The 62,749-nt window shown below is 41.8% G+C and overlaps 3 protein-coding genes and 1 long non-coding RNA gene across 7 annotated transcripts; all 4 read right to left on the bottom strand.

The window, feature by feature from the left end:
• Positions 1-18,976: 18,976 nt before the first annotated feature.
• LOC103699324 (lon protease homolog, mitochondrial-like) lies at positions 18,977-43,187 on the bottom strand. Its single transcript, XM_039117862.1, has 20 exons — positions 43,173-43,187; positions 42,985-43,056; positions 40,996-41,187; positions 40,810-40,875; positions 40,671-40,712; positions 39,261-39,383; positions 38,480-38,578; positions 37,644-37,709; positions 37,452-37,538; positions 37,132-37,171; positions 36,844-37,015; positions 36,623-36,747; positions 35,739-35,869; positions 35,512-35,616; positions 35,238-35,351; positions 24,888-25,055; positions 22,232-22,333; positions 20,827-21,192; positions 20,060-20,578; positions 18,977-19,606 (listed from the first exon to the last, which is right to left on the bottom strand). The coding sequence occupies exons 1-20, from the start codon at positions 43,185-43,187 to the stop codon at positions 19,421-19,423; spliced, it is 2,790 nt and encodes a 929-aa protein (XP_038973790.1). The 3' UTR covers positions 18,977-19,420.
• On the bottom strand, positions 41,443-48,704 carry LOC120105433. Of its 4 annotated transcripts, none has more exons than XM_039117865.1 (8): positions 47,726-48,704; positions 47,004-47,189; positions 45,139-45,390; positions 44,840-45,013; positions 44,516-44,622; positions 43,827-44,188; positions 43,684-43,749; positions 41,443-43,580 (listed from the first exon to the last, which is right to left on the bottom strand). In XM_039117865.1, exons 2-8 carry the CDS (start codon positions 47,184-47,186, stop codon positions 43,222-43,224), a joined length of 1,503 nt encoding a protein of 500 aa, XP_038973793.1. In that variant the 5' UTR covers positions 47,187-47,189; positions 47,726-48,704; the 3' UTR covers positions 41,443-43,221. The 4 variants fall into 4 exon arrangements, with proteins under 4 accessions (XP_038973793.1, XP_038973795.1, XP_038973792.1 ...); XM_039117867.1 differs by having other exon boundaries at positions 43,056-43,541; XM_039117864.1 differs by having other exon boundaries at positions 43,056-43,580; positions 48,179-48,704.
• Positions 48,705-53,621: 4,917 nt separating this feature from the next.
• On the bottom strand, positions 53,622-55,101 carry LOC120105432. Its single transcript, XR_005507819.1, has 2 exons — positions 54,703-55,101; positions 53,622-54,249 (listed from the first exon to the last, which is right to left on the bottom strand). It is a non-coding gene; the product is annotated as an uncharacterized LOC120105432 (long non-coding RNA).
• A 1,036-nt stretch (positions 55,102-56,137) lies between these two features.
• Positions 56,138-61,555, bottom strand: LOC120105431 (lon protease homolog, mitochondrial-like). Its single transcript, XM_039117863.1, has 3 exons — positions 60,194-61,555; positions 57,309-57,410; positions 56,138-56,277 (listed from the first exon to the last, which is right to left on the bottom strand). Exons 1-3 carry the CDS (start codon positions 60,257-60,259, stop codon positions 56,194-56,196), a joined length of 252 nt encoding a protein of 83 aa, XP_038973791.1. The 5' UTR covers positions 60,260-61,555; the 3' UTR covers positions 56,138-56,193.
• Between the last annotated feature and the right edge of the window lie 1,194 nt (positions 61,556-62,749).

The raw sequence follows: 62,749 nt of genomic DNA, 5'->3' as shown, positions 1-62,749 counted from the left end.
TCCCATTGGACGGTGCCACGTGGAGAGCGGCGGCGCCGTGCGGATCCGATGACGAGGCAGACGGATTACATTGAAGCAGTGCAAAAGCGGCGACATCCTCCGACTTCCATGCAACCAGTTGGAAAGGAAGGACGACATCCGCCGACTTCCATGCGACCAGTTGGACAGGTGGCCTAGTTACGAGGTCTCTCATCGTTTACAGTTGGGATTCCTGGGTTTTGATTAAGGGGTTGCAGGACTTACTTTTGCTTCTGCTCTGTATGCATGCCACCTGTCCATTGTTAAGTAGCGGGAAAAAAAAAAAGCTGCAACCAATACGCAGCCAACCTAACAAACTGAAGAAATTATATTCTAGGGGGCATGCACCACCTACCATAATCAGAGCTGTCTGTTTATATAGTGATGCATCGAGATGAGTACTTGAAGAACGGAGCCCATAGAAACAAGAGGTTAATTATAATTGCTGGCATGCACGACCACTTGGTGCATGCAGTGTAAGGTATAATTTCTCACGAAATTGGCTTGCATATCCAGGTTTGTCCTAAGTTATATTGTTTGTGATTGAAGTACGGAGCCCATAAAAACAAGAGATTGTGATTGCATCAAGATGGGTGCTTGAAGAATCGAGCCCATAGAAACGAAAAGTTGTGATTGCTGACGTGCATGACCACCTGGTGTACATGATTTTTCAAAAAATTGGCTTGCATATCCAAGTTTGACCCTAGTTATATTACTTATGATTGTGATTTATGCTAACTTGTATCTTAATTTTATCCAGATTTTTTTTGAAAAATGTAGATATGCTAAATCTTTATTTGGCATTAAGGCTGCAAATGGGTCGGGTCGACCCGAGATCCGACCCGACCCGAATTTTAGGACCCGTGGGTCCGGGTCGATTCTAAAATTGGATCCGAATCATTTTTTGGGTCGGCTCTGGGTTTATCGAACGGATCCGATTCGACTCGAATGGATCCGAAGAGAGAGAGAGGGGGGGAAGCAAAAGAGAGTTTTTTTTTGTGTGGGTCATAGCACTCTTCGTCCATCAGGATTCTCTCTCGATCTATTACACTGTCGATACCTTTGGTGTCTCGGTAGCTGGCTTTTTTTTTTTCTTCTATTTTTTGGCTTCTGTTTTTTTTAACTTTCGCAGGGAGGAAGGGAGGGAACACTGAACTGAATATGGGTCATGTGCCAGTTTTCTGCAATGGAATTGGATTTTGGAAGAAGGTCTGGGATTTTTTTATCCTCGTGAGAGGGGAGCAGGGAGACACCAAGTTCCGTCCAATCAGTCATACGGACAAAATATAGTGTGATATGAAATTTGGCTTGTAGACCGACTTAGTTAGTAGTCATGGTTCTATCTGTTCTGACTGGAGGTCAATCGCAAGTCTTTCAAAGTCATGGGTCATCCAGCACCTCTTGATATGACCAAATTAGATTTGCCCAAATTCTTTCCTAAAAGTAAAAAAAATTGAACCCGATTCGAATCCGAATACGATCCAACTCGGACCTGATCCGACCCGGTCTTCAACCAGGTCGGATCTGAATCCAAAATTAGGACCCGAATAAAAAATAGGATCGAATTGGTATCATCCAGGATCCGACTCGATGCGACCTATTTGCACCACTATTTGGCATGTTTTATGTACGGGTGTATAAGTTTTTTTTCTTTTTGTTCAACTTCAGGTTCACAAGATGCATTATAAGTTCTTTGTTATTTGTTAGGTAGGGGTATTGATTTGACGCTTGAAAACATATCTCCACATTTCTAATGGATCTCATGATATATGTTGATTATTAAAATCGATTATTTTGTTGTTCAATGTATTGTTTCATTGTTTATGATCAAATTTTATGGAGTGATACGTGAGCATGACTTGCACTTTGACAATATATGTTGATCATTTGTTTGGATTCAAGGAACCTGTTGCTGGAAACTAGACCCGGGGGCCGCCGCGAAGCTGGGGAAGGAGGAGCTCCGCTGCTACAGGGGGCGGACGGCGGTGCGCCGGCCGGCCGCGTCCTCCACTGGCGGGGCGCTGGTCCTGCAGGAAAAACCGGTGGCCGGGCTCTCCGGCACCGGCCCTCCGATGCTTAAGTCAGAGGGGGAATATCTGGAGAGAGCAGGAGGGAGAGAGTATGCGGAGAAGACAGCATCAATATGTGGATAAGGTGAAGAGATTTGATGTCATCAATTGTGTCTGTGCTTTTTACTTCATGTGTTCTTTCCCCTCCTCTCTTTCGGAGTTTTTCCGGTGTGTGTTTTTCTGTCCCCTCTCTTTTCCCCCAGGTTCCCTTTTATAGTGGGATTTTGTGTTACCGGGGAATTTGTCCCTTTCCGTCATAATTGGGCACGATTTGGCCCATTAATGGCGTAGTGGAGAATGGGACCGAATCAGGCCGGAACCAGGGAGTTGTCACGGTCGATCGGACCTGTTGGAGTGGTTGAACCGCCGGCCGTGGTGGGCCTGGGGTCCGTGGATGGTAAGTGCATTAATTGCTGAATGAACCGGCGGTCAGGAAGAGCCATACGCTCTGATGGTTCAGTGATCCGGAGATCGTCTTGAGCCGTGTTCATTAAATGACTGAGTGCATCGGAGACTTGAAGGGGTCTCGTGCATTAATGACGAGTCGTGCCGAATGCCTGCGGAGATCTTATGCTTTGATGGCTTGAAGATAGCGGCAGGCTAAATACTTGGTTAAGGCATCGGCTCGGCAGGGGTGCCGAGCCGAGCTGGTCGCCCAATAGGGCGCCCTGTGGCGGGGCTGCTTTTGAGTACTCCTGGCCGGCGCCCTTTGAACGAGCACCTCCTAGCCGAGCGCCTTTATTTGGCGGTCTCCGGCCTGCGCTCTTTATTTGAGCGCTTTTCTGGTCGGCGTCCTCTGGTCGGCTCTTTCTAGCCGAGCAGCTTTACTTTGGTGATTCTAGTTGGGCGCCTCTTCCTGGCGCTCTTTCTGGTCGGCGCTCCTTAGACGGACGCTTTCCTGGTCGGCACTTTCTAGCCGAGCGTCCTTCGGGTCGGCGCCCTTCGGCCGAGCGCCTTTCCGGTCGGTGCCCTTTGGCCGAGCGCCTCCGTAGCAGTATGACTTGGGGTTTTCCCCCCAACACTACCCCCCGACTTCCGAGTTCCAGCTGGCTACCAGCTGGAGCGCGGGAAGTAGCTTTGTTGGGTCATTTCGGTTTCCAAAAAATTTTTAATTTACTGCGCGTTTTGAATTATCGGAAGCTTCGAGGTGTCTTTAATAGGCGGCGTCTCTTGTTTCCCGAAAAAGCCTCATTATTGGGATACTTTTTGCAAAGCGTCCTCGTATCGTGGGCTCATGATGGGGCCGCACGATCTTCGATTGCGGACGCCTTTCCGCACGATTCGATGGGGCGCTTCGTCGTTCGAAGCGCTGGCCTTAATTGAATGCGTCGTTCTGTCTTTTGGACCGACACGTGTCACCATCCTAAACAGGATACAGCGTCTTTCGCTGATCCAGGCCGTTGGGGAGGTCTATATAAACCCTCCCCCGGCCTTCTGTCCTCTTTCTATTGCTTCCTGCTTCCAGTTCCCTATTCTCCCAGTCTTCCTCAGACCGAAGTCTCTTTTTTCCGGCATCTTCCCCAGGTCCCTCTTCTTTTTGATTTCTTTTTCCCTTGTAATGGGTTCTCTTCCCAGTGAAGTCGTGTCCACTATGGGTGTCCTGGAGGTCGAGATGACCGAAGAGTGGTTTTTCCCTCTTCATGGGTTCCGTTTGGAACCCGCCAGGCAAAGGGATCGGATAACCGATCCTCCGGTAGGCCGGATCGGAGTGCACTCGGAGTCACTCTGGGCCGGCCTCCGATTTCCTCTTCACGGCTTCGTGAATGAGTTGCTGGCGGTATGCCAGTTGGTTCCGGCGCAGCTCACTCCGAACGCCTGGAGAACAGTGATGGGCTTCCTGTCACTGTGTTTACTGCAGGGGATTCCTACCTCTGTCAACGTCTTCCGGCGACTTTTCATTTTTAAGTCGAATCCGGGAGACGGGGAGTGGCTTTACATCGCCTTTCGGGCGGGTCGGCCACTCTTTCATGGTGCCCCCTCGTCCATTCATGGCTGGAAGGAGAAATTCTTCTTCCTGGGCTCTGAACGGTCCTGGGGGTTTGACCCCAGGTGGAGGCCGGCCTAGCTTAAGTCCATCAACAGGCCCCCCCAGCTTTCTCAACGTGAGCAGGGGATCCTCGACACCATCCGCGGCCTCGGGGACGGGATCTTGCTGAACGGTCTCATTAGCGAGGACGCTCTGGTGAACGTGGGCCTGAGCTCGGCACGTCCTCAGGGTAAGGATAGTTACAGCAACTTTTTATTTCCTTATTGTTCTAATGTTCTAATTTTGTTCATCTTTGCAGACATCGCAAAAATGGTGACCAAAAGCGAAGTCCTTTACGCCCGCTTCCAGAAGAGGGCAGCTGAGCTCTCGGGGGAGCCTACCGAGCCGAGGAAGAAGCAAAAGGTCTCGGCGACCTCGACTCCCTCGGCAGCAGTGGTGACCGAGGCGGGTCCTTCCCGCCCTGCGCATCCCGAGGCGGGCCCTTCTCAGCCCGCGCGCCCCGAAGCTGATCGGAGGGAGGGCGCGGATTCCGGGGGCTCGGGCTCCAGGGCGGCCTCGGTGGTGCCCTCATGCCCGGCGCCCTTGGCGCAGAGTCCTGGTCGGCGGGACGCTTCAGTCGCCGACCAGGGGAGGAGTCCCGCGGGTGCCGTGCTTGCACGCCCCGCGATAGTTGTGCGGCGGTCAGATCGGCCGCTCGCCCGACCCCAGCCCCTTAGCTCCCAGCCGGGGAGCAGTCAAGGAGCCTCGGGGTCGGCTCCACCTAGGCCAGATGACGCTGGCCTCCCGGGCCCATTGAGCTCGGAAGAACGGGTGCCCTTTGCACCCACCTGGTCGGTGTTCGAGGGCGATTCGGCCCTCGAAAACCCTCAGGTAGCGCGCGAAGTGTTTCAGCTCGCGCTGCTTCCGGCCGACCGGGCCATGATGCGGTCCATGAGCTACAATGCTTTCATGGACGTAGGGGTGGCAAAATATGACCCGACCCGCCAACCCGACCCGTGTTCGACCCGCCATAAACAGGTTTGGGTTTGGCCTAAACAGGTTCGGGTCGTAAACAGGTCGACCCGTTTAACCTGTTTATTAATTGGGTCGGATACGGATTTTAGATGTCTGACCCGTTTAAACTGTTTAACCCGTTTAACTGTTGGGCAGGTTAAACAGGTCTAAACAGGTTAAACGGGTTAAACAGGTTAAACGGGTTAAACAGGTTAAACGGGTTAAACAGGTTAAACAGGTCTAAACAGATCTAAACAGGTCTAAACAGGTCGGGTTAGACAGGTTAAACAGGTTAGGTTGGACAGATTAAACAGGTCTAAACAGGTTAAACGGGTCAGGTTGGGCAAACAGGTTAAACAGGTCGGGTCGGGTTGGGTAAACAGGTTACCTGTTTATTAAACAGGTTAAACGGGTCGGGTCGGGTTACCTGTTTAATAAACAGGTCAGGTTCAGGTTTGTAATTCCTGACCCGTTTAATAAACAGGTCGGGTTCAGATTTATAGTTTTCTGACCCGACCTGTACTTGACCCGACCTGTTTATGCCTGACCTGACCCGATTGCCACCTCTACATGGACGCTACCCGCTGCAACGCCGTCCGGGTAAGTAAAATTTCCCTCTTGAGTAATCTGTATAGATCCTTCACTAGTGGTGTCTTATATTTCTCTCTTCGTCTCTTTCGCAGCATTTGCACGAGACGGAGATGCTGATGCACCTGGTCCAAGAATACCGGTAGAGGGCCCGGAGGTGCCAGCGCAGCTACGACGAGGCCCAGGCGAGGTACATGGCTGCCGAGGCGAAGTACCAAGCCGCTGAGGCCGAACATCAGGTGCTCCAGGAAAAAGCTGGAGCATCCGAGGAGAGGGTTCGAGCTCTTACCGCAGAGCTCGACAAGGAAAAGGGCGCGCATGCATTGGCGAGGTCCGAGCTGCGCGCCGCATAGGCTCGGCTGGCCAGAGCCGAGGAAGCGCTGGCCTCCCGCGAGCAGGAGGTGGGGAATGCCCGCGCTCGTCACTTAGAGCTCGAGCAGGAGCTGAGGGGCCTCGAGCGAAGAGCCGCGTACCACGAGGCCCGGGAGCTCGAGGCTCGGGAGAACGCCCAAAACGCGGTGAGGCTCTTCCGCGAGTCGGAAGAGTTTCGCGACCTCCTAGAAGAGGAGGGTGTGAATGGGCTGATTCAAGGCTTCCGGGATTTCCGCAACCAACTGCGGCGGCTCCTCCCGGATTTCGATGTGAACCTGCTCCAACCGGGAGCAGGGGTCGAGAGGCCGGCCGCGGAGGCAGAGACTCCGGGGGCTAAGACGGCCGTAGCCGCCCCCGAAGTGACCGAGGTCGCCTCCGGGGGCACTACTATTGCTGCCGAGGCCACCGAGGGGGTCCCGGCTGCTGAGCCGACCACTCCTGGTACTGCCGAGGCCGAGGTGGTCGAGCTCGAGCCTTGATGTAATTTTTGTTTTGTTTTGTAAAGTCGGGATGGCCTCCCATACTTGTAAGGGCCAAACCCGAATTTTGTACTTTAGCCTACGGGCCTTTTGAAATGAATATATTCTTTTTTGGAAACTATTGTCATAGTCCCAAATTTTTCTGCTCGGATCCATTTTAGGTTCCGAAGATATGGGCTCTAAGGCCTCAGCTTTTACCCGCCATAGGGTCTAAGTTTAGGTTCAACTCGCCAAGCCTCATTGCTCGGTCCTTCGTCTAGGGGTATAGCAACGCTTGTGCTCATACCAAGGGTTTGGGCTCGGAGAATTTTTCCGAGCCTAGTCCAGGATTCGACCGAGCCCTAAGGCGGTCGCCAGGACTTCGGCGAAGTTAGTGAACTTCGATCCTCGTGTTGCCGGGACGGACCAGATTCGTCTCCAACGAATGGGTCCAATGATCGTCAGTTTGTGACAAGGATTCACCGGACTTAGTATATAATGTGCTGGTGTCATGAGCATTCTTTCGCCGAGGCGTTTGCAAATGCTTTCTGCTCGGAGTCCGTTCTTTGAGGACGTCGGCAGAGATCCGAGGACAATAGATAATGTAGAAACATTAATGTGAAACATAAATGGGTACCTTGTACCGTGTGCGTCCATGTGCCGAGGCGACTGAAGACGCTCCTCTACTCGGAGTCCGTTCCTCGAGGACGTTGGCAGAGAAATTCAAGAATGAAATAATGTAAAGACATTAAATAAATGGATACCTGGTACCAAGTGCGTCCCTGCGCCGAGGCGACTGAAGACGCTCCTCTGCTCGGGGCCCGTTCTTCGAGGACGTCAGCAGAGAAATTCAAGAATGAAATAATGTAAAGACATTAAATAAATGGATACCTGGTACCAAGTGCGTCCCTGCGCCGAGGCGACTGAAGACGCTCCTCTGCTCGGGGCCTGTTCTTCGAGGACGTCGGCAGAGAAATTCAAGAATGAAATAATGTAAAGACATTAAATAAATGGGTACCTGGTACCAAGTGCGTCCCTACGCCAAGGCGACTGAAGATGCTCCTCTGCTCGGACTCCGTTCTTTGAGGATGTCGGCAGAGAAATCCAGCAATGAACGAGCCGAGGTCGTGTGTTGAAGTCGGTGGAGAGCAAGCCGAGCTCGTTTGGCCAATGAAGACCACGTCCCAACGTATTGGGGCATCCCGGTAACCGGGGCATCCCAACGTCTCGGGGCATCCTGACCGTGGTCAGGGTAGGCGAACGAGCCGAGCTCGTCTGGTCAGAGAGGACCGCAACTCATAGCCGGGGACGCACGAGCCGAGCTCGTCGGTGGAAGCCGATGGAGAACGAGCCGAGCTCGTCTGGTCACCTAAGACCGCACCCCGACGTCTCGGGCCATCCCGGTAACCGGGGCATCCCGACGTCTCGGGGCATCCTGACCAGGGTCATCATGGCCGTGGTCAGGGTAGGCGAACGAGCCGAGCTCGTCTGGTCAGAGAGGACCGCAACTCATAGCCGGGGACGCACGAGCCGAGCTCGTCGGTGGAAGCCGATGGAGAACGAGCCGAGCTCGTCTGGTCAGAGAGGACCGCGCTCATCTCGACGTCTCGAGCATCCCTTTAGCCGGGGCATCCCGACGTCTCGGGGCATCCCGACGGATCGGGGCATCCCGACGTCTCGGGGCATCCTGACCGTGGTCAAGGTAGGCGAACGAGCCGAGCTCGTCTGGTCAGAGAGGACCGCAACTCATAGCCGGGGACGCACGAGCCGAGCTCGTCGGTGGAAGCCGATGGAGAACGAGCCGAGCTCGTCTGGTCACTTAAGACCGCATCCCGACGTCTCGGGCCATCCCGACGAATCGGGGCATCCCGTTGTGGCAGGGCATCCCAATATATTGGGGCATCCTGACGTCTCAGGGCATCCCGACGGATCGGGGCATCCCGATGTCTCGGGGCATCCTGACCGTGGTCAGGGTAGGCGAACGAGCCGAGCTCGTCTGGTCAGAGAGGACCGCAACTCATAGCCGGGGATGCACGAGCCGAGCTCGTCGGTGGAAGCTGATGGAGAACGAGCCGAGCTCGTCTGGTCACCTAAGACCGCACCCCGACGTCTCGGGCCATCCCGGTAACCGGGGCATCCCGACGTCTCGGGGCATCCTGACCAGGGTCATCATGGCCGTGGTCAGGGTAGGCGAACGAGCCGAGCTCGTCTGGTCAGAGAGGACCGCAACTCATAGCCGGGGACGCACGAGCCGAGCTCGTCGGTGGAAGCCGATGGAGAACGAGCCGAGCTTGTCTGGTCACCTAAGACCGCACCCCGACGTCTCGGGCCATCCCGGTAACCGGGGCATCCCGACGTCTCGGGGCATCCTGACCAGGGTCATCATGGCCGTGGTCAGGGTAGGAGAACGAGCCGAGCTCGTTGGTTGATGAAGAGTGCACCACGGACTCACGAACATCTTCAGGGAGTCCACGCAGGTACTCATCCCGAAACATCGGGGCATCCCAACCGTGGTCGGGGGTGGAGGAACCTGACATCATGAGATAACCAGGAGAATAGGTAAGCTCAAAATAGGTTCGTAAACCATAAGTTTATTATGAAATGAAATTCATAGAATGAAATTCAATAATTGAATAATGAAGGACCCCTTTGGGGTCCTACTGATGATACACGCGGAGATTTTCAGAACTCCAGCTCCACAGAATGGGAGCCCCGTCTAGGGACTCTAGCTGATAAGTCCCGGGTCGGCGGATGCGCGTGACTCGGTATGGTCCTTCCCAATTCGGGGCCAGCTTCCCTTGCTCAGTCGGTCGGGAGGCTTCAGCTCTTCTGAGGACAAGGTCTCCTGGTCTGAAGGATTTGACTTTGACCCTAGCGTTGTAGTACTGAGCTGTCTTTTGCTGGTACCTCGCCATACGAACTCAGGCGGCCTCCCTTGTTTCCTCGATCAGGTCGAGGTTGCTTCTGAGCTGCGAAGAATTGGAGCTGGCGTCGTGGTGCTCGACTCTTGGAGAGGGAAGCCCGATTTCCAATGGGATGACGGCCTCCGTCCCATATGTCAGGTTGAAGGGAGTCTCGCCGGTTGGGACGCGGAACGTAGTCCGGTAAGCCCACAGGACATTGTATAGGTCTTCGACCCATTGTCCTTTGGATTTGTCGAGCCTGGCTTTGAGGCCCTGCAAAATAGTACGATTTGTTACCTCGGTTTCTCCGTTCGTCTGAGGATGTGCGACCGAGGTGAAGCGATGGTCAATGCCAAGCTCGGAGCAGAACTCTCTGAAGCGGATGTTGTCGAACTGGCGACCGTTGTCGGAGATAAGGATGCGGGGAAGCCCGAATCTGCATATAATGGACTTCCAGACAAAATTTCGCATCTTCTACTCGGTGATCCGGGCGAGGGGCTCGGCTTCCACCCACTTAGTGAAATAGTCGATGGAGACGACCAGGAACTTCCTTTGCCTGGTGGCCAGTGGAAATGGCCCAAGAATGTCAATTCCCCACTGGGCAAAAGGCCAAAGGGAACTGATCGAAGTCAGGGGAGCCGAGGGCCGGCGCTGAACATTGGCGTTCCTTTGGCACCGGTCACATCTTTGGACGAAGTCCATAGCATCCTTCTGAAGTGTCGGCCAGTAGTATCCTTGACGCAAAATTTTGTGAGCCAACGCTCGCCCTCCCAGATGATTTCCACAGATTCCTTCGTGGACTTCACGCAGGGCATAATCAGCCTCTGTTGAGCGGAGGCATCTGAGGAGGGGAGAGGTGAAGGATCTCCGATAGAGCTTTCCTTCATGCAGTATGTACCGGGTGGCGAGGCGCTTGACCCGGCGAGCCTCTCGTTCATCAGCGGGGAGGACTTCATCTTGTAAATAGCTGATGAGTTCGTCCATCCAGCTTGGCTCGAACTCAGTGCAGAGGGTCTGCTCGGGCTCGTCTGTACTGGGCTTTTGGAGATACTCCAGTACTGCCTCCTTGGGAAGCTCACTCATGCGAGAGGACGCCAGCTTTGATAGCTGGTCGGCCCTGAGATTCTCCGACTTGGCGACATGTTGGATGTGAAAAGAGTCCAGGGTCGAGGTGAGATCCCGCACCTTCTGGAAATACTTCTGCATGATCGGGTCTCTGGCTTCGAAGTCTCCCACAATTTGGTTGACGACGAGCTGAGAATCACTGAAGGCCTTCAAGTCCTTCACTCCTAGCTCCTTGGCTAGCTTGAGCCCGGCGACAAGTGCTTCATACTCCGCCATATTGTTGGAAGCAGGGAATTCAAGGCGCAAGGCTTGCTCGGCGACCACCCCCTCTGGGCTGGTAAGAATGAGCCCTGCTCTGCTACCCCCCGAGTTTGAAGAGCCATCGACATGCAGAGTCCATGTCAAACTCGGGGTCTGCTCCACTGGTGGCTCAGGTTCAGGCTCGACCTCATCCGGTATAGTGCACTCGACTATAAAGTCTGCGAGCGCTTGTGCTTTGATCGCCGGTCTGGGTCGGTACTCGATGTCGAATTCTCCGAGCTCAATAGCCCATTTTGTGATTCGGCCCGCACGGTCTGATCTCTGCAGGATCTGCTTGACCGGCTGGTCGGTCAATACAGCCACTATGTGGGCTTGGAAGTAGGGTCGGAGCCTCCGAGCCGAGATGACCAGAGCATAGGCGGTCTTCTCCAGCTTGGAGTATCGGGTCTCGGCATCCCTCAAGACCCGGCTGGTATAATATACTGGCTTCTGGAGTTTGCCCTCCTCTCGGACCAGGACCGAGCTTACTGCAACAGGGGAGACGGCTAGGTACAAATAGAGGATCTCACCTTGTTGAGGTTTTGTGAGCAGGGGAGGGGAAGCCAGTAGATGCTTGAGCTCCTCAAAAGATTGTTGGCACTTGTCCGACCACAAAAAGTTCTTCGGCTTCTTGAGGGCTGCAAAAAATGGAAGGCAGCGCTCGGCCGAGCGGGAGATGAATCTCCCGAGGGCTGCCACTCGGCCCGTGAGCCGCTGTACCTCCTTGACCGTCCTGGGAGGCGTCATCTCTTGGAGGGCTCGGATCTTCTCTGGATTGGCCTCAATTCCTCGCTGTGTAATGATGAAGCCGAGGAACTTGCCGGAGGTGACTCCGAATGCACACTTGGCTGGATTGAGCTTCATCTGGTACTTTCGGAGTGTGGAGAATGCTTCATTGAGGTCGGCTATATGGTCTTGCGCCACCTTGCTTTTCACTAGCATGTCATCTACGTAGACCTCCATGTTTCGGCCTATTTGGTCTTTGAAGATCCGGCTGACCAGCCTTTGATAAGTTGCCCCGGCATTTTTTAAGCCGAATGGCATCACCTTGTAGCAGTAGGTTCCCCCATCGGTGATAAAGGCTGTCTTCTCCTCATCTTCTGGTGCCATGCGGATCTGGTTGTATCCGGAGAAGGCGTCCATGAAGGCCAGCATCTCATGACCTGAGGTGGAGTCCACGAGCTGGTCGATGCTGGGAAGTGGGAAGCTATCCTTTGGGCAGGCTTTATTCAGGTCGGTGTAGTCCACGCACATACGCCACTTCCCGCTGGCTTTCTTGACGAGGACCACATTGGCGAGCCACTCCGGGTAGGCTATCTCCCGGATGAAGCCGGCCTCAAGGAGTTTGCTGACCTCCTCGGCTGCTGCTTGCTGTCGTTCAGGGGCCGCGCCTCGCTTCTTCTGCCGCACGGGCTTGCTGGTCGGCTTTACTTGGAGCCGGTGGACCATGATCTCAGGATCTATCCCCGGCATGTCTGCAGGCGACCATGCGAAAACATCCATGTTGTCCCGCAGGAAGTTGACGAGGCGACCCCTCTTGTACTCGTCGAGGCCAGAGCCAATCTGCACGGTTAGCTCAGGAGAGTTCTCTCGTAAGGGAACTTGGATCAGTAACTCACCAGGCTCTACCCGCTCTTTCCGTGGGTCGTTCCGTGCCTCCATAACCTCAGTCGAGGGCTGGTCAGTTGCTGGGGCAGGCACCTCGGCTGGTCGCCTTGCCTCATGGGTCGTCAGGTAGCATCGCCTTGCCACCATTTGGTCCCCTCGAACTTCGCCGACTCCCTGACTGGTGGGGAATCGCATGAGCAGATGGTGGGTCGAGACTACTGCTCGGAGGGCGTTGAGTCCTGGCCTTCCAAGGATGGCATTGTAAACCGAGGGCAAGCATATTACAAGGAAGCTCATACCCACGGTGCTCTCACGGGGGGCGAGCCCGGCTGTGACCAGAAGGTCAATCTCGCCCTCTACTGGGACTGAATCCCCAGTAAATCCAACTAACAGAGCGTTCATCCTCCGTAGCTGTTCTTTGGTCATCCCCATTTTACAATACGCACCAAAGTACAAAACATTTGCCGAGCTTCCATTATCAACTAAGATGCGTTTTACATCAAATTTGTTTATGATCATGGAGATGACCACGGCATCATCATGGGGAGTTTCGACTCCCTCTAGGTCGTCATCTGAGAAGGAGATGGCTTCAGAGGTGCGCAGGCGCTTCGAGGTTTCTTCCCCTGGAGCTTCTCCAGCCGAGGTCCCGCCTCAGATAGTGTTGATGACACCGGCGATAGGCCTGTTGGCATTCGAACCTTCAGGCTGCGCTGCCCCTTCGGCCGGCTTCTTCCCTTCACGCCGGCCTTGTACGAACCGATCGAGCACCCCTCGGCGGATGAGTGCCTCGATCTCGTTCCGGAGCTGGTAACACTCCTCGGTATCATGGCCGTGATCCCGATGGAAACGGCAATACTTCCGGGGATCACGCCGGATTCTGGTGTCTGGCTTCGGAGGTGAGAGCCGGATGTGATCCCGGCTCTCGATCTCCATGAGGATTTCGACCCGAGGAGCATTGAGAGGAGTGTAACTTTCGTACCTCCTTTCGGGCGCGCCGCCCTGTAGTGGGTACCTCGGGCGGAGTGGCGACCTTTGCTGTGGTGGTCCCCTCAACCGGGGTGGACTCTTCGGGCGGGGCAGATTCTTAGCTCGTCGCGGAGACGGGCTTCTAGGCTGGCCGCGCTCCTCGCGGCGTCTCTTTTTGGGGTTCTGCTCGGCTCCGCCCCGCCTAGCTGCCACGGCCTCTTCCGCCTTGGCGTACTTCCGCGCCCGGGCGAACATTTCGGTGAGGTCCGCGGGGAAACTCTTCTCGATCGAGAAGAGGAATCTGTAGGACCGGGCTCCAGTCTTTAGCGCTGACATGGCGATGGACTGGTCAAGCTCCCGGACCTCCCATGTTCGGCGGTAAACCGGTCCAAATACTCCTTGAAGGACTCCCCCTCCTTCTGCTTGAGGTCTAGGAGGGAGTCGGATGTCCGCCGCTGGGGCTGGCTGGCGGCAAAATTGCCAGCAAACTGTCTGCCGAGCTGCTCAAAGGAAGAGACAGTACTCGGCTTCAGCCCGGTGAACCAAAGCCGGGCCGGTCCTCGGAGTGTCGCCGGAAAGGCCTTGCACATCATGGCCTCCGAGGCTCCTTGCAGGGCCATTAGGACCCGGTAGCTTTCCAGGTGGTCCAGGGGATCAGTCTTGCCGTTGTAAGGCTCCACCTGGGGCATCTTGAACCGTAGCGGGACCGGTTCATCTTCAATCTCCTGGGAGAAGGGTGACTTCGTATTGAACTCGAAGTCGCCGGTATGCCCCGACTTCCTCCCGTGGAGTGCCTGAATTTGGCGCTCCAACTTCTCGACCTTCCGGTCGAGTTCATGGTTCTGGAGGACCGCCGCCGCGGTTTGCTCGGGTGCTGGTTGTCCTGGAACCGACTCAGCTTCTGAAGGTTGGGGCCAGCCTTCGTGACCTCTGGCCGGGTGCTCTCTCCAGAGGGAGGCCTGGACTCGAGAGTCCTGACCTCGAATGGGAAGCCCGCTTGTAGGAGGCTCCGGTTGGACTGGAGCCGGAGGAGGTGGTGCTGCTGGAATGCCCCTGGGTTGCAAGCTTTGGACGGCTGTAGCCAACGCCTGCACTTGCTGCACCAGGGCATCAAATTGTTCCGGTCGAACTTGAGGTGCTGGCTCGACCGGAGGTGGTGAGTTCCGAACGGAATATTCTGGACTTGGTGGAGGACGTCGAGAGGCGTTGGAAGCCCCTTTGCTTCTTAGCTTCATGGCAGCGAACTCGGGCCCTTCCTCTAGCGCCAACTGTTGCTGGAAACTGGACCCGGGGGCCGCCGCGAAGCTGGGGAAGGAGGAGCTCCGCTGCTACAGGGGGCGGACGGCGGTGTGCCGGCCGGCCGCGTCCTCCACTGGCGGGGCGCTGGTCCTGCAGGAAAAATCGGTGGCCGGGCTCTCCGGCACCGGCCCTCCGATGCTTAAGTCAGAGGGGGAATATCTGGAGAGAGCAGGAGGGAGAGAGTATGCGGAGAAGACAGCATCAATATGTGGATAAGGTGAAGAGATTTGATGTCATCAATTGTGTCTGTGCTTTTTACTTCATGTGTTCTTTCCCCTCCTCTCTTTCGGAGTTTTTCCGGTGTGTGTTTTTCTGTCCCCTCTCTTTTCCCCCAGGTTCCCTTTTATAGTGGGATTTTGTGTTACCGGGGAATTTGTCCCTTTCCGTCATAATTGGGCACGATTTGGCCCATTAATGGCGTAGTGGAGAATGGGACCGAATCAGGCCGGAATCAGGGAGTTGTCACGGTCGATCGGACCTGTTGGAGTGGTTGAACCGCCGGCCGTGGTGGGCCTGGGGTCCGTGGATGGTAAGTGCATTAATTGCTGAATGAACCGACGGTCAGGAAGAGCCATACGCTCTGATGGTTCAGTGATCCGAAGATCGTCTTGAGCCGTGTTCATTAAATGACTGAGTGCATCGGAGACTTGAAGGGGTCTCGTGCATTAATGACGAGTCGTGCCGAATGCCTGCAGAGATCTTATGCTTTGATGGCTTGAAGATAGTGGCAGGCTGAATACTTGGTTAAGGCATCGGCTCGGCAGGGGTGCCGAGCCGAGCTGGTCGCCCAATAGGGCGCCCTGTGGCGGGGCTGCTTTTGAGTACTCCTGGCCGGCGCCCTTTGAACGAGCACCTCCTAGCCGAGCGCCTTTATTTGGCGGTCTCCGGCCTGCGCTCTTTATTTGAGCGCTTTTCTGGTCGGCGTCCTCTGGTCGGCTCTTTCTAGCCGAGTAGCTTTACTTTGGTGATTCTAGTTGGGCGCCTCTTCCTGGCGCTCTTTCTGGTCGGCGCTCCTTAGTCGGACGCTTTCCTGGTCGGCACTTTCTAGCCGAGCGTCCTTCGGGTCGGCGCCCTTCGGCCGAGCGCCTTTCCGGTCGGTGCCCTTTGGCCGAGCGCCTCCGTAGCAGTATGACTTGGGGTTTTTCCCCAGCAGAACCATTTTATAATTTAATTCTTTTTTTTTGAGGCATTATTATGTTCAATTTAATCAAACCAGTTAATTAGTTTGCTTTGCAATTAATGTTGTTTATCACTGGCTTATAATTTTTCAATGATGTTTCATGAGTGACATAGTATTTAAAATCTCATAATAGCATTAATGCAGAAATCAAGGCAAAAATTCAAAAGTTCCTCTTTTTTTGAATTTTGTTTGGTAATTAGGAGGCGATCCTCAGATAAAAAGGGGAAAAAAGAACATTAGAAATGGAGTCAAATTAAACATTCACAAAACTGCAGTCATACATATTAAATCATATCTAGTATCACAAATGCATTGACTTACAAAATCATCCTTGGTTTTATTTTTGGTTTCTTGGGCATACTAATTAATGGTATTTCATCATAAGTTCATTCCATCAAAAAGAAGTAAGTACTTGAAGCTTGAATTGTAAAGCATATGAGATCATTTATATTATTAATTATGTTAGATCTTACCCAGCTTCCAAGAGGAATTAGCTGGTACGATTGTACAACAGATGGCGAGGTGCCAGTTTTCTAAAATAAATATGATGGTCAACCAAAAAAAAAAAAAATGCAGCTTGTGTCATCTCTTCGTCGACTAATATGTTGTTAATCTCCAAATTTTATTTGGAAGTTGCTTAGAATCACTTGCCCTTTTTTCATCTAAGATCTTAAAAATACCATGACACTAGAAAATCATGCCAATTTATTAGCTCGATAACTTCCATTGAAAGCTCAAGCAACTAATTAATCCACATGTATGTGTATCTTGCCACCATCCAATACAATTTATGTAAGTTAATGTTCTTGATGCCTACAAAAAAAAGAAAAATAAATTAAAAAAAACATATATTTTGATATAATCTATTTCATTATCTCTCTCTGATGGTTATTGAGAGATTGCGAGGTTATGTTCCAAAGAATATTATCTTTTTTTTCTTTTGATTAGATAAGTCCAACAATAACATAGTTTAGATGTCGTATATTGGAGTGAAGAGAAAACACATACCGTAACTTTTACGTTTTTTTTTCAAAGTTAAAATTAAAATACATAATATTTATGTAGAGTGCATTGTTTTAATTGGTTAACATTCACAGAAGCAACATGCTTTAGAGCAAATAAACAAAACAAAACAAAAATCAATGATACATCTCAACAAAAAAAAGGAAAAAATATGGTATCATCTTAATTACATCTATTGAAATATATATTTTTGTGCTCAAGAAATCATAATATTATTCTTGATTTTTATTTTGAAGATAGATGGTAATCGTATTTAAGGAGTTCCTTTAGTTGTGTAAATACCTTAAGGAGTTTCCGATTATGGTTTAAGATACTGAGGATACACTATTCAACACTTGAATAGGATACAATCAACGAAATGAACTTTTTTTTTAATCTTTAATGAGTGCTTTATGATGATTTGTTTTTTGCCACCCATAAAATATTTGCTTGTTCAAAACATTTGTAAAACATCTAGCACAGCTCAATCCACTCTTTGCTTGTCCTTTTCAATACACTTACTCCCTCATGCCATATTCGGCTTCAAGAAGTGAGGTCAAGAAAAGAAAAAAAAAAAAAAAAAAACAGAGGCAGGTCAAGTCCAATGACTTCTTATCCACTTGTTTGGATATGTTGAGCTCTTTATCCCCTTTCTAGTCTTTCCCCTCTGATTAGAGGGATTAAAGGTCTTCCAAAAAAGATAGTGCCATTTGTAGAGGTGATTAGTTTGTTTATCTAGGGCACCAATCAATTGGAGAGTATATGAAAGCAAAGAGCATCTTGCAAGGTGGGGGAAACCTACTCCATGCATTTTTCTCTTCTATTTTTTTTCGCCGGCCATGAGCCACCATTGCCATGTCAGCAATTCGACCACCTCGCAGCTCGCCACGTTGACATATTTATCGAATGCTGACATGTATGGATGACGGAGAGCGTCGATGCCAAGCTGTCGTCAGCTCGAACAAGATGCGACTCTCAAATTGGAATGAGAACCGGCATTGTTGCCTGAATGGCTGACCTAACTGGGTCCACGAACAAGCATTTAGTTGATTCGTTAGTTAAAGCATGACAGCAAATCAGCTGATAGTAATGGGTGATGAGTCACAAGATGCCCCCACAAAGATTTGCTTGACTAAAACTCTCAAAAAGTCTTGCCTCCTATTGATTCCACAAGCTACTGTCTAAAATTAACCTGTCTGACCTCCCAAGGACATGGTCGGTTGGTCACTATGGGAAGTTGGCCCCACAAAAGAATGGAGGTTGGACCCATGTTAGTCACTAGTGGCAGTGGATTGAAGAGGGGAACTAGAAGACACTGGCATTGGAGAGTTTAGAATAAACTGCTATAAAGCTGAAGTCTAAGGAGGGTATGGGTCTGGTCCTACCATGCCTATTCCTGGGCTTTTCCACTGCTAGAAACTGGTGGTATTCTTTTGCTCTGAGGGATTGATTCCATGATGGCATCATGGGATTCTGATTCCCACATGAACTCGAATTGGATATGGCTGAGCCCACAATCCCTTTCCATAGATTTCATCCAATAGAGGCTCCACCACAAGCTCCATTTTTGAAGTAAAGAAGAAATTTCATTAAGGAAAGAGTACTAGTAAGTCTTTAGCGAGATTGGGGAATAATGACTGTGATGGTCCCCATGACCATTATTGAGGCTTTCTGCCAATTTCAATCTGAAGAGCAACTATGGTCCAATAGCCTCTTGTCATGGTGGATCGTTGACCGGCGAAGCCGGCGAGATATCTCATTCATAATCTTTGATAGGTATTTTGCGATATCATCAAATATGCGAGTTGAGGTCAGCATGTGAATCACATTGGGAGAATGGATTGAATTAGGTTTGAAATGACATCATTTGAGGCTAAAAATCACTAGCAGCTGCATTGCATTTTGAGTCATCATCTTGCATATTTCATTTATAAAGAAGTACTAGTAGAACACCCCTTGCTACAATATCATGATTAAATTAGAAGAATCGATGCCAAGATTATCACCAACAATGGATAAAATAGATGAAAGAAGTACCAATTCGTACAAATTTTAGTATCTAAAGAATGAATGCCCTAATTGGAAGGAAATGACTGCTAAAATGCAAATATCGGCAACAATTAAATTTTTTTCCAGCCACATCCATCAAAGGAGAAAAACACAAGGAGTTGAAAGTTGAAACCAATCCAGCAAACATGATCAAATTAATAATCAGCTATCATCATACATTTGAATGAATAAAAAATTTAGGTTTTGAGAGTAGTTTACATTTGAGTATTGATGAAAACAAAAATGCCGAAATAATGTATTTATATCTTGACCACCATCCACCTCCAGAAAAGATCACAAAAAATACAGCCGTGCTATGGTTTTTTTTCCGCAAAGGTTGTAAGACATAATTAATAAACAATCTTCAGGCATCAGTACATGCAAGCATTCAAATCATGGATGCTCTAGGAAGCCCGTTAGGAATTGTCCATGACCTCAATAAAAGGCTAACTCTCTTTGGAATTGGTCCATGGTGGCTGCATCATGAAGAACTACCATGGAATTTCTTGCAGTCGTCAAGAAAACTATAACATGTGAAGACCCAATACAGGTGGATCAGAGACTTAGATTTGTGGCTTAGAGTTGCTTCCAAAAGCCAGCTCAAATATTTGGTTATAATCATCTACGAAGTGAACTTCAAGGCCTTCCTTCACATTGGCAGCAAGCTCATCAAAATCTCTTCTGTTAGCTGATGGGAATATGATAGTCTTCACCTCACTTCTTCTTGCAGCAAGTATCTTCTCCTTTACCTGTTTGGTAGGAATGAAACTTTTAAAAACTAACAGAAAAAAACAAAGTCACAGAGCAGTAATAATACTAAATAATGGTGATTTCTGGTGTTATTTTTCAAAATAAGACTTCAGAATGATTTTTATCAAATATAGGAAGTTTGCAAATTTAGTAAAAATGTCAAGCTTTGCAGTTTCCAACTCAAAAATTCAGGCTATGACAAAATGCATATAAACTCCTAGATTCAGGTATTTCTACAATGGATGGTAAATCATATAGCATATAAAGATCAAATGGACAAATATGATGAATTGAAAGACAGAGAGTATGTCGCACATCCCGTGGTTGGAAACCAAAACAAGAATAAGAAACATTAAGTCTTAAAACAATCATGAAAACAAAAAACTATGAACTTTCTATTATTATGGTCGGTCACAATGATGAATAAAGATTATGTCACAGAGATAACATACCCCACCAATTGGGAGAATCCGTCCTGTCAATGTTACTTCACCAGTCATTGCAAGTTCTTTTTTAACATGCTTTTTCATGGCAAGAGACAACATTGAGGTTATCATGGTGCACCCTGCACTTGGTCCATCCTTGGGGGTAGCACCAGCCGGCACATGCAAATGGAGCTTGGAGTCTGCAAAAAATGGATTGTCTGGTTCTTTCTGAAGCAATATTGCTCTGGCTACGATATGAGCTATTTGCGCACTCTCCTTCATGACGTCTCCGAGCTGACCCGTCAATAGAAGTGCACCTTTCCCTTCTCCTTGCTCCACTAGGGCGGTCTCAACATACAATGTTGAACCACCCATTGCAGTCCAAGCAAGACCCATGACAACTCCTACTGGAGTCTGATCATATATACGTTCGGCATGGAATACTGGTTTGCCCACAAAATCAGCCAGGTTTGAGACATCAACTATGACCTTTTCAATCACATTATCAACTTTCACATCCTTTACATCACTTGTTTTTATATTGACCTGTAAATAGAGAAATCAATCAATTAATACATGACACAATGAATATACGGTGCATAAATATGCATATGTTAACATATATGCATACTACATTAAAGTAATTTCTATCGTCTGACTGATCCTTCCACTAATGTGAAAAAAAAAGTTTACACATAGGACTTGTAAGAAAAATCACTAGTAGGTGTCAATGTTAAACCAATTCTTACACTACAATAAAATGCATGTTTTAGTCACTTAGCTTCTCAGAATACCTTTGAATCAACGGGTTGGTCTGTTGTTGCAATACCGTTTGATGATAAGAGAGTTGGCTGCACTTTGTCAGCCTCCAACTGTTCAACAAGATGCTCATGAGAAGTTGCTTCTGATTCTTCTGTGGCAGTTCCATTAGGCTGTTCATGTAACGAGACTTCAATTGCTTGTTCAGATTCTGTTAAGGTAGTTGTTGTAGCCCTTTCGTGTGAGTTCCCATCCTCCAGTTTCTTCCCCCCTGGACCATCATCTGCAATTTGAGTAGGCTCTTCAGTAGATTTCTCTCTAAGCTGTTTGGCTCCTTGCTGAAGGCTGACTTTTAGAGATTGCTCATTTGTCACCCCTTGACGGACAAGTTGCAGAGCTATCTATATTAAAGCATAAGAATAAAATCGGTCATGAATAGGAAAAATATTCAAGGTTTTCTGAAATCAAAATATTTATTTCATTGATAGGAAAAGATGCAAATTTAAATATCTAATATACATCAATGGTCATAAAAATGCAAATGAAGGGAATGACTGAGAATTCATAGATGATAGTAATAGAAATGCATGTATGCTTATGAAACTAGTGCTTCTGCATATTTAATGGCCAGAAAACATTCAGATTAATCACTGCTAAAAGGGGAGACTTTCACAGAAAAGCTTTTGATTACAGAAATATTGACTTCCAACATCTCTCAAAGGGGTGTAAAGCCTATGACAAAATAAACTTCAATTAAGTACAACTACACCAGAAGATGCATTAATTGAAGCAATAATTTGTAAAGGAAAACATTTGTTTAATAGAAAAACATAAACAATTTGGAAAGCTACAAGTGAAAAACCACCAATTCAAATATCCTGTTAAAATAAAAATTTCAGAAAGCCAAAACTAGCAGGTCAATAATTTAACATTTCTAATTGTTTCTTTAATCCTTCCCATAATTCTCCAACTAGCACATCCGACAAGTATACCTATTTGTGAGATGACCCAAATATCCAAATGTCTTGCATAAGCAATATGCAAACTAGTTACAAAAAATCGAGGCAATTGGGTTTTTCATTGATAGGGACAACTAGCTAGACACTTTGGTCAAAACATCATAACTAGCTTGTTATGTTCATGCACGCATTCAAACCAGAACTAAATCAAAATATCACCTAGTAACAAGCATCTTGTGTTCTCATGATGCATTTCAGATTGTATACGGTGCCGTTTGAAGTTCAAAGTCATTACTAATTTTTCTGAAGAAAGCATACCGATAACATTGTGGCTCGTCATCAGAGGCAACCCAATGCTCAACAGTTATGGTTGGGATTTGCTAGCAAAACAATTACTTTGAAAATAAATAATAAAATTACGAATATTTAGATTTAAAAACTGATACTTCTTTTCTGAAGTTCTAACAACTGTGTCACAAACCTTGCGGTATATCTTCTCAATTTGCTTTTGAAGATTCCGAACACCTGCCTCTCGGCAATAATTTTCTATCAGAGCAAGAAGAGCTGCATCAGTCACTTCAACCTGGATACATTGATCAGAAATGTTAACAGAATATAAACCAATATAGCATAGATCATGTATACATGGTTAAATATGTCTGTAAAACATTCTATCAGTAGCACGAGACACTCAGCCACCACTAATCCATGTTCACTATTACTAAATATATGTTCTAACTGATGATCCAATTACATCAGGTTAATCCTAGAAAAGCACATTCATGCTGAATGATTCAGACACTAATCTTCCTTACAGTGAAGCAATGTTCAGTCGCCTTTCTAATATAATATATAAAGACAAATGGTGAGATAAGGCGACGGCTTGAGCTTTCCACCATGATCTCCAGATGGCAAAAGCTAACGATTTAATATTGAATCACAGTTATAACTTTTAATTTTCGTAAAGGTACTCTAGTTCATGAATAACAATCTTTTGAGTGGCCTGTGAAGTGTGTCATTCGACACAACCAAGTTAGAACATTGGCCATATCAAGTGCTACCAACCAACTGGACCAACTCCTTGTAGCATCTTCTGAAATTAATTTTCCTAAGACCAGGTACCTGCTTAACCCCAAGACAAAAAACTATGAATAGAATAATTTTTGCATGGGAGCTATAGACTACTTTTTATGTTTTTATTCTCGAGTTATTTTTATTAATCAGCTAATGATCCTTAAAAGTTTACGGATTAATAATTTGAAATCCTAAATATGTAGAAAATAATTGGTATTTAAAGAATTTCTCAAGTGAATAATTCCCTTGGACAAGATTTCTACCATAACCAAATCATCTTCTCCCATCTAAATGGGGTCGGCATGTACAAAGCTAAAAATCCACCAAATCAAATACTAAGATGAAAATACAACAGGGCACAAATTCATGTAATCAGGAATTCTACAATATTGTTCAGCTCATGATAATTCAAAGGCACTGATATGCTCGTAGTGTTTATCTGTCTCATATTGTAATTGATCTGTCAAACTGCTATAATTCTCTAACCATGTAGCAGATAACATCTCAGGAGATTTACTAATCTAGAATATTTTATTTAAAAATATATTTCGATAAATCGTGATGAAATCCTGATCCCTAGTATCTATTGCAATGATCAGAATCCATTTATGAGTTGAAAAAAATATTGCTTATGCAGATGATGTGTCTCGAAGAGAGTAAATTATATGACCAGAAACAAAAGAAGAATGAGAATGTTCTCTTTCTTTTAAAGGTTTTCTTCTTTCCCCTCAGAAGGAAGAGAAGGGGGGGGAGGGGGTGTTTGGGGTGGGGGTTAGTGGGAGCTGGAGGGCACCACTCCTAGGCTATGGAATCATTCATTTAGAATCATTGTTATGACTTCAGAACCATTGAAAGCTTGAACAGGTCCATTCAGTAGCTAACAGGTTGGAAAAAGAAAATTGAGTATATCAAATCAAGTAATGCAATGCTATGACAGTAACACAAACATATCAAAACCTTGCAGCATTATCAATAGAATGATAAACTTTCTTTGTTCCATCAAATATTTTGCACCAGCAAAATTGAAAGCCTTGATCCTACCATGAAGAATGTAGCTCTACTCTCTCTGACAATGATCTTCCAATACACAGACACTCACAAACACTTGTCTACAGGAACATGCGATGCATGCCCAGTATAAAAATAATAAAAAAAGAAAGAAATGTGTTGAATGATAATATAAATTCTATTTATCAATTTAAAATAGAAAAAATCAGTAAAATCCAAAATCCAAACAGTCATGAGAAATAAAAACTTTCCTAACTATACCTTCCATATTCTCATGCAATTCTCTTTCTATGCTCTGATGAGAGATATAATGAGATATTTCATATGTGAAACATAAGACCATAAGATCTAGGAAACAGATGGAGAGGTCAAAGTATCTATCATTTTCTCTTTATTCATGAAAATTAAGTGAAAAGGGTGTTCTAATAGAAAAGGTTTCTTAAGAATAGAGAAGGAGAGATTGGACTGGTGAAGATGATTGGAGGGGGGCAGGGGGAGAGGAGGGGGGCAGGAGGACAGGAGGGCGGAGGGGAGGGGTAGAGAGAGAAGTCCTTGATACGAAAACCGAAATCAGACTGACTAACCATTTTAGAACAAGCATTTTGTTTTTCTAGTCTTTTGACAGCTCTGCTCCTCCTTCATATATGGAGAAGATCGGAACAAGTTCAGTCTCTAATCTTATTTTGACTGTAATGGAATGTGAGATGGAAAACATATTATGATTCTTTGGGAGGATGGGATTTTCATGGAATCAAAGAGGCTGCTTGTTCTCATGAATTACAATATTCTACAATTATAAAAGAATGTTTTTGATGAGATTTGGTTAGAAAATCTAATGGCAAACTTGAAAAAAATAGGCATAACCAAAGGCACAGATTTCTCTTTTTATCATGCACACAAAAAACATATATATAATCTGTTTTGAGTGGGATATTTCTTGACATGATATCAAATACAATATGCCAATTTCAGATAAATTGAAAGAAAACGGACCACTTCCAGCAACTTTTCAGGGGGACATATAGTTAACAATACGAGTGCAGTATTAATCATACTTGTTCAGATTTGATACCACAAGCTTCACGAGTAGTCTTTTCCAAATAGTCCCTTGCAATATGCATCTTTTCATCAGTGATATAACCAGCAAGAGCAATGACCTCCATTCTGTCCAAAAGAGGGTTTGGTATCATCTCAACTACGTTTGCTGTGCAAACAAACAGAACCTAAATTAATAAGCAAAATGGTGTCAGAAGATATTCTAATGGAAGAGTAATTCTGTAAATACATTCACAACTAAACTTAGCTAAGATATCTGAATGCAAATAAAATTGCAACATTAGGACATGGAGAGAAGTGACAGAAGATATTCTGGAAATAACTGAAATGACAATTAGATTTTCATGTATGCATGGGTATGCAAGTGTGCACGTGCATGTGCCCGTGATACTCCCATGCCAAATGCAACACACATACACCCTTGTGGAAAGCACGTGATGAGACATTGAAGTTGAAACTCAAATAGATCATCAATAGCATAAGCACTTAAAGTAAGTAAATCAAATGATTTTCGATGTTAATTATGTATCAAATTATCACAACATGGATAGTAAATTAGTAATCAAAGTAGCATTTGGCTTGAGTCTAATGTTAGGGTGAAAAATCTCTAACCAATTGAATTTAGATACCCATGCTTTTAGAGGTGATGAACAAATTGCAATTTAAATTTCTGTTCCTGGATGTTGGCAGTAGGGACAACCATATATGTTATGGCTTAGAAGTATCATATACATGCTATACAGTAGATCTTATACAAGTCCACTGCCGGAACACATGGATGATTTTATTCACCAGATGGTAGTTCTATTTGACCCACGGTCAGTCTAGTAAATACTAGTGTGCATTGGCATATGGAATGGATTTCTTTAATATTTTAATACATATTCAATATGTGGTCATTACAAATAATGTGTGCAAAGCGCACACTGTGAGTAAAGATGCTACATGGTAGAGCCAAAGTTCTTACTTGACTGCTGAAAAATAATCAGTAATCTAGATGGTATATCTCATTCTGCATTGCAGTAACATATCTTTTCACACTGGTCCAAGCATCAGCACAATACGACATATATATATATATATATATATATAAGCACCATAGGGGTACGAAAGATACTTATTGTCTCACCGACTTATAGATCTGTGCCATTTGCAAAAGTTCAAAAGCTTTGAACTTATAAATGCCTTACATGCATAATGTCTATTTCAACTCTCTCTCTCTCTCTCTCTCTCTCTCTCTCTCTTATATTTATGTTTATATTTATATAAACTGATTAGGCTTCTCGCCACAAATTTATGTAGCATAAATTCCATACGAATTGTCAATTATATGTTTCTGCTAGTATAAAATTGTTATTTTAAAAAAAAAGAAAAAAAAATCTTTTTTCAGATTCTCTCTTATCCAGATCATGCATCCCACCACAATCTGCCCAACTTGTTCCCAACCTTCAAACACCACCATGGCACCTCCTACCAACAGTTGCTGTAAGTCACGGCCATTTACTCCCCTCACTGTCTTTGGCTGCTGTTCCACCCCACCCCCTCCTATCCCCACGAAAGCTCTCCAGCTAAAAGGTGGAGGGAGGTGGTAGGGAAAAAAGGGTTGGTGGGCTGGATGGCATAGTAGAAGGAGTAACTAAAAGGACTTGTAGTCATTGATGGCAGTCATGGGTAGGTGGAGACTTAAAACAGACCTAAAATTTTCGGTGTGAGAAGGAACAGGACATCTTTTACAAGAAATTCAAATCTACCAAACTAATCGGATCTCAAAGTATTTCAAGCATCTACTGACCTATGTGATTGAAAATTTATTTCTATTTTAGAAGATAAAAAATCAAAGACCTTTCCAAAAAGAATTCCTACTTTCCAAAAAAGAAATCCTACTTGCTATTCTGTTAAATTCCACTGATTCATGTCATTGAATTTTTTTCCCTCCCTTATGACTTTCAAGCTATGGAAGACTACACATTAGATGGTACAGTGGCAATGGCATCTAATATTACCTTGCAGATTGTTTTTGAATTAAAAAAAAAGCTCTTTTCCCCTTTGTAAGTCCTTTTTCTAGTGTTACACGTCATAGAAACGCTGAAAGAGCATCATTCAGTATAAGCATCCAAATTACCCAAAATAGAAATTGAGGACAGAATTTGTTTAATTATTATAAATATTTGATCATCATATGAGCTAGCTAATGCTCAGATCTTGTGGGGTAGGTTTCAACACTTCAAAGAACTAATAAATGTTCCAATAAGAAATAACTGCCTGTTGCAAAAAAAAAAAGTAAAAATTGGACAATGAATGGTATAGATGCGAAGCGTATTTTACCGATCATGGTGCCAAGCTCAACTTTGTGGTCAACAACCCTATTTTAGAAAATTAAAGTCCTTCTAGCAAAGAAGACTCATACCTTTAAAATGGGAGACATCCTTTGTTCCAATAAGTATGACTCTTCTTAAACAGAACTTTTATCTTCAAACAACAATGGGTTTTTCTTTGGCATCCAGTACAGTTCTTATTTCCAAAAAAAAGTTACATTCCTGACCACACAGGTCAAGAACTCGGGATTATCATTTGTGAAATAGTTTTCACATCTATAAAATCACTGCCTGTTTAATAATATACAGATTCCAATTTCACACTGTTCATTATTTAATATCTCTATGTTATTTAAAATTATATATATTCTGATTCAGAATGTGCATCTTTTCTCTCTGAAAGATTTATTAGTACTTCAAATTGCTGAAAGATAACATGTGAGGTCCAAGACATAACAGCCTGTATGACAACCGATTCTATAAGTTGTGTCATCAATTTTTATTTTGAAAGATCTGTATGAATTCTAGATATCATTCCACTAGGCCCAACTCATATGTAAGTTGGTTTCCATACCATACTACTATTTCATGAATTTGATGAAACTAAGCAGACAGGTAGGTGATTTTTTTTTCCTTTTTTTTTTTGGTGTGTGTGTGTGTGTGTGTGTGTGTGTGTGTGTGTGTATGTGTGTGGCGGAGGGGGGGGTCTAGAGCAACTTAAAAATAAAAAGAAAAAAGGGTCTATATTCTGAACCACATAGGTCATGAACACAGAACTATCATCAAGAAGAGCATGGTCCGTTTCTTTCCCATAGCATCATTCTCTACTATTTTCATATGATAGATGTCACGCCCCGAGCCCGAGGCGCGGCAGACGCCGCATGCCCGCACGGCGGGCCGCACGGGCGCGCAAGGCAGCAGATCATATCAAAGCAGATACAGCTATTCAAAACTAACATAATTATTTAAATTTATTCAAAAGCAGTCTTACAAAATTTCAAATAACATATGCTTACGTAAGTCAAATACTTTAATCAATCTAACTAAAGGACCAATAACTGAAGGAATCGTCGGAAAATCTAACGCACTCCTCAATCCCGTGAGATCAAGCCTCTGGATCTGAAAAAATGGAAAAAATAGAATAATGAGCTACACTAGCCCAGTAATCAACAAAATACCCCAGAGTGGGGTCAGAGCATATCAGATCAAAATACAGGATAATGTCTGGAATAAATCATAAATAACATCATTTGTTGTTTTCAAAACTTATTATCACTTTTCCAAAAATATGATATCAGAATCTCAACATGATAGGCTACGGCCACGTAACCCAGTGGCATGGGTTGCACAAAGTGCCAAATCCACTATTTTTATCCACCGATGGCAGCCGGTGTTGCACAAAAGTGCCAAATCCACTATATTTACCCACCGATGGCAGCCGGTGTCCAGAAACCACTATTCTAATCACCGGTGGCGCGGTGTCGAAACCGGTTCCTCACAGATTACAAGTCGACAGGTCCAACGTATAATCCCCATTGGCGGGGCCAGAACAGAACAGAACATATCATAGCCATGCTGAGAATACATATATATAAAAACAGATTTCATAAATTTTCCAATCATAGTTTACGGATTTCAAAGCATAATTTTCAAATGAAATTTAACATGCCAGACCCATTTTACTAAATACAAAACATATTTCAGAATTTAATCTATTTATCAAATAATTTGGAAATCACACTCGAAGTATTAAGTTACTTACATCTTCTCGCTTAATCCCTACTTCAGATAGGCGGATCAGGTTCACCTATGAGGATCAAATACAAATTACAGAAGATCCTTGTATGAAATAACATAATGTCAAGGGCTTATCTGCAAAATTCCATTTATTGGCCAAATGGGTTCGGGCTTCGGGTTCCGGGTTTCGAGTTCGGATCGGAACTGGGTTTCGGGTTTTCTTCTTTCTTTTTTTTTTTTTTTTTTTTTTTAACTGGGCCCAAGTTGGGCCCATAGTGGACCGGGCCCAATTCGGGCCCACGGTGAACAGGGCCCATGCTTGGCCCTGTTCGGCCCGTAGGGCCTTCTTCCTCCCCAACCCCCCCACGGCAGGGGAAGATCGAGAGGGAGAGCGGAAGAGGAAGGGGGCGGCGGGGTGGCCGGAGGCCACCCCTCGGTCGACGGCCAGCCGGCTGCGGGGACGGCCGGCGGCCGTTGCGGCAGCTAACGGGGAAGAAAAAGACCGAGAGAGATCTCGGTTTGGGGTCGAAACAGAGAGGGAAATCGGGCTGTTCGGCATGGAATCAAGGGCAAAAGAGGAGGGAGGCTCACCGGCAGTTGACGGAGAGGCAGATCCCGGCCACGGCTGCTCGATCCGGTGGACAAGCGGCGGCGGTAGCAGTGCTTGGAACCAAGATGGATCTCGGAACAGAGGCAGGCCACGAGGGAGTCCGGGCGGCGCACGGTCGGGAAGAGGATGCCGGTCACCAAGGAGAGGAAGAGGAGGAGACGGAGGAGAGGGAGGAGGGCTCGGGTGATCTCCGAAGGAGGAGGAACGGGGGTTTTATAGCCTCATTGTAACGGCTCTCCGCCGCGGGAATTACGGAGGAGGCGAAATCAGTGGCCGTGCGTGCGGCCGCGAGGTGGACGCGGGATGACCGCGGTGCAGCCGCGGGATGCCCCTCTGTGCCCGAAGAAGATGGAGGGGATCGCGTCTGCGATCCCCTGCTACGCCCCTTCCAAAAGAGGAAGACGGGGCTGAAGTCGGCTGGGGCTGCCGACTTCAGCCCGAATCTCACATTCTCTCCCCCTTAAAAAAATTTCGTCCTCGAAATTTAAGAGAACTATGTCTTTCAAATTTAGAAATGCTCAGCCTATTGAGTAATATAAATCCAAGATCTCATTCTCCTCGATCAAAATCAGTGTGATAGATAACTTTGAATCAATTATCAAAACCTTCATATAAACTCGCAAGATTAACACTAGATAAGTGACTAACTAAAATCTCAGATTGAAATTATCATCTTGATGCATGTTCACTCGAGATCGAATCAGGATCAATTCACAACAGGATTGATTAAAATTAGTTGTGTTTGGGATAGAACTTGAAATGAAATATATTTCATACACTTATCATGGTAGGGTGCTGATCCCTCAAAGGATAATGACCAACCTTAGTGTCAAATCATTAAATGGCTAGAAATGTAATTCACAAAATGAACATGTACTGATGATCATTAGATAGCAACGGTCTATCCCAAAAATGATTTGCATCAAATCACAAAAGCAGGTCTGAGAAGGCAAAGTATTGATACCATGATTCAATATACCACAAAGCTTTGAACTTAAACTCATAAATCATAAGATGGGAGCAAATAATGCATGGTTTATTCAGATACTTAACAAATTAGACCATATTTGGTCGACAATCAACTAACCCGAGTCAAGATACGCTCAAATTATTATTATTATTATTATTTCCTTAGCATACTCAAAAAAATAGCAAATTCTATCCAAGAGATAACATAATCATATCATGATTGACCTGAGAATCAACAAAATCTTTCATTATTGAACAACATAGTCTTTCATAATAACATGTTACCAAAATACAATCAATATTTTTGACCAGTTTAGATTGACTCAATCCATCATACTTTCGCTGCGCAACTCTGATCAATATTCTCCAAAATTTCTTAATGATCCCAAATTATCAGCATTTTTTTTTTCTTTTTAATATCCAAACAAAATTTTATCCTTGCTTCCCAAGTACACTAGATCATGATTAATCCTTGAGATAGTTGTCATATTTGTACCATCATATGATCAAGTAATCATACTTTAGATCCAAATTTGAACTAAGCCAATTCTAGTTTCCCTTGATAATTCCATTATACAAGTTAATATTTATTCTAAGCTTTGATAATTAAAAGATTCTAGATTAACTTACTCAGGAGCTTACTCAATCATTCCGAATCTTTTCTTTTAGGCTAAACTTATTTGGGCCTCTCATGAAATCCCACTTGCATTTCTTATATGGTGATACAAAATCCACAATCAACTCATAGCCTTGATTAATAAATATTTAACTCACAAAAATCAAATAATCTGGTTCAAAGATTTACAAGAAATTCCTCCAAGATATAAGCTCTATGATTTTACATTGAGATCCATCAAAATATCAATCTTAATTGTTTCAAGTCTCAAGGGTTAGGGCCAAGTAAAAATTCTTAAGTCTCATCCCCAAGTATATTTTTCTTCTATATACGAGTTCCATGCATGATCCACATACAGATTTCAATAAATATTTTCTAGTCCAAACTTTAAACATTTTTTTTTTTATAGATGAATCTTAATTTGCCACCAAAATAATTAACTTCAACTAGAAGCAATATCCACAGTGCCTGATATCAAGTTAAACTTCCAAAATAATTACATTGCACGATAATATCTCATGATTAATATTCCTTCACTTAATTTAGTCAAAATCTAATTAATCAATACTTGAAATACAAATTGCTCCACCAAGAAAACTCTCATAGTAGCTTATTCACACTTTGGTAACGACCATAATTAGGTTGCATTCTAATTTTAGCATTTCAAAATTCTGATAAAATAACACAAATTTATCAATAATAAAAGCAAATAAATACCTTCGTCTAATGGCCTAATGTCTACCCATCTCTCAAACTTTCCGACGAATCCTAAAGATCCTAAACTTAAACTCCGTCTGATTATTTCAATCACAATCCCTAGGAATCTGAAACCTAAGCTCTGATACCACTAAATCTGTCATGCCCCGAGCCCGAGGCGCGGCAGACGCCGCATGCCCGCACGGCGGGCCGCACGGGCGCGCAAGGCAGCAGATCATATCAAAGCAGATACAGCTATTCAAAACTAACATAATTATTTAAATTTATTCAAAAGCAGTCTTACAAAATTTCAAATAACATATGCTTACGTAAGTCAAATACTTTAATCAATCTAACTAAAGGACCAATAACTGAAGGAATCGTCGGAAAATCTAACGCACTCCTCAATCCCGTGAGATCAAGCCTCTGGATCTGAAAAAAATGGAAAAAATAGAATAATGAGCTACACTAGCCCAGTAATCAACAAAATACCCCAGAGTGGGGTCAGAGCATATCAGATCAAAATACAGGATAATGTCTGGAATAAATCATAAATAACATCATTTGTTGTTTTCAAAACTTATTATCATTTTTCCAAAAATATGATATCAGAATCTCAACATGATAGGCTACGGCCACGTAACCCAGTGGCATGGGTTGCACAAAGTGCCAAATCCACTATTTTTATCCACCGATGGCAGCCGGTGTTGCACAAAAGTGCCAAATCCACTATATTTACCCACCGATGGCAGCCGGTGTCCAGAAACCACTATTCTAATCACCGGTGGCGCGGTGTCGAAACCGGTTCCTCACAGATTACAAGTCGACAGGTCCAACGTATAATCCCCATTGGCGGGGCCAGAACAGAACAGAACATATCATAGCCATGCTGAGAATACATATATATAAAAACAGATTTCATAAATTTTCCAATCATAGTTTACGGATTTCAAAGCATAATTTTCAAATGAAATTTAACATGCCAGACCCATTTTACTAAATACAAAACATATTTCAGAATTTAATCTATTTATCAAATAATTTGGAAATCACACTCGAAGTATTAAGTTACTTACATCTTCTCGCTTAATCCCTACTTCAGATAGGCGGATCAGGTTCACCTATAAGGATCAAATACAAATTACAGAAGATCCTTGTATGAAATAACATAATGTCAAGGGCTTATCTGCAAAATTCCATTTATTGGCCAAATGGGTTCGGGCTTCGGGTTCCGGGTTTCGAGTTCGGATCGGAACTGGGTTTCGGGTTTTCTTCTTTCTTTTTTTTTTTTTTTTTTTTTTTTTTAACTGGGCCCAAGTTGGGCCCATAGTGGACCGGGCCCAATTCGGGCCCACGGTGAACAGGGCCCATGCTTGGCCCTGTTCGGCCCGTAGGGCCTTCTTCCTCCCCAACCCCCCCACGGCAGGGGAAGATCGAGAGGGAGAGCGGAAGAGGAAGGGGGCAGCGGGGTGGCCGGAGGCCACCCCTCGGTCGACGGCCAGCCGGCTGCGGGGACGGCCGGCGGCCGTTGCGGCAGCTAACGGGAAAGAAAAAGACCGAGAGAGATCTCGGTTTGGGGTCGAAACAGAGAGGGAAATCGGGCTGTTCGGCATGGAATCAAGGGCAAAAGAGGAGGGAGGCTCACCGGCAGTTGACGGAGAGGCAGATCCCGGCCACGGCTGCTCGATCCGGTGGACAAGCGGCGGCGGTAGCAGTGCTTGGAACCAAGATGGATCTCGGAACAGAGGCAGGCCACGAGGGAGTCCGGGCGGCGCACGGTCGGGAAGAGGATGCCGGTCACCAAGGAGAGGAAGAGGAGGAGACGGAGGAGAGGGAGGAGGGCTCGGGTGATCTCCGAAGGAGGAGGAACGGGGGTTTTATAGCCTCATTGTAACGGCTCTCCGCCGCGGGAATTGCGGAGGAGGCGAAATCAGTGGCCGTGCGTGCGGCCGCGAGGTGGATGCGGGATGACCGCGGTGCAGCCGCGGGATGCCCCTCTGTGCCCGAAGAAGATGGAGGGGATCGCGTCTGCGATCCCCTGCTACGCCCCTTCCAAAAGAGGAAGACGGGGCTGAAGTCGGCTGGGGCTGCCGACTTCAGCCCGAATCTCACAATAGATATAAGTGATCTTTACAAGAAATCTATTAGGTTATACTGAAATGTGATTACAGAAAAAGCACATGTCAAGCATGCTTTCTGTTTAAATAGAATCAGAACACCCATCTTTGCATTCTCATTTGCTCTATAAACAATGTCAAAATTCAAGAAACAAACTGCTTAGTGAACCTGTAAGCTAGAATTTGCATCCGAACAGAACAAGATAAGCATGACAATTGAAAAGGTGAATGTCAAATATGACAACCAAAAATTTGCACTGATGGAATAAAGTAATGAGCATGTTCATATTTATCTAAATTAAGAAGCTAGGAAAAAAAGCACTCGTGCATGTTCAGATTGGGATTACATGCCGCTATAAAACATCACTTACAAATGTACTATAGCATAATACAATAAAAATCCTATTGCTAATCAGCCTCGATGATACAATTCAAACATTTGGGGGGTATAAAAATGCCAGAAGACACCAATATTTGGATTAGTAATACAACTATACAAGACTATCACCAGAAGAACAACCAACATATCAGACCGCTATTTTATAACCAACATACAATATTTTGTCCATAATACCTCAAAAACTGGAAATGCATAGACTAAAGAGTGTAAGCCTATATGGAGGCTCCCCAGGAAAAAGGTACAAATCTAAATTTTGAACAATGATCTTTTAGAAGTTCTAGATCCCTTTGTAGCCACATAGGACATTACTCAAACTATCTCCATTTACTAAGATTGGACTGCTGGAAAATCTATGCCCAAAATAACAGTGGTTAAAAAACAGTGCTCATCAGGGAGAGTTTGTTCCGTTATGATTTTCAAAAATTATCTCCATCATATTGCTAGCATCTAGTTAGTTTGCTCTAACCTTTTTACTCTTTTGCACAATAACATGCTTTATAGATATATTAAAGATGGATATATATTGACTAGCTAGTTTAAAAAATAATGCCATCATTTTCATGATATATATCTCTTGTGACTCCCATCCATTTCATTGTCCAATGTGAGCAATTTTATGTAAACATTTATGCGGATCGGACATGGGCCGTAGTGTTCAAGCACATGTTCATGAGATGCATAATTATATTTGTCCCTTCAACCATGTAAGATTTGCCAAAGTCTTGCTTCAAATAAATCACATGCTCATGTAACAAGCTTCTGCACTCCACTCACAGGTATTAGATTGATATGAAATATATAATCAACATACCATCAATACTTGGACCCGATAAACATGAAAATTTAAAATAGTGAAGTCCAAGAATTCTTCACAGCAGCAGTGGCTCACCTTGGATAAGTCAATAGGAACATCAAGAAAATGGTCAAGAAAGTTCGCGTTTTGCTCAGGGTCTAGAAGCTCTAACAAAGCACTTGCTGGATCACCAGCATGTCCCTTCCCCAACTGTCACATGATAAATCACCAGAAAAGTTGGAAACATCAAATGTCATCACAATTCACAAGATCATGAGGAAGCTTAATCCCGTAAACTCGAACTAGTGCAAAAATTGATGCATCAAAATCATCACTAAATTACAACAGGTTATGTAAAGCATATTAATACCTTGTCAATCTCATCTATGAGAACTAGAGGATTAGCTGTTCCCACATTTTTCAGGCATTGCACCATCTTTCCTGGCATTGCACCAACATAGGTGCGCCTATGACCCTGGATAAAGGTTATAATGATCACAAATGAGTTTCAGATAGGCAAAACCCCATACTGTTTATAAGCTAAAGCATCAATATTGATTCCGAGATGTAGACATCAAAATGACTTAGTCGCTGTACCTTAATTTCAGCTACATCAGCCAAGCCTCCTACAGAAAATCTATAAAACCTTCTATTCAATGCTCGTGCCATTGAATGACCAACGCTGGTTTTACCAACTCCAGGAGGCCCAGAGAGACATATAATTTTGCCTGCAAACAGAAAATAATGATCTTGTTAAGATATGTTGTGTATGAATAGTAGAATTAGAAAACAAACATCAGCCAACTGAATACCATTGATTAGTCCTAATACGTTATCAGTCAAGCACACAAGGCATGTACAGCTAAATTTTATCTCTTAGTGTGTGCCGTAAGATGAATTCTTGCACAGGGCAGAGAAGGGAAAAAAGAACACTAACCACATGCAACCAGGTATAATGTTAAGGACAAAATGTGGACATGTGGTTTGCCTAGATTTGCTTGTTTTCCAATTGAACTGAATTATATTGAACCTTCACTATAGAAGTTAAGTATTTATTCAAGTCACCATTCTCATGGGGATAAAACATGGCAACCTTATAAGCCCCAGCATTCTGACATAATAACACATTTTCTTTCAAAAGAAGTGCATAAAACAATTACTTCATGAAACATCAGGACCAATATTAAAAGCCCAGGTGAGAAGATATAGTTGAAAATCGTAATATAAAGGTTAAATCCATATCCATCATCTTGATCAAAAAGTTTTAGCAAGTGTATCCATGACCAAGTATTATCAAAAAATTGATAACCAGGTGTCATCCAGCTGCTGGGGTTTGATGCAGAAACACCAGTCATAGCAAAAACGTTGGGAAAAAAACCACAGCAATCAATTAGGAGATGACAATAATTTAGGAAACAAAAAGGGAAAGAATAAATGTGGTAACCAAAAGAAAGCTGGTACACATAAAGCTGTAAACCAACCTTGCGAGGTCCCCCTTAATTTTCCAACAGCTATAAATTCTAATATTCTCTCTTTAACATCAGATAAACCATAATGATCTTCATCTAAAATTTTTTGTGCATGTTGGATGTCGAAGTTTTCATCACTGCAGTGATTGAAAACCATGAAGATTAAGCTCAATTCATTAGCAGTCTAATGAATTTCTCTAAAATGATTCAAATCGGATGTTTAAATACAGTACCTGTAGTTTCCCCAAGGTAATGCAGTAAGCCAATCAAGATAATTACGAGTCACATTGAACTCGCTAGAACTAGCTTCCAGCAGCTGAAGCTTGTTAAGCTCTTCTTCTATTACTTGCAAGACATGAGGAGGACACTGCTTGTTTTTTGGTTCAAGTCTTTCCCTGAACTTTGCTGCAGCAAAGAAAAAGAATACAAAATCACCTTGTCTTAAATACTTATATAAACATAAATATCCTCCATATATTCAATGAGATATCCCGCTAAAGAAAAGTACATCCAGAACTAACCAGTCAATGCTGATTTGTCATCTGTCTCCAAACCCAGCTCCTGGATCAAAGTAAAAAAGTGAATTCTTCATGTCTAAAGTTCTGATGAAGGTCAATGAAATCAACTTAACAAGCAATGAAAAAAGTATCAAAGTTCCCACTTCCCAGTGATATAACATGATGATAATACTCCAGTTATTGTTAAAGTAATGAAGGGGGGATAGAAGTTTAGGCCTTGTCTATCTTGGACAAGATTAAAGACACAAGTTCATTTTTGTTATATTCACCATCATTTTCTTTTATTTATCCAAAAACAGAACTAATAAGAATAAAAAAAATACCTTTTTAATTGCTTTAAGTTGCTCATTCAACAAATAACGTCGCTGGTCTCCACTTATTTTCTCCTCAATTGCTTTTGCTATTGACTCCTGAAACAAAATTTAGTAAAGATAACACAAAAGTCCTAGTTAGTACTCAAATATAGAGAATACATAAATGGGAATGAAATAATAGAAAATATATGGCTAAATTACCTGTATCTTACTGATCTCCATCTCTTTCTTTACTAATTCTAGAGTTAGTTTTAACCGCTCATAGACCTGGCAGGCAAATTATACGAAGTTAACATTTTATCGAAAAAATAAACAGTCAACCATGATGATGGCAGAGATCAATAGTAAATTGCATGCATCCACCCACCAACAAAAGAAAATATGAAGCCTATAATTGAAGTCTGTATGGAATTAGGTCTTTAAGGTGCAGAATCAAAATTATTCACCAGACAACCTGAAGCTTAGATGGACCATGCTAATACTTGCAACATTATGGGTTATACAGATGGCCACTGGTACACCTTAAGGCAGTCAAAAACCAGCCTGATTAGCCATTCCTTTATATTTCTGCAAGCATAGCGGTTCAAAATCCTGATCTGTGGTTCTGACACGCAATGCATTTCAATTCTTAAGATGATAATGGAAAACATTGTGACATGCTAAGCTATATCATTCTTTACTAATTTTGGAACAGCTCATTCATGCCACTGCAACTTAAGGTGAATATGCCAAGTTGCATAAGACATGATTGATATTTTATATTCATAATGTTAATGAAAAACAGTGTGATATGATTTAACATTAATTTTCAAATTGGAAGGGAACATGACATAGATTAACACCCAACTGTTAGCACACATGCAACCCAATTGTCCAAACACAAACACACAAAGATAGAGGGGGAGAGTGCGAGGGAGCAAGAGTGAGAGAGAAGGCAAGTCATTTTTTTAATAAGTAAAACTGAACAACATAAGAATTAAAAAAATCTTTGCAGCTTGACTGAAAATGTTTGGATCAAAAGCATGCATGCTTCTTACATCGAGTTCTTCAAGCACTTGTTGGCAAAGCAACTTGTTGGCCCCGGAGATAGCAGCCCCAAAATCTGCTAGTCTTGGATAATTGAAATCGCCAATATGCTGAAATTCACGAAAAAAAGGAACAATTTTATAACACAGTTTTCATCATTTAATCATGTTATTCTACAAGCATAACATGATATCTATTAAAGGAACTACTTATACAAATGCCTAACTTGAAGCTTCCAAAGAAAACCTCCAGGAGAAAAGCAGAAAAAATGATTCAATAGAAAACATGACAAGAAGGGCAGTACAAACCAAAACCTATTCATAAGCCGGACTTCAAAAATGAAAATAAGTTTCCATATATTTGTGCACTTTTAATTAGATTAAATTTGGCAAAATTAGTCCTTTGACCTTTTTAAATTTGAAAAGAGACAATATGCAGGGTTATAAAAGGAGGCCAAATTAAATTGAGCTAGTTAACAACTTCAACTAGTACAATCTTGCAACTAGGACATCAGAAGATGCTGTAAGTTGTAACTCTCAAAACAATTCTCTATTCAACAGAGGAATTACAGACAAACTTAAGCAATTTAGATATAAAGTAAACAGGAAGAAGGTGTTAACTCTCAAAGCCTTTTTTCCTCAAAGGATGGGATACAGACAAAATTAATTTAGATACAAAGTAACTAAGAAGTAGTCAACCCTCAAAACCTTTTTTTTCTTTCAAGTGAGAAGTTTTCAATTCTCAAAAAACTTTTTTAAAAAAAAAACAAACTTAAGAAATAGACAAAGTAACCTGTGTATATGTTTGAACATGATCTTTCCAAAGGGAATTTGTCTTCAGAATGTCTCTTAATGTTGCTATGACTTCAAATGAGGTTGCTTTTATAACATCGTCATCCTTATTGTAAGGCTTTTCCTGCAAAAAATAATAGCTATTGTTATTGAGCCAAAAATTCAAGCAAACTTTCTAGAAAAATATGAATTGTACTCTTAACAAATAATAAGTCCACCATAAACAATGACAGGCAACATTGATCACATACTCAGGTTAGTAAATTAATACAGCACATATAACTTCAACAAACGTTTCTTCGGATACTTCAACCTCCATCTAAATAGGGCTGTCAAACAAGCAAGCTGTTCCTAAGCAGCTTGTATTTAGCCAGCTTTTGGCTCACTCCATTAGTAAATGAGCGAGCTAGGGCTAGGACCTGGCTTGCTTGAGCTCCACGCGATTAAACTCGATACAGGAATACATAGATAATTAATACACATTACATGTTATCTTAGTTACTATTTAGAAACATATATTTATATTATAATTACTAGAGGCTAATATAGTTTGAATAAAACAATGTATTTCAACTATAACCTTGAGATATAACAGTAGTAAGTTTAAAGTGAGTGCGAGTGTGTGTTGCACACTTGAGAGATCTTAGGCTCTCACTGCACCTCTTAAACAAGTTATTTGTGAGCAACTTGAAATTAAATAAGCCAAGAATGAGCTAGGCCCTGCTCACACAAGCTTAGCTCATTTACACATCTGCATCTAAACCATCGGCCATATCGCATCTAATTCCTGGCAATATATAAGTTCAAAAGAGAGAGGTTTATAGTTATATTGTCCTTGATCATCAGTAAAGTGAAGTGCATCCTAAGAAAACATTGGTGGTGAAAATTTTGGTGAAAGATATTGTGAAAACATGTTCAGGCATTTGCACTGACAACATTTTCCATGAATGCCGGGGCATGTGACTGTGTGACAACAGTGGAAGCAAGTCAGAAAAGATAACTCAGTCATGACTCCAGCAAAAAGCAAATTGTCTTTTGCCTTTGCTTTGATACAAAAAAATGCTTGTAAACCTCTGTGGAAGTTCAGCACATACAGCAATTGCAGCAATGCAGGAAATTTGCAGTTTATGAAAGACACAGTTACCTCCTTTCTATTGCTTCCAATTTCTAAACACAGTAGTGGACTAGCAGTATTGGTCCTTCAATGAAAAGGCATGGAATATTGGTTACACTGGGTGGTACATGGTAATCAAAATCAGCTAGAACAGTAATCAAAAGTCAGCCCCACAAGACACTAAGGTAGAACCAAATATGATGACTCAGTTTGTGAGTTAAGAGTAATAGTACATTGACATCCATCAACCATAAATAGGGCTGGAAAGACGAAAGATGAGTAAGAGTAATAACATGCCTTCAGATGATCAACTTTTACAGTTAAAGGATCCTCGTCAACCTGCAATATTAGAAGTTTCATTGAATATCAGGAATGTAGGTATTACTGAAAAAAATAAAATAATAAGTGTAATTCGTCACTATTAAACCCAACCTACCATCTCAGTTATCCGCAGACGCCGGTGACCAACGAGCACTACTTGATCCCCTTGGATGCTGGTTATCTACATTGACAACAGCAAGATAGCTAGAGTATCAGCAATGGATTCTATGCCTTTTAATATATTCTTAATTTATATACTAAATGTCATTAATTCCCAAACCCTTGGCAGAAAAGATGATACCTGAGCCAAAGTACCAACTTCATGAAGACGCTTGAATAAATCTTTTCCTTTAAGGTCATTAATGCTTTTCGCTGAATCTGACCCAGATACAATACTAGGATCAGTCTCTGGGTCATCCTTAAGAAGAAAGGCACCTACATATGCCACTGACCTTTTACGATTTTCCACTAAAGCTTCTAACAATTTGGAATCCTGCAGGAAAACTTAAAACTTAATAAACATTAAACCAAAAAAAAAAAAACTTATGCCGCGAAGTTTTAACCACTCGAAAGAGACCTGTCTTTGTTCAGTAACTAACAGCAGCATAGCAAAACATATCAAATCATTTAGAAAATTAAGATTTAGAAAATATTGAACATTCCAGTATATATGGTACGACCAAGGTCAGCATTGAGTTACTTATTTGCAAGAAAAGTAAACCAATGAAGCTCTTTTTTTCGTTGAAGAAAATTTCAACTCCCATGGTAGTATTATATTACATGTATACAAATTATCATCGTTGGACCTGCAAGGTAAGTGAAAAAAGGGACCTAAAAATCACTATCAAAATTGTTGAATTCAGTGAGTATAACTCCGATGCACAAACTGGATCCAACAATTGGCAAATCAGAAAACTTCGAAAGGATATTTATCTGAAAATCCAGAATGTCAACTATGAAAACAGACAGATCTTCCAGGACTAAAAGATGTCCAGAAGGGAACAGCAATCCACCAACGTCAAGTTTGAAATGCAGCCGATGAAGTAAGCAAAAACTATGCTCACCTTAGAAAGATTGCTTTCTTGTCATAAAAGCTTACACTTTTTTATTCGCTCAGATTACTTAACTGATACCTGCAAATGCAAGTACCATATGATGCACGCCATGTTGGCTGGGAAGTGGATCTAATGGTCAGTGAACTGCAGTGCCTTGATCCACATATAAAACCAGAGCAGTGCAATTCACTGGTATCGTTAAATCCACTCCATGCCACATGTGTCATGCATCATTTGCACCGACAAACATGGGTTTAGATTAAAGTATCATGTCACACCAGTCCGTCCTACAAACACACGCAGTGATTGATTGCATAGATTAATTTATGTTTTATATGTCCAAAATAACTTGGCATTTATGGAGGGGGAAGAATATGATTGAATTGCCATAAAATGATTGTCATGCTTGCTCGACACTAAGGGCCACTATCATCTTCTACGAAATTCCATGCTGCTCCCTTCCTTTTCTTTCTTTCTCCTCCACCATACCTCATTGAACATTTGCCCATCATCATAGAACCCTACTTCAAGAACAGATTGAAATACCAAAAACAAGTGGACATGTTCCTTATTTTCAGGTTACAAAGAAAACAAATATTTTCAAGACATTTTCAAACAAATATTCATCACACAATCTCCTATTTCCATGCATCTAAACAACCAGTTTCATAGCACTGAGAAGTGAGAACCAAGGCATTTTTCAATGTTTGGGAGACTATGCTTGCTCGCTGCCATGGCTAATCTTCATTCTTCATACAGATCAGTCAAGATAAAGTTTAGTCAGTACTGTGATGTCATTTTAGTGTCAAGAAGGTAAAATCCTTTTATAACAACTGTCTTTCAGATATCGATCAAATTAAAAGCCAATAGCAAAAGCTCATATTCAAAAGCTCAAGCACTCTGCTATAGTTCTATATGATGATGCTTCCAATGGTGAGAACTAAATCATGTCGAACGGCATCATAATTCAAAATAAATACTTTCTTGTCATTCGAAGCAAATATCCAGATCCAGTCCATTCAGCCGAACTCTCTTTCCAAGCAGTCAGTTGATTTGCACACGCGCACACACAGAGAGAGAGAGAGAGAGAGAGTATAACCATGCAAGAGAAAACAACCAGGAAATAGAAACGCATCAGTAGAATAACCTGTTTGGTGCTTCTACTGGCACAGTACTAACGGCAGTCTGAATGTTCTGTTGCGACAAAAACAAACGCAGAAGAAATTGAAACAAACCAGGAAACAGATCAGCAAGTTGATGATGAAGACTACTGGATTCTGCCATGAGAACTCTTTTCTTGGCCAAGCCTAATGAAGGTTTGATGATTAATTGTAGGTGCCATGGGAATTAGTCATAGAATGGATTAACTGCTTGGAGTCCCTTGATTCCAATGGAGACTTTGTGCCATCGGTGTTTTGGTTACCATCATCCAGTTCATTTGAGGATTGCGGTTGTGAATCTGGTGGTGCTTCTTAGTAAATGACTGACCCAATAGATTTTACTGAAGAAAGAAGCCTAGAGTCATCAGCAGCAAATGCATCCAGATCATCTGACTCGCTCATTAAATGCTCCTCGAGTGATTGACCTTGTCTCGGGACATGGAAATTTTCTGTTTCAGCTGTATGAGTTAATAAGGTATTAGCAGAGACTCGCCCAGGAAGAAAATTAGGAGCTGGAGTCGCGCAGGTGTCCCAGGGTAGTTGTTGGATTTGTCGCTCGCTTATGTCATCGACCCTTCTCAAACTTTGAATGTCTTGATTGCAAAGCTGAGTCATTCTGTTCAGGGTAGAATCTGTTGCAGAGTTGCCATTGTTAAGTGCAAAGTTGTCTGCTACATTGAAGAAAGAAAGAAAGGGAAAAAAAATTCTTAGCTAGAGCTCATGGTAGTAGAATATCACATAATGAAATGAAAGACTAATGAAGAAATGATTTACCCAAGTAGGATGTCGTTGGATTCAAAGAACTTGCACCTTGATTCATAGTTGGTAGGCACTCCATGACTTGAAAAGGAAAAGAAAGAAACAATTAGCATCCTCATCTCACTAGATTAACTCCGGGTTAAATTAAGACAAATTACCTGAACTTGGCGAATTCATTTGTATAACTCTGGGTGTTGGTGTCAGCAGTGAAAGTGGATGGTTGGCACCAACTGCTGGATCAAGAGATTCAAAGGTCCACATGTGAGTAGGAGCACTCCCTTGATTGTCAATATGATTCAGATGAGGTGGACACCAGTTGCTGGATGGTTGATTTGAAATAGGTGGAAATTTTGGTGTGAGCATGCACATATCTTGCATGTCGCTATTAACGGTTTCAAAAAACTGAGAATCATGGCTTGCAAAAACTTTCTGACTCAACGTAAGTAGCCGATGATCAGAACGTAAAAGCCTTTCATAATGTTTCTCCAAAGTTCCTTCTGCAAACTCAAGATAGTGCCTCCTGAAGGAAATAAAAATAAGAAACAAGCTATGAGAATATTACATGAACTTTACTAAAGAAGATATTATTCTGTTTTTGTTTGTTCTTGATAATTTCAGAAGCTCCTATAGATGTAGTTTAACATGGACTAAACATTGCAGGACTGGAGATCTGAATCGAAGGATTTATCTACTTCATCAATAAAAAAATACATTCCTCTCTCTCTCTAAAAAAAAAAAGAAGTATATTTCAACAAATATGGAAATATTTGAAGGTGTAAAATCCATTGAAAGGCTTAGCAAAATGACAGAGCTCCAAGAAAGTGACGTAAATGTAATTTTTATGTACCTGTTTGTGGTTGCATTCCCACTGGTAAAATCAGAACAAGCTTCCCAATTAGTATGCTTTCTTGGCTGAGGATTTACCTCTTTAAAGAACATGGGCTGCTGCCTTAACTGCACTAGGTACCAAATATCTTAGTTATCAAACCCAAACAAATATTCCAAATTTTGTTATTAAAAGAATGAAATCATTAAGAAACTTCAAAAAACCATCCAAAGCCAAGAATTAGTTCAAAACATGTCTAAGACAATAAAAGTAGTCTATGGAAAAAGAAAAAGTCGCAAAAGTAATCAATAAAATGAGAATATATGTCTAAGGAAAACATCTAACCTCAACTTCCAGAATGTCTGGTTGATCCCGTATGAATCGTGCTCTGGTTGCTGAGATATCGGTCCATTGGATCTCAATCTTTTTTTTCAATCTTTCTTCTTGTATCTCCCAAACAAGTTTTCGCCTAGCATAGTAAAACTTAGCTACAATATCACCTTCATTTCTTGACTTCCTCTAAAATTATGAAACATAGTTTAAAAAAAAATTGTTAGATGCTAAGAAGAAAAACTAATTAGAGCATTTGGTTTTGAGCATTTGCTTTTTCTAAATTGTTCTATCAAGTCAAGACGTAAGATTACCTCCCAACAGCCGATCTTGAGTTTTGTTGCAGGAAAATTTGAAGCCTTCCATTTCATTAATGTGGGTTGGATGTTATATTCATCATTTCTGGTCTGTTGTTTTTCTATACTAGTACCCGAAGTTGGTCCATTAAGAGGAGTGGTCTTCTTTTGAGATAGCTTCCTATCAATGAGATCCAAGAAAGATGGAGTTATGCGTAAAATCAAACCCAGAGGACTGGGTTCCTCTGTCTTGTCAGTGCATGGACCTATCTGCATAGATTAAAAATAAATAAACCAGTAAGAAAATATCGCCAAATAGAAAAGATAAGATACATTTAGAACTCCATAAAAAATTAGCTTTGTAAAAAATATTAGTTTCTAACAAAAAATAACCATAGGGACATTAGAAGGAAAGCGAACTCGATTTCATGTAGTCAATTGCTTCAGGGTTAATCTAGTTCAAATGCCACTTGCAACTCTTGTAATTCAAGTAATTATCTGTTAAAACATCACTATACCTCCTTCGATCTCAAACTGGAACCTGTTAATGTAACCTCACGATAAACTTCAAACCAAACTACCTAAATATGTGCAAACACACTACTAGATTGTACCTTTGTTCTCTTTTTTTTCTTTCTTTTTTGAGATGAAGGGAGGATTAGCCACCCAAAATTTTATTTAAAAAGATAATAACAGGGTCAGCTTTGATAACAGAGTGAAAAAAAAAGAACTGAACAGGTTCCAATTCTGACAGATTAATCATTAGAGAGAAGAGATAATAAAACAAGAGATGCAGCAATGAGGTGAATCTGCCAATAAAAGTTGTTGAAGTCTGTCGACGAAGAACAACCAGGATGCTGAAACCAGTCCATAATAAAGCCAACTCTGAAGGTAAATAAAAACATGAGACATCTTTGGGTAATGGAAGCCAGAAATCCACTTCAATGAAAATTTAGTCTTCTGAAAGTGCAGGTGGAAGCTCTTTTACTTTTGTAATTACATAGGGATGACCAATCATTAAATAGATGGAGACATCTTGAAGCTATAGCTACCACATGACCAAGCTATGGCCGCAGTCAACATGACCAAGCTATGGCCGCAGTCAACATAAGAATGATAGACTAAGTAGGCTTAGAGAAATTTCTATGCCTCCAGTCAAGACAAAGAAATTCAAAAGAGTATTGAGGGAGGAGCACACCTAACAAAGAGCAAACTGTCTTCTAAAACGTTGAAAAGGAGTATTGAGAGAACAAATGATCAACAGTTTCAGGCCCATGATTACTATCAATATTGATCTGTTCCACTCTAAATCAACATAACTAAATTGACTTGCTTTAGCCTAACCAAATTTACTTCCTAATCTCTGTCTTGCTAATGTAGGCAATATAACACTTAAAAAAATTTCATATAGAGATCTAAACACAACTTAGGGACAACACACATTCCCTAAATGAATCTAATTTAAATTATTTACCGTTAGCGCATAAAAACCTCATTGATACAAGGACAACTAGGTACTTGCTAGAGCCATGGAAATACCAAAAGATGGAGGTATTAATTATTTTCACATGATTCACAATTCAATGATGGTAATGGATCTTAACCTTGGCTATAATGAGTTATATTTCATTAAATATACATTTTGCAGTTAAAACAAGTATATTATGATGAAAACATTGGTTATTTTCAAAATAAGGATAGAATATCCAGAGTAGCTAGAATATATCTCCTCATTAGCACATCTGAGAAAGTTCTCACCAGTACATTGCCTTTTTAATGCAAGTTATTTTTTGACTTATACCTATTATTGTTATCTTTGGTAAGTTCTTGATGGCCGGATAAAAAAGAACATTTCTTATACAAGTTTAGAAAAAAGAACTGACCTTCTGCCTCTTGGAATTTGAGTCTGGCTCTTTGGGCCTATCTCGAGGTCTATTCTCTTCCTCAACCATGCGAGGACTCTCAATCCCATCAGAAGCAAGCACCTTATCGAGCCAACTATTAAAGCTCCCCTCTTGCTCAGCCCATTCAACACTTCCTTCTAACCCAACAGCTTCATCCATCATCTCCTACAAAATTAATGAATAATATATTTGGGAGCAAAAACGAATAACATCAGACTATATCCACATTCCAACCTACATAAACCAACAAATCCTAAAGTATTCAATCTAATGTAATGAGATTAAAAAAAACGCAGAGAAAAGAAAAACCTTTATATAAAAAAATTATTTTTTTAAGCACTATTGCCAACAGTACCAATGGTAAAATCCATCACAGTTTTCAATCCGATTAAGGTACATCCCATGCATATGAGATGTTTTAAACAAAAAAAACTACAGATTCCAAGCTATCCACCCAAGAGTTTCAACCACAAGAACAATTTAATGAGATGAAATTAGATTATAAAATAAATAAAAGCAGATACAAGAATAACCTAAGCAAATACTGAAGCTACTCCCGATGACAACAATCCAATCTTCGCATCTAAGTTATCTACAACCCAATCCAGGGTCTAACAAAAACAAACATGAAAAGAATATCTGATGAGATGAGATAAGTTTAGAATTGAAACGACAGGAAACGGGGAGAAAAAAAAAACAACCTTCTTTAGGTTAATCAACTCGCTCTCCAAAGGATTGTAAACGAAAAGGAAACAAAGGAAGGAGAGAAGAGCCGAAGGGGAGGAAAAGGAGCTCTGTTTCAAAAAAATCTGGGGAGGCCGTTTTATGGAAACAGAGTCCTTTCAAGGGAACGAAACGAAGGAAGCGGGAAGGGGGGTAGTTAGTTAGGCTCGTCGAAGCTCCTAGTTGATTCCCATTGGACGGTGCCACGTGGAGAGCGGCGGCGCCGTGCGGATCCGCTGACGAGGCAGACGGATTACATTGAAGCAGTGCAAAAGCGGCGACATCCTCCGACTTCCATGCAACCAGTTGGAAAGGAAGGACGACATCCGCCGACTTCCATGCGACCAGTTGGACAGGTGGCCTAGTTACGAGGTCTCTCATCGTTTACAGTTGGGATTCCTGGGTTTTGATTTAGGGGTTGCAGGACTTACTTATCAGAGCTGGGATTCCTGGCCTACCATAATCAGAGCAAGTCTAGGGGGACTATGCTTCTTTCGGAACCCTGTTGCTCATGTTTGAAAAACAGAGGAGGCAGCCATGGCCGCTGCTGCGGCCTGTCGCCCTGGCGAGCTGGCACTGACGTCCGGCTTGCCGTTGCGACCCACCATGGCTGCCATGGCCGACGCGGGCGGAGGGGAAAAGGGGAGAGAGGGCAACGGCCGCCGCCAGCTTGCAGCGGTGAGGCACCGTGGCCTCTTCTCCTGGTGGCCGAAATGTGGCCACTGGCCAAGCGCGGCCGTGAGTCTCCAACTGGCCGCACCACCATGCCGAAAAAAAGGGAGAGGGCTTCTTCCTGACGGCCATGAAAAAGGACCATCGTTTATCGGCGGTTCTCCCCTTGATCGCCGGAAAAGCGGTGGTCGGCAGGGAGGGGACAAGGAGGCTGGCTGTTGTCCAAAAGATTTCGGTGGCCACCGCCACCGTTTGGGCGAGAAGGGTCGCCGGTTTTGGCCCCTTCTCCTCCTTTCTATCGGGAGGAAGATCAAGTTTTGGATTCGGGTTTCGGATTTCGGATTTCGGGTTTTGGAATCTGACCCGAAATCCGAATCCGGTTACCGAAAAAAAAAAGCTGCAACCAACACGCAGCCAACCTAACAAACTGAAGAAATTATATTCTAGGGGGCATGCACCACCTACCATAATCAGAGCTGTCTGTTTATATAGTGATGCATCGAGATGAGTACTTGAAGAACGGAGCCCATAGAAACAAGAGGTTAATTATAATTGCTGGCATGCACGACCACTTGGTGCATGCAGTGTAAGGTATAATTTCTCACGAAATTGGCTTGCATATCCAGGTTTGTCCTAAGTTATATTGTTTGTGATTGAAGAACGGAGCCCATAAAAACAAGAGATTGTGATTGCATCAAGATGGGTGCTTGAAGAATCGAGCCCATAGAAACGAAAAGTTGTGATTGCTGACGTGCATGACCACTTGGTGTGCATGATTTTTCAAAAAATTGGCTTGCATATCCAAGTTTGACCCTAGTTATATTACTTATGATTGTGATTTATGCTAACTTGTATCTTAATTTTATCTAGATTTTTTTTGAAAAATGTAGATATGCTAAATCTTTATTTGGCATTAAGGCTGCAAATGGGTCGGGTCGACCCGAGACCCGACCCGACCCGAATTTTAGGACCCGTGGGTCCGGGTCGATCCTAAAATTGGATCCGAATCATTTTTTGGGTCAGTTCTAGGTTTATCGAACGGATCCGATCCGACTCGAAGGGGGGCGAAGAGAAGGGGGGGGAAGCAAAAGAGAGTTTTTTTTTTGTGTGGGTCATAGCACTATTTGTCCATCAGGATTCTCTCTCGATCTATTACACTGTTGATACCTTTGGTGTCTCGGTAGCTTGTTTTTTTTTTCTTCTGTTTTTTGGCTTCTGTTTTTTTTAACTTTTGCAGGGAGGAAGTGAGGGAACACTGAACTGAATATGGGTCATGTGCCAGTTTTCTGCGATGGAATTGGATTTTGGAAGAAGGTCCGGGATTTTTTTTGTCCTCGTGAGAGGGGAGCAGGGAGACACCAAGTTCCGTCCAATCAGTCATACGGACAAAATATAGTGTGATATGAAATTTGGCTTGCAGACCGACTTAGTTAGTAGTCATGGTTCATCTGTTCTGACTGGAGGTCAATCGCAAGTCTTTCAAAGTCATGGGTCACCCAGCACCTCATGATATGACCAAATTAGATTTGCCCAAATTCTTTCCTAAAAGTAAAAAAATTGAATCCGATTTGAATCCGAATCGATCCAACTCGGATCCGATCCGACCCGGTCTTCAACCAGGTCGGATTTGGATCCAAAATTAGGACCCAAATAAAAAATCGGATCGGATTGGGGTCATCCAGGATCCGACTCGATGCGACCTATTTGCACCACTATTTGGCATGTTTTATGTACGGATGTATAAGTTTTTTTTCTTTTTGTTCAACTTCAGGTTCACACGATGCATTATAAGTTCTTTGTTATTTGTTAGATAGGGGTATTGATTTGACGCTTGAAAACGTACCTCCACATTTCTAATGGATCTCATGATATATGTTGATTATTAAAATCGATTATTTTGTTGTTCAATGTATTGTTTCATTGTTTATGATCAATTTTTATGGAGTGTTACGTGAGCATGACTTGCACTTTGACAATATATGTTGATCATTTGTTTGGATTCAAGGAACCATTTTATAATTTAATTCTATTTTTTTGAGGCATTATTATGTTCAATTTAATCAAACCAGTTAATTAGTTTGCTTTGCAATTAATGTTGTTTATCACTGGCTTATAATTTTTCAATGATGTTTCATGAGTGACATAGTATTTTAAATCTCATAATAGCATTAATGCAGAAATCAAGGCAAAAATTCAAAAGTTCCTCTTTTTCTGAATTTTGTTTGGTAATTAGGAGGCGATCCTCAGATAAAAAGGGGAAAAAAGAACATTAGAATTGGAGTCAAATTAAACATTCACAAAACTGCAGTCATACATATTAAATCATATCTAGTATCACAAATGCATTGACTTACAAAATCATCCTTGGTTTTATTTTTGGTTTCTTGGGCATACTAATTAATGGTATTTCATCATAAGTTCATTCCATCAAAAAGAAGTAAGTACTTGAAGCTTGAATTGTAAAGCATATGAGATCATTTATATTATTAATTATGTTAGATCTTACCCAGCTTCCAAGAGGAATTAGCTGGTACGATTGTACAACAGATGGCGAGGTGCCAGTTTTCTAAAATAAATATGATGGTCAACCAAAAAAAAAAATGCAGCTTGTGTCATCTCTTCGTCGACTAATATGTTGTTAATCTCCAAATTTTATTTGGAAGTTGCTTAGAATCACTTGCCCTTTTTTCATCTAAGATCTTAAAAATACCATGACACTAGAAAATCATGCCAATTTATTAGCTCGATAACTTCCATTGAAAGCTCAAGCAACTAATTAATCCACATGTATGTGTATCTTGCCACCATCCAATACAATTTATGTAAGTTAATGTTCTTGATGCCTACAAAAAAAGAAAAATAAATTAAAAAAAACATATATTTTGATATAATCTATTTCATTATCTCTCTCTGATGGTTATTGAGAGATTGCGAGGTTATGTTCCAAAGAATATTATCTTTTTTTTCTTTTGATTAGATAAGTCCAACAATAACATAGTTTAGATGTCGTATATTGGAGTGAAGAGAAAACACATACCGTAACTTTTACGTTTTTTTTTTCAAAGTTAAAATTAAAATACATAATATTTATGTAGAGTGCATTGTTTTAATTGGTTAACATTCACAGAAGCAACATGCTTTAGAGCAAATAAACAAAACAAAACAAAAATCAATGATACATCTCAACAAAAAAAAGGAAAAAATATGGTATCATCTTAATTACATCTATTGAAATATATATTTTTGTGCTCAAGAAATCATAATATTATTCTTGATTTTTATTTTGAAGATAGATGGTAATCGTATTTAAGGAGTTCCTTTAGTTGTGTAAATACCTTAAGGAGTTTCCGATTATGGTTTAAGATACTGAGGATACACTATTCAACACTTGAATAGGATACAATCAACGAAATGAACTTTTTTTTTTAATCTTTAATGAGTGCTTTATGATGATTTGTTTTTTGCCACCCATAAAATATTTGCTTGTTCAAAACATTTGTAAAACATCTAGCACAGCTCAATCCACTCTTTGCTTGTCCTTTTCAATACACTTACTCCCTCATGCCATATTCGGCTTCAAGAAGTGAGGTCAAGAAAAGAAAAAAAAAAAAAAAAAAACAGAGGCAGGTCAAGTCCAATGACTTCTTATCCACTTGTTTGGATATGTTGAGCTCTTTATCCCCTTTCTAGTCTTTCCCCTCTGATTAGAGGGATTAAAGGTCTTCCAAAAAAGATAGTGCCATTTGTAGAGGTGATTAGTTTGTTTATCTAGGGCACCAATCAATTGGAGAGTATATGAAAGCAAAGAGCATCTTGCAAGGTGGGGGAAACCTACTCCATGCATTTTTCTCTTCTATTTTTTTTCGCCGGCCATGAGCCACCATTGCCATGTCAGCAATTTGACCACCTCGCAGCTCGCCACGTTGACATATTTATCGAATGCTGACATGTATGGATGACGGAGAGCGTCGATGCCAAGCTGTCATCAGCTCGAACAAGATGCGACTCTCAAATTGGAATAAGAACCGGCATTGTTGCCTGAATGGCTGACCTAACTGGGTCCACGAACAAGCATTTAGTTGATTCGTTAGTTAAAGCATGACAGCAAATCAGCTGATAGTAATGGGTGATGAGTCACAAGATGCCCCCCACAAAGATTTGCTTGACTAAAACTCTCAAAAAGTCTTGCCTCCTATTGATTCCACAAGCTACTGTCTAAAATTAACCTGTCTGACCTCCCAAGGACATGGTCGGTTGGTCACTATGGGAAGTTGGCCCCACAAAAGAATGGAGGTTGGACCCATGTTAGTCACTAGTGGCAGTGGATTGAAGAGGAGAACTAGAAGACACTGGCATTGGAGAGTTTAGAATAAACTGCTATAAAGCTGAAGTCTAAGGAGGGTATGGGTCTGGTCCTACCATCCCTATTCCTGGGCTTTTCCACTGCTAGGAACTGGTGGTATTCTTTTGCTCTGAGGGATTGATTCCATGATGGCATCATGGGATTCTGATTCCCACATGAACTCGAATTGGATATGGCTGAGCCCACAATCCCTTTCCATAGATTTCATCCAATAGAGGCTCCACCACAAGCTCCATTTTTGAAGTAAAGAAGAAATTTCATTAAGAAAAGAGTACTAGTAAGTCTTTAGCGAGATTGGAGAATAATGACTGTGATGGTCCCCATGACCATTATTGAGGCTTTCTGCCAATTTCAATCTGAAGAGCAACTATGGTCCAATAGCCTCTTGTCATGGTGGATCGTTGACCGGCGAAGCCGGCGAGATATCTCATTCATAATCTTTGATAGGTATTTTGCGATATCATCAATCATGCGAGTTGAGGTCAGCATGTGAATCACATTGGGAGAATGGATTGAATTAGGTTTGAAATGACATCATTTGAGGCTAAAAATCACTAGCAGCTGCATTGCATTTTGAGTCATCATCTTGCATATTTCATTTATAAAGAAGTACTAGTAGAACACCCCTTGCTACAATATCATGATTAAATTAGAAGAATCGATGCCAAGATTATCACCAACAATGGATAAAATAGATGAAAGAAGTACCAATTCGTACAAATTTTAGTATCTAAAGAATGAATGCCCTAATTGGAAGGAAATGACTGCTAAAATGCAAATATCGGCAACAATTAAATTTTTTTCCAGCCACATCCATCAAAGGAGAAAAACACAAGGAGTTGAAAGTTGAAACCAATCCAGCAAACATGATCAAATTAATAATCAGCTATCATCATACATTTGAATGAATAAAAAATTTAGGTTTTGAGAGTAGTTTACATTTGAGTATTGATGAAAACAAAAATGCCGAAATAATGTATTTATATCTTGACCACCATCCACCTCCAGAAAAGATCACAAAAAATACAGCCGTGCTATGGTTTTTTTCGCAATGGTTGTAAGACATAATTAATAAACAATCTTCAGGCATCAGTACATGCAAGCATTCAAATCATGGATGCTCTAGGAAGCCCGTTAGGAATTGTCCATGACCTCAATAAAAGGCTAACTCTCTTTGGAATTGGTCCATGGTGGCTGCATCATGAAGAACTACCATGGAATTTCTTGCAGTCGTCAAGAAAACTATAACATGTGAAGACCCAATACAGGTGGATCAGAGACTTAGATTTGTGGCTTAGAGTTGCTTCCAAAAGCCAGCTCAAATATTTGGTTATAATCATCTACGAAGTGAACTTCAAGGCCTTCCTTCACATTGGCAGCAAGCTCATCAAAATCTCTTCTGTTAGCTGATGGGAATATGATAGTCTTCACCTCACTTCTTCTTGCAGCAATTATCTTCTCCTTTACCTGTTTGGTAGGAATGAAACTTTTAAAAACTAACAGAAAAAAAACGAAGTCACAGAGCAGTAATAATACTAAATAATGGTGATTTCTGGTGTTATTTTTCAAAATAAGACTTCAGAATGATTTTTATCAAATATAGGAAGTTTGCAAATTTAGTAAAAATGTCAAGCTTTGCAGTTTCCAACTCAAAAATTCAGGCTATGACAAAATGCATATAAACTCCTAGATTCAGGTATTTCTACAATGGATGGTAAATCATATAGCATATAAAGATCAAATGGACAAATATGATGAATTGAAAGACAGAGAGTATGTCGCACATCCCGTGGTTGGAACCAAAACAAGAATAAGAAACATTAAGTCTTAAAACAATCATGAAAACAAAAAACTATGAACTTTCGATTATTATGGTCGGTCACAATGATGAATAAAGATTATGTCACAGAGATAACATACCCCACCAATTGGGAGAATCCGTCCTGTCAATGTTACTTCACCAGTCATTGCAAGTTCTTTTTAACATGCTTTTTCATGGCAAGAGACAAACATTGAGGTTATCATGGTGCACCCTGCACTTGGTCCATCCTTGGGGGGTAGCACCAGCCGGCACATGCAAATGGAGCTTGGAGTCTGCAAAAAATGGATTGTCTGGTTCTTTCTGAAGCAATATTGCTCTGGCTACGGTATGAGCTATTTGCGCACTCTCCTTCATGACGTCTCCGAGCTGACCCGTCAATAGAAGTGCACCTTTCCCTTCTCCTTGCTCCACTAGGGCGGTCTCAACATACAATGTTGAACCACCCATTGCAGTCCAAGCAAGACCCATGACAACTCCTACTGGAGTCTGATTCATATATACGTTCGGCATGGAATACTGGTTTGCCACAAAATCAGCCAGGTTTGAGACATCAACTATGACCTTTTCAATCCACATTATCAACTTTCACATCCTTTACATCACTTGTTTTTATATTGACCTGTAAATAGAGAAATCATCAATTAATACATGACCACAATGAATATACGGTGCATAAATATGGCATATGTTAACATATATGCATACTACATTAAAGTAATTTCAATCGTCTGACTGATCCTTCACTAATGTGAAAAAAAAAGTTTAACATAGGACTTGTAAGAAAAATCACTAGTAGGTGTCAATGTTAAACCAATTCTTACATACAATAAATGCATGTTTTTAGTCACTTAGCTTCTCAGAATACCTTTGAATCAACGGTGTTGGTCTGTGTTTGCAATACCGTCTGATGATAAGAGAGTTGCCTGCACTTTGTCAGCCTCCAACTGTTCAACAGATGCTCATGAGAAGTTGCTTCTGATTCTTCTGTGGCAGTTCCATTAGGCTGTTCATGTAACGAGACTTCAATTGCTTGTTCAGAATTCTGTTAAGGTAGTTGTTTGTAGCCTTTCGTGCGAGTTCCCATCCTCCAGTTTTGTAACAACCCAAGACCTCACCAAAATGGCTAGCCGGAAGTTATTATTTGGGTTCCTTGATCCTGTATAAGTACCCAAGATCTACCCAGCAAATAACCGATGTGGGACTAAACACACGCCCGCTGGGTCCTCACATACTCCCCCCATTCAAGCCCTGACGTCCTCGTCAGGCTAAGGGTTCATATCCATTCAAATCTAATCATAAACACCACGATCGGCCGTGGTCAGCCCCAATAGATCCGTGCTACAGTGTCCCCTAGTCCACATAGGTTATGGGCCAGGTCCGCTCTGATACCATTTGTAACAACCCAAGACCTCACCAAAATGGCTTAGCCGGAAGTTATTATTTGGGTTCCTTGATCCTGTATAAGTACCCAAGGATCTACCCAGCAAATAACCGATGTGGGACTAAAACACACGCCCGCTGGGTCCTCACAAGTTCTTCCCCCCTGGACCATCATCTGCAATTGAGTAGGCTCTTCAGTAGATTTCTCTCTAAGCTGTTTGGCTCCTTGCTGAAGGCTGACTTTTAGAGATTGCTCCATTTGTCACCCCTTGACGGACAAGTTGCAGAGCTATCTATATATAAAGCATAAGAATAAAATCGGTCATGAATAGGAAAAATATTCAAGGTTTTCTGAAATCAAAATATTTATTTCATTGATAGGAAAAGATGCAAATTTAAATATCTAATATACATCAATGGTCATAAAAATGCAAATGAAGGAAATGACTGAGAATTCATAGATGATAGTAATAGAAATGCATGTATGCTTATGAAACTAGTGCTTCTGCATATTTAATGGCAGAAAACATTCAGATTAATCACTGCTAAAAGGGAGACTTTCACAGAAAAGCTTTTTGATTACAGAAATATTGACTTCCAACATCTCTCAAAGGGGTGTAAAGCCTATGACAAAATAAATTCAATTAAGTACAACTAACACCAGAAGATGCATTAATTGAAGCAATAATTTGTAAAGGAAAACATTTGTTTAATAGAAAAACAAACAATTGAAAGCTACAGTGAAAAACCACCAATTCAAATATCCTGTTAAAATAAAAAATCAGAAAGCCAAAACTAGCAGGTCAATAATTTAACATTTCTAATTGTTTCTTTTAATCCTTCCATAATTCCTCCAACTACACATCCAACAAGTATACCTATTTGTGAGATGACCCAAATACCCAAATGTCTTGCATAAGCAATATGCAAACTAGTTACAAAAAATCGAGGCAATTGGGTTTTTCATTGATAGGGACAACCAGCTGACACTTTGGTCAAAACATCATAAACTAGCTTGTTATGTTCATGCACGCATTCAAACCAGAACTAAATCAAAAATATCACCTAGTAACAAGCATCTTGTGTTCTCATGATGCATTTCAGATTTATACGGTGCCGTTTGAAGTTCAAAGTCATTACTAATTTTTCTGAAGAAAGTATACAGATAACATGTGGCTAGTCATCAGAGGCAACCCAATGCTCAACAGTTATGGTTGGGATTTGCTAGCAAAACAATTACTTGAAAATAAATAATAAAAATTACGAATATTTAGTTTAAAAACTGATACTTCTTTTCTGAAGTTCTAACAACTGTGTCACAAACCTTGCGGTATATCTTCTCAATTTGCTTTTGAAGATTCCGAACACCTGCCTCTCGGCATAATTTTCTATCAGAGCAAGAAGAGCTTGCATCAGTCACTTCAACCTGGATACATTGATCAGAAATGTTAACAGAATATAAACCAAGGTCTGGCGTACCGGTACCGGTCGCATACCGGTGGCGGCCCGGACCGGTACGAAACCGGTCCCGTACCGGTCCGTACCGGTGGCGTACCGGTCCGAACCGGTCCCGTACCGGTCCTTCAACAATAAACTACCGGTACCGGATTTCACGCTGATCCGAGCGCGTTACGTCCCAAGCCGGACCGGTACGTACCGGCCCGTACTGGCCGATACGGACCGGTACGGCAGACCATGATATAAACCAATATAGCATAGATCATGTTACATGGTTAAATATGTCTGTAAAACATTCTATCAGTAGCACGAGACACTCAGCCACCACTAATCCATGTTCACTATTACTAAATATATGTTCTAACTGATGATCCAATTACATCAGGTTAATCCAGAAAAGCACATTCATGCTGAATGATTCAGACACTAATCTTCCTTACAGTGAAGCAATGTTCAGTCGCCTTTCTAATATAATATATAAAGACAAATGGTGAGATAGGCGGACGGCTTGAGCTTTCCACCATGATCTCCAGATGGCAAAAGCTAACGATTTAATATTGAATCACAGTTATAACTTTTAATTTTCGTAAAGGTACTCTAGTTCATGAATAACAACCTTTTGAGTGGCCTGTGAAGTGTGTCATTCGACACAACCAAGTTAGAACATTGGCCATATCAAGTGCTACCAACCAACTGGACCAACTCCTTGTAGCATCTCTGAAATTAATTTTCCTAAGACCAGGTACCTGCTTAACCCCAAGACAAAAAACTATGAATAGAATAATTTTTGCATGGGAGCTATAGACTACTTTTTATGTTTTTATTCTCGAGTTATTTTTATTAATCAGCTAATGATCCTTAAAAGTTTACGGATTAATAATTTGAAATCCTAAATATGTAGAAAATAATTGGTATTTAAAGAATTTCTCAAGTGAATAATTCCCTTGGACAAGATTTCTACCATAACCAAATCATCTTCTCCCATCTAAATGGGGTCAGCATGTACAAAGCTAAAAATCCACCAAATCAAATATTAAGATGAAAATACAACAGGGCACAAATTCATGTAATCAGGAATTCTACAATATTTTTCAGCTCATGATAATTCAAAGGCACTGATATGCTCGTAGTGTTTATCTGTCTCATATTGTAATTGATCTGTCAAACTGCTATAATTCTCTAACCACGTAGCAGATAACTTCTCAGGAGATTTACTAATCTAGAATATTTTATTTAAAAATATATTTCGATAAATCGTGATGAAATCCTGATCCCTAGTATCTATTGCAATGATCAGAATCCATTTATGAGTTGAAAAAAATATTGCTTATGCAGATGATGTGTCTCGAAGAGAGTAAATTATATGACCAGAAACAAAAGAAGAATGAGAATGTTCTCTTTCTTTTAAAGGTTTTCTTCTTTCCCCTCAGAAGGAAGAGAAGGGGGGGGGAGGGGGTGTTTGGGGTGGGGATGAGTGGGAGCTGGAGGGCACCACTCCTAGGCTATGGAATCATTCATTTAGAATCATTGTTATGACTTCAGAACCATTGAAAGCTTGAACAGGTCCATTCAGTAGCTAACAGGTTGGAAAAAGAAAATTGAGTATATCAAATCAAGTAATGCAATGCTATGACAGTAACACAAACATATCAAAACCTTGCAGCATTATCAATAGAATGATAAACTTTCTTTGTTCCATCAAATATTTTGCACCAGCAAAATTGAAAGCCTTGATCCTACCATGAAGAATGTAGCTCTACTCTCTCTGACAATGATTTTCCAATACACAGACACTCACAAACACTTGTCTACAGGAACATGCGATGCATGCCCAGTATAAAAATAATAAAAAAAGAAAGAAATGTGTTGAATGATAATATAAATTCTATTTATCAATTTAAAATAGAAAAAATCAGTAAAATCCAAAATCCAAACAGTCATGAGAAATAAAAACTTTCCTAACTATACCTTCCATATTCTCATGCAATTCTCTTTCTATGCTCTGATGTGAGATATAATGAGATATTTCATATGTGCCATAAGATCTAGGAAAGAGATGGAGAGGTCAAAGTATCTATCATTTTCTCTTTATTCATGAAAATTAAGTGAAAAGGGTGTTCTAATAGAAAAGGTTTCTTAAGAATAGAGAAGGAGAGATTGGACTGGTGAAGATGATTGGAGGGGGGCAGGGGGAGAGGAGGGGGGCAGGAGGACAGGAGGGCGGAGGGGAGGGGTAGAGAGAGAAGTCCTTGATACGAAAACCGAAATCAGACTGACTAACCATTTTAGAACAAGCATTTTGTTTTTCTAGTCTTTTGACAGCTCTGCTCCTCCTTCATATATGGAGAAGATCGGAACAAGTTCAGTCTCTAATCTTATTTTGACTGTAATGGAATGTGAGATGGAAAACATATTATGATTCTTTGGGAGGATGGGATTTTCATGGAATCAAAGGGGCTGCTTGTTCTCATGAATTACAATATTCTACAATTATAAAAGAATGTTTTTGATGAGATTTGGTTAGAAAATCTAATGGCAAACTTGAAAAAAATAGGCATAACCAAAGGCACAGATTTCTCTTTTTATCATGCACACAAAAACATATATATAATCTGTTTTGAGTGGGATATTTCTTGACATGATATCAAATACAATATGCCAATTTCAGATAAATTGAAAGAAAACGGACCACTTCCAGCAACTTTTCAGGGGGACATATAGTTAACAATACGAGTGCAGTATTAATCATACTTGTTCAGATTTGATACCACAAGCTTCACGAGTAGTCTTTTCCAAATAGTCCCTTGCAATATGCATCTTTTCATCAGTGATAACCAGCAAGAGCAATGACCTCCATTCTGTCCAAAAGAGGGTTTGGTATCATCTCAACTACGTTTGCTGTGCAAACAAACAGAACCTAAATTAATAAGCAAAATGGTGTCAGAAGATATTCTAATGGAAGAGTAATTCTGTAAATACATTCACAACTAAACTTAGCTAAGATATCTGAATGCAAATAAAATTGCAACATTAGGACATGGAGAGAAGTGACAGAAGATATTCTGGAAATAACTGAAATGACAATTAGATTTTCATGTATGCATGGGTATGCATGTGTGCACGTGCATGTGCCTGTGATACTCCCATGCCAAATGCAACACACATACACCCTTGTGGAAAGCACGTGATGAGACATTGAAGTTGAAACTCAAATAGATCATCAATAGCATAAGCACTTAAAGTAAGTAAATCAAATGATTTTCGATGTTAATTATGTATCAAATTATCACAACATGGATAGTAAATTAGTAATCAAAGTAGCATTTGGCTTGAGTCTAATGTTAGGGTGAAAAATCTCTAACCAATTGAATTTAGATACCCATGCTTTTAGAGGTGATGAACAAATTGCAATTTAAATTTCTGTTCCTGGATGTTGGCAGTAGGGACAACCATATATGTTATGGCTTAGAAGTATCATATACATGCTATACAGTAGATCTTATACAAGTCCACTGCCGGAACACATGGATGATTTTATTCACCAGATGGTAGTTCTATTTGACCCACGGTCAGTCTAGTAAATACTAGTGTGCATTGGCATATGGAATGGATTTCTTTAATATTTTAATACATATTCAATATGTGGTCATTACAAATAATGTGTGCAAAGCGCACACTGTGAGTAAAGATGCTACATGGTAGAGCCAAAGTTCTTACTTGACTGCTGAAAAATAATCAGTAATCTAGATGGTATATCTCATTCTGCATTGCAGTAACATATCTTTTCACACTGGTCCAAGCATCAGCACAATACGACATATATATATATATATAAGCACCATAGGGGTACGAAAGATACTTATTGTCTCACCGACTTATAGATCTGTGCCATTTGCAAAAGTTCAAAAGCTTTGAACTTATAAATGCGTTACATGCATAATGTCTATTTCAACTCTCTCTCTCTCTCTCTCTCTCTCTCTCTTATATTTATGTTTATATTTATATAAACTGATTAGGCTTCTCGCCACAAATTTATGTAGCATAAATTCCATACGAATTGTCAATTATATGTTTCTGCTAGTATAAAATTGTTATTTTTAAAAAAAAAGAAAAAAAATCTTTTTTCAGATTCTCTCTTATCCAGATCATGCATCCACCACAATCTGCCCAACTTGTTCCAACCTTCAAACACCACCATGGCACCTCCTACCAACAGTTGCTGTAAGTCACGGCCATTTACTCCCCTCACTGTCTTTGGCTGCTGTTCCACCCCACCCCCTCCTATCCCCACGAAAGCTCTCCAGCTAAAAGGTGGAGAGAGGTGGTAGGGAAAAAAGGGTTGGTGGGCTGGATGGCATAGTAGAAGGAGTAACTAAAAGGACTTGTAGTCATTGATGGCAGTCATGGGTAGGTGGAGACTTAAAACAGACCTAAAATTTTCGGTGTGAGAAGGAACAGGACATCTTTTACAAGAAATTCAAATCTACCAAACTAATCGGATCTCAAAGTATTTCAAGCATCTACTGACCTATGTGATTGAAAATTTAATTCTATTTTAGAAGATAAAAAATCAAAGACCTTTCCAAAAAGAATTCCTACTTTCCAAAAAAGAAATCCTACTTGCTATTCTGTTAAATTCCACTGATTCATGTCATTGAATTTTTTCCCTCCCATATGACTTTCAAGCTATGGAAGACTACACATTAGATGGTACAGTGGCAATGGCATCTAATATTACCTTGCAGATTGTTTTTGAATTAAAAAAAAAAGCTCTTTTCCCCTTTGTAAGTCCTTTTTCTAGTGTTACACGTCATAGAAACGCTGAAAGAGCATCATTCAGTATAAGCATCCAAATTACCCAAATAGAAATTGAGGACAGAATTTGTTTAATTATTATAAATATTTGATCATCATATGAGCTAGCTAATGCTCAGATCTTGTGGGGTAGGTTTCAACACTTCAAAGAACTAATAAATGTTCCAGTAAGAAATAACTGCCTGTTGCAAAAAAAAAAAGTAAAAATTGGACAATGAATGGTATAGATGCGAAGCGTATTTTACCGATCATGGTGCCAAGCTCAACTTTGTGGTCAACAACCCTATTTTAGAAAATTAAAGTCCTTCTAGCAAAGAAGACTCATACCTTTAAAATGGGAGACATCCTTTGTTCCAATAAGTATGACTCTTCTTAAACAGAACTTTTATCTTCAAACAACAATGGGTTTTTCTTTGGCATCCAGTACAGTTCTTATTTCCAAAAAAAAGTTACATTCCTGACCACACAGGTCAAGAACTCGGGATTATCATT

The sequence above is a fragment of the Phoenix dactylifera genome, unplaced genomic scaffold (assembly GCF_009389715.1).
Source record: "Phoenix dactylifera cultivar Barhee BC4 unplaced genomic scaffold, palm_55x_up_171113_PBpolish2nd_filt_p 000283F, whole genome shotgun sequence".
Lineage (NCBI taxonomy): Eukaryota > Viridiplantae > Streptophyta > Magnoliopsida > Arecales > Arecaceae > Phoenix > Phoenix dactylifera.
Note: the sequence above shows the minus strand (reverse complement) of the source record. Positions and strands in the feature narration are given on the sequence as shown.

What these genes read in the sequence shown, in the direction of transcription:
- LOC103699324 (XM_039117862.1), bottom strand. An exon ending in TGGAGATCAGTAAGATACAG is followed by an intron (nt 37,539 to 37,643) that starts GTAATTTAGCCA and finishes ATTTTGTTTCAG; the next exon opens with GAGTCAATAGCAAAAGCAAT. An exon ending in ACCAACCCGTTGATTCAAAG is followed by an intron (nt 20,579 to 20,826) that starts GTATTCTGAGAA and finishes CTCTATTTACAG; the next exon opens with GTCAATATAAAAACAAGTGA.
- LOC120105433 (XM_039117865.1), bottom strand. Translation starts at nt 47,186, where the DNA reads ATGATGGATGAAGCTGTTGGGTTAGAAGGAAGTGTTGAATGGGCTGAG. An exon ending in CAAATTCCAAGAGGCAGAAG is followed by an intron (nt 45,391 to 47,003) that starts GTCAGTTCTTTT and finishes TAATCTATGCAG; the next exon opens with ATAGGTCCATGCACTGACAA. An exon ending in TCAAGATCGGCTGTTGGGAG is followed by an intron (nt 45,014 to 45,138) that starts GTAATCTTACGT and finishes TCATAATTTTAG; the next exon opens with AGGAAGTCAAGAAATGAAGG.
- LOC120105431 (XM_039117863.1), bottom strand. Translation starts at nt 60,259, where the DNA reads ATGCATATTGCAAGGGACTATTTGGAAAAGACTACTCGTGAAGCTTGT. An exon ending in GTGGTATCAAATCTGAACAA is followed by an intron (nt 57,411 to 60,193) that starts GTATGATTAATA and finishes CAATGTATCCAG; the next exon opens with GTTGAAGTGACTGATGCAAG. An exon ending in TTGAGAAGATATACCGCAAG is followed by an intron (nt 56,278 to 57,308) that starts GTTTGTGACACA and finishes CTTTATATATAG; the next exon opens with ATAGCTCTGCAACTTGTCCG.